Source organism: Lactuca serriola, chromosome 9 (genome assembly GCF_051521515.1).
Source record: "Lactuca serriola cultivar US96UC23 chromosome 9, Lser_US96UC23_V15, whole genome shotgun sequence".
In the NCBI taxonomy this organism is placed as follows: domain Eukaryota; kingdom Viridiplantae; phylum Streptophyta; class Magnoliopsida; order Asterales; family Asteraceae; genus Lactuca; species Lactuca serriola.
In genome coordinates this window covers 33137576-33209664 of record NC_136416.1, presented here as the reverse complement: position 1 = coordinate 33209664, position 72089 = coordinate 33137576, and the positions used below count along the sequence as shown (strand labels likewise).

General features: G+C 33.4%; 4 protein-coding genes and 3 long non-coding RNA genes across 13 annotated transcripts; 3 read left to right on the top strand and 4 right to left on the bottom strand.

Annotated features, from left to right (window-relative positions):
- Nucleotides 1-20630: 20630 nt before the first annotated feature.
- On the bottom strand, nt 20631-24543 carry LOC145072280 (putative elongation factor TypA-like SVR3, chloroplastic). Its single transcript, XM_079018680.1, has 14 exons — nt 24154-24543; nt 23799-23908; nt 23382-23585; nt 23127-23303; nt 22894-23046; nt 22708-22797; nt 22472-22606; nt 22270-22386; nt 22036-22187; nt 21866-21950; nt 21672-21766; nt 21423-21588; nt 21160-21355; nt 20631-21071 (listed from the first exon to the last, which is right to left on the bottom strand). Exons 1-14 carry the CDS (start codon nt 24386-24388, stop codon nt 20938-20940), a joined length of 2049 nt encoding a protein of 682 aa, XP_078874806.1. The 5' UTR covers nt 24389-24543; the 3' UTR covers nt 20631-20937.
- An 8897-nt stretch (nt 24544-33440) lies between these two features.
- LOC145075518 (uncharacterized) lies at nt 33441-34521 on the top strand. The gene is made up of 5 exons (XM_079021737.1): nt 33441-33569; nt 33683-33737; nt 33932-34005; nt 34130-34232; nt 34457-34521. Exons 1-5 carry the CDS (start codon nt 33441-33443, stop codon nt 34519-34521), a joined length of 426 nt encoding a protein of 141 aa, XP_078877863.1.
- Nucleotides 34522-43894: 9373 nt separating this feature from the next.
- On the bottom strand, nt 43895-46061 carry LOC145074836 (uncharacterized). Of its 3 annotated transcripts, none has more exons than XR_013692134.1 (3): nt 45232-46046; nt 44954-45091; nt 43895-44731 (listed from the first exon to the last, which is right to left on the bottom strand). It is a non-coding gene; the product is annotated as an uncharacterized LOC145074836 (long non-coding RNA). The 3 variants fall into 3 exon arrangements; XR_013692136.1 differs by having other exon boundaries at nt 44954-45700; nt 45858-46043; XR_013692133.1 differs by having other exon boundaries at nt 44954-46061.
- A 991-nt stretch (nt 46062-47052) lies between these two features.
- Nucleotides 47053-50059, bottom strand: LOC145073556 (uncharacterized). Of its 2 annotated transcripts, XR_013691424.1 has the most exons (4): nt 49535-49875; nt 49178-49453; nt 48516-48633; nt 47053-47221 (listed from the first exon to the last, which is right to left on the bottom strand). It is a non-coding gene; the product is annotated as an uncharacterized LOC145073556 (long non-coding RNA). The 2 variants fall into 2 exon arrangements; XR_013691423.1 differs by lacking the exons at nt 47053-47221; nt 48516-48633 and having other exon boundaries at nt 49157-49453; nt 49535-50059.
- Nucleotides 50060-51466: 1407 nt separating this feature from the next.
- LOC145073330 (remorin 4.1-like) lies at nt 51467-53343 on the top strand. The gene is made up of 2 exons (XM_079019880.1): nt 51467-52267; nt 52828-53343. Exons 1-2 carry the CDS (start codon nt 51614-51616, stop codon nt 53017-53019), a joined length of 846 nt encoding a protein of 281 aa, XP_078876006.1. The 5' UTR covers nt 51467-51613; the 3' UTR covers nt 53020-53343.
- Nucleotides 53344-55977: 2634 nt separating this feature from the next.
- On the top strand, nt 55978-57103 carry LOC145076839 (remorin 4.1-like). The gene is made up of 2 exons (XM_079022640.1): nt 55978-56617; nt 56700-57103. The coding sequence occupies exons 1-2, from the start codon at nt 56117-56119 to the stop codon at nt 56889-56891; spliced, it is 693 nt and encodes a 230-aa protein (XP_078878766.1). The 5' UTR covers nt 55978-56116; the 3' UTR covers nt 56892-57103.
- Nucleotides 57104-57495: 392 nt separating this feature from the next.
- LOC145074066 (uncharacterized) lies at nt 57496-60857 on the bottom strand. 4 transcript variants are annotated; one of them, XR_013691682.1, is made up of 7 exons: nt 59886-60857; nt 59660-59776; nt 59031-59114; nt 58877-58933; nt 58671-58723; nt 58383-58445; nt 57496-57843 (listed from the first exon to the last, which is right to left on the bottom strand). It is a non-coding gene; the product is annotated as an uncharacterized LOC145074066 (long non-coding RNA). The 4 variants fall into 4 exon arrangements; XR_013691681.1 differs by lacking the exon at nt 58877-58933 and having other exon boundaries at nt 59886-59944; nt 60041-60857; XR_013691680.1 differs by having other exon boundaries at nt 58877-59114.
- Nucleotides 60858-72089: the final 11232 nt, after the last annotated feature.

Genomic DNA, 72089 nt, shown 5'->3' with positions numbered 1-72089 from the left:
GTGGAGCAGGAGTTCAGAGGGTTGTCGGTCAGCGACCAGAGGATTATCAGCAGAGTTCATCAGTGCGAGGTGAGTCTCCTCACTGTTTGTATGGGTCTGAGGAACCAATGCCGGCCCATTTAGACAATATGCATGAAAGACCAGGGGCGGCTCCTGGCGCACAGTATGTTATTATGTATGGTAGGAAGACCCGGGGGTTAGCCCTAGGCAATATGCATGAAAGACCAGGGGCGGCTCCTGGCGCACAGTATGTTATTATGTATGACAGGAAGACCCGGGGGTTAGCCCTAGGCAATATGTATGAAAGACCAGGAGGTGGCTCCTGGCGCATTGTATGCTATTATATATGAAAGACCAGGAGGTGGCTTCTGGCACAATGTATGTTGTTTAGCTAAGGAGAGTAGTATGTACGGTTGTCTTTGTGATACTTGCATAGAAGACCAGGGGGTGGCCCTTGGCACACGTCTGTAAGACCAGGGGTGGCCCTTGGCACTTGTCTGTAAGACCAGGGGTGGCCCTTGGCACTTGTCTGTAAGACCCAGGGAGCGGCCCAGGCTTGACCAGGAAGACCATGTGCGGCCCGTGGCATAATGGCAAGACTATGTTTGGCACATAGCACCTTACTTGGTTATGGATAAGTCGGTTATGTATGGTTCTTGGCTATGAATGGTTTGTATTGTATGTGGTATCTGGGGAACTCACTAAGCTTCGTGCTTACGGCTTTCAGTTTTGGTTTCAGGTATTTCCGGTAGCGGATGATGGAGCTCGGGATGATCGCATGGCACACACCATAGATTAGTCAGCCTGGGAATGATTTACTCTGATAATGAACATGTGTTTTGAAAACTAATACTCTGTTTATGTTTTGAAATGATGATTTTACTTTAAGTAATATTCTATTAAAAGAAATTTTTAGTCTTGAATTTTGGGACGTTACATATTTGTTCGATCGTGAGTACGGATAGTAAAGATGATTCAAAGTTAACAAAGAATACGTCTCACAAAACGATCAGATCTTATCAAGTTGTTGTAGAAGTTGTTCATAAATAGCATAATTGAATATTTATTATAATATTATTGTTCGATGCATGGTTTAATTGACTTTATCGTGAATCACATCGAATACGAAATTAATATTTTTGCCATGGAGCCTTGTATTCATAATCAGAAGGAATGGGTTTATCGGTGACAGCTAAAAAAAACCCCTTTGGTCTCACTAACCATCTATATGTTCTACAACTTGCCGCCTTTGGCAAAATAACGTTGCTGCTACCACAATGAGACGGCCATCCAGTGTTGATAACCTGAAATTTGTTTGACAAATCATTCCACAGGAACTTACACCAAAACACCGAATGCTTATCCGGCCAAAACAGATCACGAAATCTCCATGAATACTCCTGATTCGGCAGGAGCACATGAATTCCAAGATCATTATTTCCTTACCAACACCCGACTATCAGATTATTTCCCAGAAGATCCATACCATTCCTAATATGCACTTTGAATACATGAGGAATCGATGTTATTTCACCAACACAAAACACTAAAAACACAAGGAATGGTATAGAGAAACTTGTAGACGAACCCATTGTATTTTGTTTTGGAGAAATACTTGTGGTTTTTTTTACTCCAAGAATATATATATATATATATATATATAGAGAGAGAGAGAGAGAGAGAAAGAGACAGAGAGAGAGAGTTAAGTTTAAATGTTTTCACTATCTATTGTGTGCATGTATGATTGATTTTTGACCAATCATTTTAGCTATTTTAAGAAAATAATTAATGCATATTAAATGCTGAAGATGTAATTAATACCAATTATATCTTCAACATGTAATATGCATTAATTACTTTCTTAAAATAACTAAAATGATTGGTCCAGAATCAATCATACATGCACATAATAGATAGTGAAAACAAAATAACCTAACCATATATATATATATATATATATATATATATATATATATATATGGAAAAGTTCAATAGAGAACCATAATTATTGGTTTTTCAAGGAACCAAATCTTTTTTTTTCAATTTCTAGAGCTTATTTTTTATCAAAAAAAAATCTAAAAATATCTAAATTCATATATTAACATTGTGAATGTGAAAAATATTTTTTGGATTCACCGTGTGAATCCGGATTCAGGTTGTGAATTTTCAAAGATTCACATTGTGAATTTGACGTAAAAAAAATCAAATTTTATATCATTGAAAAAAGGATAAAAAGTTATGAATTTATGTATTTTTAGTTTTTTTTTTTATAAAAAATAAGTTCTAAAAGTTGAAAAAAAGATTGGTTCCTTGGGGACCCAATCTTAGCCTTTCATCAAATTTGATCATGTGGCTTATAAAAAAAGAGATTAACACTAATTAATCTAACTGATTAGTTAATTTAGGGCAGATTAATCACTAAGTTAAATGTAACTTCACTACCAGATCTGATACACAATTAGCATCATATTCACGTCATCTTCAAGAACATCTTCATCTACTCCGATTCTTCTACCAAGATTATTGCTCATATGTGATCAACATTCCTTAATCTTCTCATGTAATCGATTTTCAATCTCCTTAAATCATCATTTATTTCAACCATATCATCCTTTAATTTTTTAGATTGATTGCTCAAAGAATGATTGTATCCTATCTAAATCATAACTTCTACATTCATGATTTTTGTATTTTTCGAGTTCATCTTCTTCATTCATCTACATCTGCAATTGATAATCGAATTGATTGGGGTTGATGTCCATCTATCGCCATCTGGGGGTGATCATCAGATAGAGGTTGTTTTCAACAATCATTCTTCTACATCGGCTATTGATAATCGAATTGAATGGGGTCGGTTTTTAGCACCATAATAATCCATTTTCAACAAAAGGGTTAGTTTTTCTTCATTGATCTTCAATTTCAACAATTTTTCATCAAATCAAATTTGTTTAGTTGTTTTGGATCTATTTTGAGCACTTTCAAGATTCGATTTCTATTTATCAAATTTATGTTTTGTACAATTTGTCAAGGTTTGACTTTGAGCACTTTTAAGGTTTGATTTTCAACACTTTTCAGGCAGTGTGTTTTGTAAAATTGACAAGGTATTTACAAAATAATTATTGTTATTCAACAAATTCACTTAAATTATACATTCATTCTACATGTTTGATGAAAGTCCGGAATGAAAAAGGAGTCCGATGTATCACCCCTTCTCATGACTAAATTCTTCTTTAAGAATATGAGTATATTTCCAAAATATGAGTCACAATTAGTGAAAAATAATGCAATGTTGACTACTTTTATTAAATTTTTATCATAGTTTTGTTAAAAGTAACTTTTTTACTTATTCAAACACATAATGTTGGAGGTCTATTCAACATAGTTTGGTTTGAATATCTTCTTGATAGCTTGCAGAAAAAGGGTTATACTAAAGAAAATTTTGGCTTCTCTTATATATGTTTTTAGAATACGATCCTTACTATAATTGTGTAAAAAAAGGTTTCTTCGAACACAAAAGGTTAGAGATGTCTCTTTGAACAATATTGACTGCTCTTATTGATGTGTAGTAACTAATTGTACTCAAGAAAGGATCATTAGATTCAAAGTATTTTTCTTATAAATGTTTGTATTATGTGTTTTATGATCAATTACATTACATACTACATTATTATGTTGTATCATTAATTACATTACTATAGCATGTTGACTTCAATTTGAAATATTTGTATAAACCGTACTTCATTCTAATAATTCTTTTATTTTTTGTTGCAGGTAATTTTAGCTAATGAATCCCTACTTGAATATTCCAAATTAGAAGTTTTTAACAAGTGTTGAGATGAATGAATATTTAATAGATCTTACAAGCATGTGATAGATTTTCTAAGGTTTTTGGTATTATGTTATCTGACTATAATTTTGTAGAATCTTATTCAAGTATTGAATTCATTTCAAATAATGGTTTTTTTTGTTTGGATTCTGAATATTCTAGTTTGATTTTTTTTGTTGAAATAATCAACTAGTTTGATTCAATATATATTATATATTGTGTTGTTACATTTCTAACTTTGTCATATTACATTTCTAACTTTGTCATATTACACGTCTAATATTATTATGTTAGTGTTTAATATTCCAAAATCATGTTTTGTACAATTAGTTGTTTATAACTGAAATGTTATGTATATACTTTATAAATCATAATCTATGTTAAGTTTTAATCACTTTGTAAAAATGTATTATTTTTATTCAAGTTTGTTTTTTTGTTGTTGAAATAATCAACTACTGTTATGACACTTAGTTTTTTTTTGTAATATTATAATTTTAATGTTAAGAGAAGTATTCTATAAATGTTGTTTTTACTTGTAAAATACCATGTAACACAAATGTTTATCAATGACAAGATTTGTAAGTTAGAATATCATTCTATTATTCTATATTCCGAATAAATAACATTGTTATATATCACTACTAATAAATATAATTCAAATATGCCAACGTATTTAACTAGAACATTACTCTATTAGAATATTTTACATATAACTTATTTGGTTTCCTATAGATTATTGTATATATTCTTGTAACACCATAAATTGTAAATTCAAAATATTACATAATGATATCATAATATTACATATAATATTAGAACCTTACATATTGTAAGTTAATTGTACATATTACAACATAATTTCATAATATTACATATTAATTAACAACACAATATTAATTATTGAATGGTTAGAATATCTAGAATAATATCATACCAATGAGTATTAAAAAAACCTAAATTTAATTACGCATCATTGCATTAGAATATTCTACTTATAACTTAGAAAATAATATACCATTATTCTATTGAAATATTCTACATGTAGGTTATGAAAACATATAACATATAATATTATTCTATTACAATAAAATATACTACATATAGATTATGAAACCATACAACATATGACATTATTCTATTAGAATATTCTATATGTGCATATTGTTTTCATGTAACAAATTAAATTTTCAATCGAAAACCTACAACATTATTCGAAGACATACAACACATAACATTATTATATAAGAATATTCTATGTATACACAATTTTTTCATGTAAATAAATTAATTTATTTAACAAAAAAAACATAGAATATTATTTTATTATATTATTAACATCATACATCATAAACTGCAACATTCTAATGATTTTGAACGTCATACACTCTACTTATAAAATTTAGCTTGACTTATGACGTAAATTGTAAACAAGACAGAAACATCAATTTATGATAACAAACAACAGATAACATTGTTCTATTAGAGTATTATATATATACTTACTATAACAGAAAATATAAATTATTATTTTAATAGAATATTATACATACAACCTTTAATTTTAAACTCATCTAATATGTGAAGAATATTACTATCATTACATTACATTTATTATTCTTTAACATATAACTATTTTCCAACCAATATATTGTTTTATTAAACTTTCACTTATCTTGAAACCTTCAAACCATAACTATTGTTTATCAAACATTCAACCATACATATTTTCAAAATATATAAAATATAGCCAACAATCAAAGAGAATAATACTCCTAATATCGATTAAACTCTTGAAAATATTTTATCAACTCGATCAACAATCCTCATTCCCTTGCATCCCTTCTTGCACCATGTTAAGATGCTTTCCTCAAATATATTTTGCAAACTCCATAGATTGTTCAATTAGTGCATATGCAGGTTAGCATTTAGTTTGTCTGTATCATGAAAAGTAAAATCAATGTAATCAAATATTTCTCAAAACAAAATATCCATAATATACAAACTACATTCAATTAACAACAAACATAAGAAATTTGTAATATTATAAAATAATTAACAATAGAATTTTATTCTAAAATTTTTAGCATAAAAGTAATAAATTAAAAAGTCTAATGAAATCATAAACAACTAGTGTGAATATTAGAACACTTTTGTTGATTTTGAGTTTTCATAATAACTCAAAATCTATAATCATGACAGTTTTGAGTTACCTATAGAGTTAAGATCTAGATGCAAATATGTTGATGATTTCACTTATTCTACATAAATAAAGGTTTAAATGACATGTTGTATAATACTATATTCCTTTACATTATGACTTTTAGAGATAACTCTATAGTAAAATATCTCAAGAATACATGGTGGAAGATACATAATGATTTTGACTAAAACCAACAGTATAATCAGAATATAGAGTTCTATAAAATATTTCATACATGAACACATTAACGCAAAATCATAAAGAAAGATAAATTCGATGATTACAACACATTAACTCAAAATCACACGCTAAGATAAAACCCTGAAGAGATTATAGTATTATACGTTACCTATAATAACTCTAGATGCAAAATTTAAATCCGATTGTGTAGAATACGCCGTTTGCTAGAATAACAAGCTTCAGTTTCTTTAATTTAGGAATGGTTGATGATCTGAAACTTGATCTGATTTCAGAATCAGAATCACAAGGTTGGAAACCCAAATGAGAAGGAATCATAAATTGTGTTAAATTAGAGTGCCTAGAATACCTATCTATTAAACCTTATTTTAATGTATGTGTACTACATTATCTAAGTAATCAACAAAATAACATTAGAACTCAAGTTTTACTAATCATAATACTTAGAATATTACATACTTTAAATCAGAATATGACATATAATTTCAGAATATATGACATTTTTTCATTATTTTGACTGAAAACTATACTATAATTAGAACATATAGTTTTATAGAATATTTCATAGGTGTATACATTAACTCAAAATCATGCAGAGAGATAAATTCGACGATTATAACACATTAACTCAAAATCACATGCTAAGATAAAACAGTGAAGAAATAACTTTATATGCAAAATTTGAATCCAATTATGTAGAATAAGCCATTTGCTAGAATAATAAGCTTCAATTTCTTTTATTTAGGAATGGTTGATGAGCTGAAATTTAATATGGTTTCAGAATCATAATCACAAAGTTGAAAATCCAAATGACAAGGAATAATAAATTATGTTAAATCAGAATGCCTAGATATTTATGTATTAAATCTTATTGCAATTTATGTGTACTGTATTATCTAATTAATCAACAAAATTTCATTTAAACTCAAAACTAATCAAAATATTTAGAATATTACATATTTTAAATCAGAATATGACACATAAATTTAGAATATATGGAATTGCTTCATCATTAACCATGTACCATCACAATACTTCACAAAAAGGTTCAAAACAAAGTTGTTTCCAATAAAACAAGAATGTATAAGATCAGATATTACACATCATTTAACAAAGATGATACAAGAAAGTTGTTTCCAACATAATCGTAATGTTTAAAGCTGTAATGTGACACATAATTTCATAATATTTCACATTATCTCATAGTGAAAGGTTTAAAGAAAGTAGTTTCTAACAAATGAACATCCAAAATCTAAAAGGGAAGTAAGATCTGACTTATCTCATCATAATATGTATAATATCAAGTTATCTAGTACAAAATTACTTAACTTTCACCAAACCATCAAAATTAATCAAACAAAATAACACCTAAAATCTAATTATATTTAAAATACATGCATTGTGACTATGATTCTGTTGAACCATCGATAATATATGATGAATGTGTGATTTCTAGTGTTTTTCACTGCTAAAACTCGAATAAGAGGCTATGGTTTTTCACCACATCCTCTAATTAATCAATCAAAATAACATATAAATCAAATTATATTTTAAAATACCTACAATCTAAATATGATTCAGTTGAACCATCGATAATTTATGATGAAGTTGCGATTTCTAATGTTTTTCGCAGCTAAAACTCGAATAAGAGGCTAGGGTTTTCGGGGTATTGATCCATTCGTTTTCTTGAAGATGAGTGCAATTATTAGGGGATTTTGTTGAAAAGTTATGGAATGAAGATTGATGAATGATTTTGATCGAGAAGAATTTTAAGGGGAGAAGGATATTAACGAACTCAAAGAAATTGGGGAGAAGAAGGAAGTGAACGGTAAAGTGATCACATCCAATCTATTGAGTGAAAAGTACAACTCTAACCCTTCGTGTATTTCAATTAAGCATGGATTCAAGATAATTTCAATTTTGCCACAGCCTCCATCAAATTTTCTGTTTTAATCTCAACCCACTTTTTTTTTTCTTAATCAATGGTCATCAATTGGTCCCCTCGTCTCACAAAATCATCTTGTCTCACATGAACCAACCCCATATATATATATATATATATATATATATATATATATATATGTTAATGTGTTTCTTACATTTATTGTGTGCTAGAATTCACCAATAGGAATTTAGAAAAATTAAATAATTATCTAATTAAATAAAGATAGATATTAAATGATTTTCATAACTGTATGTATATTAAATGATATCCATAATTATAATTCTCCTTTTATGAAAACTAATTAAATTCGTCATTAATGTCAGCAATAACATTCTTTTAGAATGAATTCGTATTTAAGTTTTTATGTGTGGATTTGTGTTTTGTTTCAGGACGCACTAACTTATAATATAATAAAGTTGCATGAAATATAAGGAACGAGAATGTATTCTACTAGAATACACCCCCATTCTGCTATAATACAATCTCATTCTACTATAATACAATCTCATTCTTCTTGATATAAATTCATTCTGAAAAAATACTATTGGTTACATTAACGACGGATTTAATTAGTTTCCATTAAAAAATAACTATATTTGTAGATATTATTGGAAATCATTTAATATCTATCTTTATTTGATTAAATAATAATTTAATTTTTACTAAATTCTTATTGGTGCATTCTAGCACACATAGATGTGAGAAACATTTGAACCTATCTCTCTCTCTCTCTCTCTCTCTCTATATATATATATATATATATATATATATATATATATATATATATATATATATATATATGGGACGGTTCACTTAAGATTAAAAAAAAGTAGAGTTCTTGATATTCAACCTCAACCACATATTTTTCATTTGCTGCTCTAATGCTCCAGCGTACCGATAGTAGCACGATATGCCTAATCATAAGTGATTATACATATATGTGTGTTCACAGACTGAGTAATCATAAATGGTTATGACAGTTGGTGGCAGAAGAGGTGGTGGTGACATAGGTGACGATGATATAAGTGACGGAGATGACAATGGTGGGGTCAGTTGGTGTCAGAGGTGGTGGTAGTGGTGGTGGCGATGGCGGTTGTGGTGGTAGGGATGGTGGCGGAGGAGAAAGGAATGAGCGGTGCTATATAACCATTTATGATTATAACATACATGTCACGCCGGTACGACGGAGGGTTAGAGCGGTAGATGTAAAATATATGGCTGAGGTTGAATCTCAAGATCTCTATTTTATTTTTAAAATCTCAACGGAACCTACCTCTCTCTCTCTCTCTGTATATATATATATATATATATATATATATATATATATATATATATATTATTTATTGTGTGGATGTAAGATTGATATAGGACCAATCAACATTTAAAAAATAAATAAATAAATAAGTAAGGGTATGACAATATTCTTTACTATATTTAATTATGGTTGGTAATTAAGATATTAATCCTTTAAACAAGGGAAATCAAAATCAAAACTTTATAATATCGAACAAAACCTTCACCAGATTATCACTATCGCCGCACACCTCAACCACACAAACCAAAAGAGGCCGTTGGAACCTCTTGGTGTCATCGCCACCAACAACGTTTCTGGAGCAATCTTCATCAGAATAGGGTGTTTACAACACCAATACATGTGTTTATAGCAACCAAGTGAACGATTAAGATGATAAGGGTGTGGAAACTGTTATTGGATCACCTTTTAGTGTGAATGAAGACAACGAGGTATTACTGCATCGGGTGCCGGAGGAGGAACTAGAGTTCCAAGTGCCATCTAATTAACAATCAAGTTAGATTTTTTTTTTTTTGGAATTTAGGGTTTGATCTTATTATGCGTAACTGAAAATTTTTTGTTGCAATTGTCGATGACTTAATGTGGTGTTGAAAAATCCTTTGAAAGCAACCATTTTTGTAGGCAAAAAGTCGAATCCATTTTCTACTCGACAACTGTGAACTCATTTGCATATTTGCCCTTTTCCTTATTAATATTTGTTTAGATAATTTCTTTTGTACTTTAGATGATGTTGTATTTCAATGTTATTTTAGTGGAAAACTTTGAGATCAAAGTTGGGCAAAGTCCCCCCGAATTTCCAAAGTTAAAAAAAGCAACGACTATTTTTTTTCTTACTAAATTTGCATATTCAGTATGCTCATACACCGTTCGATGTAATGCTTGAATGAACTCTTCTTTTTTATTTTATTAAAAAAAAGAATCATATTATATCTGAAGAGTATATAGCATGTCATTCTTAAGATAAATCATCTCTCCTCGTATGACCTTCTTCATATAAATCCTCACTCTCGATATGGTGTTCTTATTAATATGAACAATAATGTTTTTCAAAGGATTTCTTGATTTAATATTTCATTGAATGTTTTAATGTCATTAGTTCTTTTGAATTTGGTAATTTTGAATTTGTATTGTTGGAAGTATCAACAATATCATTGGAAACATATATTATTATATGTTTTGAATGTTTACTTACAAAATAGAATAATCCAACTTGTATCTATAATATGATCTCTATTTATTAAACAAAATCATGGAATTCGTTTTTTATACGTAGGAAACCATTATTTTGATTTCAAATATCTTAAAAGTTAAATAATGTTTTTTTTTTCGACTAGGTGTTTGTACAGTCAGTGAAACACATCATGTTATTGCATATATTTGGAATTCTTTTAGAATTTTGTCTAAGGGGTTGTTTTAGTAGAAAATAAAATGAGAATTACATTGTTTTCGTATATAATGAAAGATATTGTTTGAGAAATGCATTGGGGATTCTTTTACCTTTCTACGTTGTGTGATTCATATTCTTTTTGAATTCTAAAAGTTCTTGTTTACCATTCTTTAAGAATTTGGTTGTATTGTTCAAAAAAGAATGTGTCAATTGCATTGTTTAAGAATTATTATAACTGTAGTGGTACATGTTATTGGTGTTTTTTTTTTATCTTAGTAGGTAAACTTTTTAACAAAATGAATTAATAATTTCTATTTCATAGGGTAACTGGTTTAATATTAATGAGTAATGTATTTGTTATTATTTCAAAATGCTTTGACGAAGAAATCAAAGATTTGAATCAAGTCGATTATTTGGACCATTGAAGAAATGAAATATATTCATTCAATAATTGTATTTTTTAAGAATGCTATATCTAAGAATTTTATTCATTTTTGATGACATTCTGTTAGAATATTTATAATTATATTAAAATGTATAAGGATATTTGTAACACTCGGTTTTGGATCTGCTTCATTATTCGGGGTTGCGGCCCAATCATCAGTCGTTATGAGGCTTATGGCCTTGGGGAAGGACGGATTTGGCCCTTTTTGGATGTGGGTGTTATGATTTAAGTGATCCAAGTGTTCGAGGGTGTTTCCGGAGACCAAGCGTATAATCATAATTTGATAACTCGACCTTTTATGAATTTTGGTTTTGTTCGGGAAGTTTTAAGGCTATGGTGTATTGTTAGAAGCGTAGGGCTTCTCGCCACCTTTCTGTGGATATAAGGTTCGTTGGAAGCGGAGATAAAGTTATGGCAATTGAAAGTTATTGGCAGAAATGGCCCCTAATGGAAAAGAATGACAAAGCAGTCCCATGCATGCATGGTAGATGGCACGTGCCTGGGTGAGTACACCCAACGTAATGAGCAGAGTGCCAAACCCTAATTTTTAGGGTTTGGGCACTATTTAAACATCTTTATGAGCTCAAGGATCTTTCATTTCTCAACCTCCATTGACTTCTAGCCTCATTTCGGAAACCTTAACCTCTTATTTTGTGTTTAAGAGATCTAAGTGTGTATTTTGGTGTGCTTTGCTCATTTTTAAGGAAAGGGTGCTTGGTGTTAGCTTGTGGCTCAAAGGAAGACTTGTAGATCCAGACTCTTGGCTTCATTTCCAGCTCATTTAAGGAATCAAGTTCATACCTTGGCTTCTTGTTATGCTTTATGGATTTAGGGCTAGATTTGTGCTTATTTATGGGCTTTGAGTCCTCCTTCTGAGTTTGAGTCACTCCAGGAGCTGAGTTTGTTATATCTTGCCCTTTCTAAGTTTATAAGTTCATAAAAATGGTATCTTGATCATTGCTTTTGGTCCATGCATGTTTATGTTGGGTTAGAATGGGTCTTAATGGATTAAGATGGTTGTTGGGTCCCAGTAAGTAATGCAAATGCATAAAAGTGCCGACTTCATGCATTAAGAGCTTTATTTTGAGGTTCTCTAAAGTTTGGGTGCAAAGTGCTTAAGTGGTTAAGCCAAAAACCGATTTTGGATTAAGTCAGTTTATGCCATGTGTACCTTGATTTGGTCGCGAACAGGTTTCTTCGAGTACGTCCAACGTAGCTGAACGTACGCCCCGCATACGACGTTCAACTAGGTTTGGGCTTGTTGTGTTGTCGGGCTTCACATCTTTGGGCCACCTTGTTGCTTTAGGCCTTTTGGACCATCTGAAATTAACTTTTTGGGACTAAGGAAATTATTGGGATTTAGGATAAGGCCCATATGGGGGTTGGGCTCAATTTGGAAAATCGGGCCATTAGTGGGCCTTTGTGGATCTTTTGGTTTTGGGCCTCAGTCTTGGTTCAAGTTGGGCCAGGGGTAAAATGGTCATTTTACCCCAAGTATGGATTATGGACCATAGATTGGAACCCAATTGCTAATTGGGTGTGATTTTGTTCTGATAGCTCAGGGAGTCGCCATGGCAGCAACTAGGGATTTCTTTCTGTGAGCTTCGACATTCGAGGTGAGGTTTCCTCACTATACTTGCAGGTCGAAGGCACCAATGCCGACCTATTGGATTGATATCATGTTATGCATGCTACTGTACTATTATGATATGTTAGATCGGTATCTTGGTAGATAGGACGTTGCTATGATGTTATGATTCGTTAGATCGGTATCCTGGTAGATAGAATGTTGCTATGATGTTATGATCTATTAGATTAGTATCCTGGTAGCTAGGATAATGCAATGCTTAGTGGTTTGTAGATCTATTTGCTGGTTGTAGACTGCTATATGATTATCTGTTATATATGCACATGTTTGGTCAGTGGCCGAGGCTTCACTGCTTTGTACGTAAGTCAACATGTCGGTGCATACCAACCCGATGGTTGGATAGGCCCGAGGGTATTCCATCCCGAGGATGATTGTACCTATAGTATGTTGACATTCCAACCCGATGGCTAAGGGCCTGGGGTATCCCAACCCGATGGTTGATTGGACCCATCATATGTTGGCATTCCAACCCGATGGTTGAGGCCCTGGGGTATTCCAACCTGGTGGTTGACTGGACCCATAGTATGTTTGCATTCCAACCTGATGGTTGAGGGTCTGGGGTATTCCAACCCGATGGTTAATGCATATTGATCTTTGTGGTCCATCTTGAATACCAAGATCATCGAACCACTTGAGTCAATGCATATTGATCTTTGTGGTCCATCAGCAATAGAAAGCAATGGTGGTAACAAATATATTTTGGTTATTGTTGATGATTTTTCATAATTTTCTTGGGCATTCTTTCTTAAAAAGAAATCAGAAGCTACTTATAAGTTGGGCGATTTTATCAAGCAACCAGAGCTGCAGTTACGAAAGGCTTGTTTGGAATATAAGAACCGATAACGGTTCGGAATTCAAAAATCGCGCATTAAAAGAGTTTTTGAAGAACAAAGGAATTTCTCACAACTTCTCTTCACCTTACATTCCACAGCAGAATGGTGTAGTTGAAAGAAGAAATTGTTCTCTCTGTGAAGCTGCAAGGACAATGCTCTCGTTTGCGAATCCACCTTTGTATTTCTGGGTAGATGCCATAGCTACAACTTGTTTCACTCAGAACCGCCATTACATAAATAAACGTTTTCTAGTTACTCCATATGAGATCCTGAACAATCGGAAACCTAATGTTAAATTTTTCCATGTGTTTGGATCTAGGTGCTTGATATTCAATTCCAAGGAACATCAGAACAAATTTGCTGAAAAAGTAAATGAAGGTATCTTTGTGGGATATTCTTTGACATCAAAGGCATACCGTGTTCTGAACAAAAGATCCAAGAAATTTGAAGAAAGCTATTATGTCACTTTCAATGACAACTACATACATAAATATCAGAAGAGCAATTGCCAATCTGATGAGATCTTTCCATCAACAAATTCAGAAACTGTTCCACTCATGAATCTATATGAAGATTTTATGAATTTGTTTGATGAACCTAAAAAGGAAATCACTTTAGAATCCAAAGCCAAAGACAATCAGGAAGATGAATTGCTGAAAATAATTGATGATGTTGTTGAAGACATTGAAACTCAGAACGAACAACTGATTCCGGATTCAACCGATCCTCCATCTCCTTCTGAACCTCATAATGATGCTACATTTTATGGGGGAGAGTTCCACACTAACCGTTAAACCAAGTGAAAATGTATAGGAGGAGGATCATGAGCCTAACGACTCCGACGCTCAATCGGAATTTGAGGAAGTTGTTGCTGAATTTGATTCCATTTACGATCAAAACTTCCCTCCATTAACAAAGTGGACCAAAGATCATTCGAAATCCCAAGTGATTAGAGACACTTTCTCAGGGGTTCTCAAACGTGCACAACAAAAAGAAAAATAAAATGCTTTATTTTCCAAATTAGAATTTGGAATGTTTAATTCTTTTGTTTCTAAAATTGATCCTAAAAACCTTAAAGTTGCGCTTGATCATGCAGATTGGGTTCAGGCAATGCAAGAGAAGCTAAATGAGTTTGAAAGGAATAAAGTATGAAGATTGGTTCCCACTCCAGAAAATGATTCGGTTGTTGGTATGAAGTGGGTGTTCAGAAATAAGATGGATAAAGAAAGGAAAGTCATTCGAAACAAAGCTCGTTTGGTAGTTAAAGGCTACTGCCAAGAAGAAGGCATTGACTACAAAGAGACGTTCGCTCCTGTGGCAAGGCTTGAATCCGTTCGGATCTTTCTAGCATATGCCGCTCACAAAAACTTTGAAGTCTATCAAATAGATGTGAAGTGCGCATTTCTAAATGGCGAACTAAAGGAAACAGTCTATGTGGAACAACCACTAGGTTTTGTTAATAATAAATACCCCAATCATTGTTACATTTTGGGCAATGCAATGTATGGTCTGAAACAAGCACCTCGTGCATGGTATGAAACTCTGACACGTTTTCTTAAACAATCAAAATTTAAACAAGATTATGTTGACCCAACCTTCTTTCAGAAGAAAGATGGTGACCATTTAATGATCGTTCAAATTTATGTTGATGACATTATTTTTGGATCCATTAATCCAAGATTTACATCTGAATTTCGAAACTTAATGGAAACTAAATTTGAAATGAGTTTGATGGGTCCAATTAACTTTTTCCTTGGTTTAAACATTAGACAGAGTTCAGAAGGAATATTTATCAACCAAGAAGCCTACACGAAGACCTTGCTTGCAAAATTTGGAATGGTGGGTGATTCAAAGGTCAAGGTTCCTATGGTTTTTGGAACGAAACTCACTCCTTCCTTGGACAAGCCAACAATATATATCACATTATTTCTTCAGATGATCGGATCATTAATGTATCTAACGTCAAGCCGTCCTCATATAATTTTTTATGTCTGTTATTATGCCAGGTTTCAGGCGAATCCCCGTGAACCTCATATCTTAGCCGTGAAGAACATATTCTGATTCCACAAAAGAACAACATCACTCAGAATATGGTATCCCTCAAGTTAGGGATTCTTCATGCAAGCATATTCGAATGATGACCTTGGTGGTTGTGGCCTTGATCGGAAGAGCACATCAGGTGGATGTCAGTTTCTGGATGACAAGCTTGTCAGCTAGCAATGGTGTGGAATCAGAATTAATTGCGGGACTACAGAATCAACATAAAGAGAAATCCCTTATATTGTGATTCTGAAAGTGCCGTTAGAATATGGCACAATCCGGTGCACCATTCAAAAACGAAGCATCTAACACTGAGATACCACTTCATAAAGGATCATGTCAAAGGTGGCAACACTGAAGTTCACTTTGTTTGTTCCTCGGGTCAGATAGCTGATATCTTCACCAAAGCATTACATGAAGCATCTTTCAATTGGATCGTACAAGGGTTAGGGATGATTGAAGCTGACTCAGTTCCGGAATCGTATTTGCAATAAAGCAGGTGATTGTAGCATTTCGAATGGTTCCGATCTTCGGAATCTATCCGAATTAACTATTCACTTCTGATTTATTCCGAACTTCAGAGTACTTCGGAAGTAACTGTCTATTCGGACTTCAGAATCATTTATTTTTCAGAAATCCAAACATATTTTTCTTTATCTTTCCTTTTCGCAATTTAAAATTTCAAAAATATTTTCTTCATTTATGTATTTTCTGTTCAGAACTTCCACAAATCTCAAAAATATTTTCTCTATTGTTGCATTCAGAAAACAAAAAACATCAAAAATATTTTCTTTTCAAAGGTTTGCAAGGAAATTCATTTCTGAATTTCAACATGACATAAGGAATTGACGATCGACTTCACAACTTCTTTCTACCATATCTTATCACATCTTCCATGTAATCCCTTGATTATTGAAACGAAACCAATTTCGATATAGGATTACAAAACTCTAGTTCGTGATCGTAAAGTCATTATCACCATGGTTTTCGTGAAACTCCTAACCATTCAACTCCCAATCAATTATTCTCCATCAATTTCGTGTTCACAATTGTAACCCTTAAGACTCTCAGGTATTACCACTGAGATTTAGGTTACAAAACATTTGTGTTTATGATCTTGAAATTGTTATCACCATGATTTCGAGTGAAACCCAAAATCTGACTACCATTTCTGAATTGACGGTGAATAATTTATTGTACTAGATTTTTACTTGTTGGATTGACGGTGAACAATTTTTTGTTCTAGATATTTACCTACTGAATTGATGGATACACTCTTTTTGATTTGTACCATGACTGTTCGAAATCTCATTTTTCCTTTGTGTGATCTTAATGAAATGTTCTAATCCCAAGTCATTTCTTCCCAATAGATCGAGGTTTTTCAAATTTTTTAAAATGAGATTTCCCGTTGAACATTTTCAGAAATACTCGGTTACTTCAAAACATTTCCAAAGCTTACTTGTTATTATGACCACCGGTCAAACAAGTACTTCATTCAGATTTTCGGACTTATATTAAGTTTCAGAATATCTATGAAGCTAAAGCCACCCTTAAAGCCTTCTAAAAGAAGCCTTTCACAGTTTCTTAATAAAGACCGATAGATTCTATATTCAATATGAAATGCTAAAACAATTCAGTTAAAGCACAAAGCACAGTTCGCAATTCAGAACTATTCTATAAGTACTGGACGGTTACGGAAAGATCGATACAAAAGAAAGAATATAATACGTTATATATAAACAGACTAAGCTATGAAACTGAAGATGGATAGGCCCATTTTGGAATCGGAATATGTACACAAAAACTCCGAACACAACCATTTGACACAACAAATATAGACCTAACATCCAAATCACTATCGTTGTTAGGGAAGGAGCGGTAGCAAGAAGATGAAGGTGGTAGTCGCATGGGTTGTTTGGTCATTGGATGTGCCAAGGGAATTTCATAATCGCGAAGGTTGAAGATGGTTAGAATGCCGAAATCCTTATGGGAACGGGAAGTTGGAGTGAAGATTCGCCAGTTCCAGTAAAGGGTTATAGTCTTTGTCACCAGCATAAAGGACTTAAGGATTTGATGTTGTATCATGGGAAGTGATTGGGATTATCGGGCATGTTGAGATTTCGGGGAATATTCATCTGGATTTTAAAGAGTTGTGCGATCATCAAGATTGGTTAGTAATGGAACGTTGGCATTTGTAAGCTCAGGATGTCGACAGTTTGAATCGCAAGGTTGCGAGATGGATTAGAAATCCATCAAATCTTATGGATTGGAAGGATGCAATCGAGCCCAAGTGGGAGAGAATCGTTGGTCTAAAGGATTACACAAGGAAGGATATTCAGGTTTCGTTGCACATATATAGTGACGCATGGCGGGTATGTGGATGGATCCAGGTCGAGGGTGGTGTTAGGGCCTCTCTGCCTGTTCTTGTCTAATTAAGGCTTTGGGGTTCGAAGCATGACCCGAGCACCTGATTAGGATATAGTTGGATGTGGGTTCGACTAAGGTCGATTTTGGTCGGTATGGTAAAGTTGTAGCAAGACCATGGGCGATGACCATGGCACAATTGAAATGTCATAAGACTGCATAGTGGTCGTAGCATTCACTGGATTGGCAGATAATGTGGAAGTGTCGTAAGACTACGAGGTAGCCGTAGCATTCACAAGGATATTAGACAGATGTGGAAAATTTGGAAGTCTGCGATAGGATCGTAGTATTCACCAGATTGAGATAGACCATCGTTGAAGTGGTTGTTGGTATAAAGGAGGATCAGTTCGTGCCTTGGGCAAGGCGGACAATATTATCGAAGAGCATTTCTCTGTTATAGGAAGAGGACCATTGGGGTCTGAGGCGAGGTTAGGCATGTGTAGCTCTCGATGGGGTGAGACCCGTGGGCGTGGCCCATTCGTTGGTATAGACTGGGTGAGACTCGTAGGTAAGAATAGTATGATTATGGCAGTGCAGATGAGGCCTGGTAGAGACCGGTTGTTTGGCTTCTTTGTTTTAAATGGTTGGCCGATATGTTTGGCTTATTTGTTTCATTTTGACTTACGTTTTACAGAACTTGTTCTGGTGATTATCGTCTTTTAGATTGTCAACAATGTAAATCCTCGTATTGGATTCATAGAAGAATGTAATGTTACATAAATCTTTGTATTATTCAATATGTGTTGTTAACTGTGATCCAACATTATGTCGCAACCCAGACGTTTCCGCCATCGGTTAGGGTGTAACATTTTGGGTGTGAGCCTTTAGAGACATTCCTACTTTGGGTGTTAAATCCTTCAAAGAGCACCCAAGAGTCCAAGATCTGCAAAGGAATAACAACTATATACGATTATACTTGGAAGATTAGTAATTTTATCCCTTTGTTATTTTAAATTCATAATTTTGAAGGTAGGTTGCCATAATAGTAAAACATAGATCTAGGTTGTATGTACACTTAGGATTATTATCAATTGCTTCCGTTGCCTAAAATTACTGTATAGATGCATAGAAAACCCAACACGATTAAGAATAGAGACTTGGGTATTAGTGTAATTTCACATGAATTTGCATAAATTAGATTGAGTATATTAAATTGTTGTGTTTGAGAAAATTATTACAACTAAAACTTGTGATCTTATATGTTTCACAAACTAACGTTTCAAAGATTTTCAACTGTTTTTGGGAACTTGACCTTAGACTTGGATAAAGCTAAAATCCAGTCTTAAAAGGGATGAATCACTAAGCTAATGAATCATGTGAAATCTTAGTGAACCTATTTTTGGAAGACTGCATGACGATACTATTTCACATATCATAATGTGATAAGTAGCATCAAGAATTGGAAGAGTTTGTTTCATTACCCAAGAGAGTCGCATGGGTGATTAAGCTAATTAAGTGGGTGTTCCTTTCATCGTCAGACACTTAAGGTGAATCACATAACATATTTCCATAATAGGATGGGTATGTGGGATACGTATAGGTATAGCCCATCCATTTTTACAACACCTAAAGTTTCTACAACAAGTTTTCATATCCCTATCAAGGCGAGGATGGACATAGGGGTAACGGACATAGACGATGATTTGGGAAGCAAGAGCTTGACTGGAATTACTCAAAATGTTTGAAGTACTCAAATAACTAAAAGGAGTATGTGGACGTAAAATCAAACCTTGACCGATACGCCCATTAGTAGATTTCCTAGTTACAATGTACACATCATTTTAAACAATGCCTATATCATTAAAAAAGTGTAAAGTAGTATGGTCCTTTTGGTTAAAACGCTAGCGACTGATATAGATCAAAATTATGTTACATTGAGAATAAAAAAGGATTCCACGAGAACTTGGCATATTGCATATAGTAATACATTGAGAATGACAAATGTCAATTACACGTGGTGTACAGGTGAATAAAAAAGTCTCCGCAAGAAATTAAGGAACTACATTTAGTAATTAGTAATTCATGGTGAAACCATTGCACGAGGAATAACCAAATTTAAGTTCGAAGGTTCTATCCGTGGAAAAGTTGCATTTTAGTTCCAAAACTTGTAATAAAAGTATTTTGTGAAGTTAATTAAGAATCTCACGAGCAGTCTGCAAATATATTTTATGTCAAAAAATTGTATTGCAGATGCACGGCATATGTTTACGAATTGAATGGTCATTTAGTTAGAGTACTAGGAAACCTTTGGTGACACATACTCGATTATGGTCATTTTAACAAATAGTCATTCTCTGTTTTTTATTCTGTTTGATTTTGAAAGAATACATGATACCCTATTCAAATAGCAATGACAAAGGATCAAAACCGCATTAGGTAATGTGGTATTTACCCACAAATTGTATATGATTTTGTGGATAACCTATATGAAGTCAAAATCCAAACATATTTCGGCTCTTGCCATCGACTTTTTACCACTACACACTATATTTCTGAGGTTTTTTTTTTTACGATAGTCATATACAACTCCATCAGAACAACAAGCACAATGTTGGCTGAATAACTACTCGTTTTGATTTCTAACGAACTAAAAAATCTTCTATATACTATGAGGAAACTTAGCACAAAAATCCTCACGATGAAAGTTGATCACCCAAAAGTGCCAGTTTTGGATCTTGATCAACGCCCCTTTCTGTTGATCTTTGGATTTTTGGACATTCGGACACTTTTTGGAGTCACTTCAACCAGCTCATCTTCTTGAATATACTCGATGCAGTCATCAAGACTATAATCCATCGGCGTGTCAAGAACAACTGCATTATAAACAATTAGTGTTTGAGTTGTGGTTGATAGCTTTCATCATGGGTTAAAGTTGCTTCAGAGGTTATTAAAGGTTCTTACCTGACACTTCTTTATTGGAACGAACATTAGTAGCAGCTTTCTTTTTGCATACATTGAGGGACAAGTCACCAGGTCGTTGATGAATGCCAACAATTTGGCCTTTGTAAACTTCTGCTCCGGGTTTGACAAACAACTGCCCTCGTTCTTGAGAACTAGCAAGAGCATAAGAGGTTGTGGTTCCATCCTCAAATGCAACCTACAAAAATAAATAAAATTTCCAATAAAACACCTACTGGCTTCTGTATTTTCCCCATTTGACTTACCAGGGATCCAAGATCACGGGTCGACATATCACCGGCCCATGGGCCGTAACTGTCAAATATTGTGTTCAGAATCGCGGTCCCACGGGAAGCTGTTAAAATTGCATTTCTCAATCCAAGAAGCCCACGGGTCGGAATTTTGTATTTCAGTAGTGTCGTTCCTTCAGACCTGATTAAAAAAAAATGTAAATTCATTATAAAAAAATATATATATATTTGGAAACAATATAAGACAGAAAACTTTGAGCATACCCAAGGCCTTGCATATCAACCATTTGCCCTTTCCTTTTTCCAAGAAGTTCAACAACCGAACCCATATGTACTTCAGGCACCTCTACAGTCGCAATCTGCGTGTAATATTAAAAACTTATAATCAAACCATTATATTAATAAATAAATAAAAGAATAACAAAAGAGAGAGAGAGAGAGTGTGTATATATTATTACCTCGTAAGGTTCGAGCACCTTATCGTCCACTTTTTTGTTAATTACTTTTGGAGGGCCCACCATGAACTCGAAGTTTTCCCTTCGCCTAAAAGAATTATTTTATTATTTGTTAATAAAAAAAATAAAAGATTTTAGAAATGTAGAATTGAATAAATACGTGTCTTAATTACATGTTCTCTATGAGTATAGTGAGATGTAAAGTGCCACGTCCACTAACAAGAAAAGTATCTGCAGTTTCACCATCTTCAACTTTCATGGCCAAATTCCTCTCAAGCTCACGATAAAGTCTGTCTCTTAAGTTTCTACTTGTAACATACTTGCCCTAATTGAAAAGAAAATATATTGTTCAATTGTTCAAATGATGCGCATATAAATATATATATAATTTAATCATTTTGATATACCTCGCGACCAACAAAAGGTGAAGTATTGATAGAGAAAGCCATTTTTACAGTTGGTTCTTCAACCCTAATAGCAGGCAATGGCTTCCCATCGTTTTTATCAGCAATCGTCTCCCCAATCTGATTTAAAAAATATATTAATAATTAATCTCTACAATTTTGCATTTTTCTACATGAATAGAAAAGCTTTCATATGTATATTTACCTGAACATCACCAACACCACAAACAGCACAAATGTCACCAGCCTCAACACGTTCTGCAGGTGCCCTGTAAAACTTCTCAAATACAAAAAGTTCGCTAACTTTTCCAAATCTGCATGAATCCTCGGTTGTGCATATCTGAGATCATGTTGATACAAAAAACTTTGTTACTAACTTTTTTATAAAAATGAAAACTCATATAGAGAATGTGTTGAAGTTGAATATAAATGCAGACTTACCCGAACATCCATGCCTCTAGTCAGAACCCCAGCATGTAAGCGTCCAATAGCTATCCTCCCCTTGTGCTCATCATATTCTGTGCTTGTGACCTAAATATAAGTTAAACAACATTCATTAGCCATTATAATATAGTGTTATGTATGATAACATAATGAGAGAAGTAAAAAAAAAAAAAAAAAAGTTACAAGCATTTGAAGTGATCCATCTTTCTTAATTTTTGGGCCTGGTATGCATCTAATTATGGTCTCAAAAAGTGGTCCAAGATCATCTGCTAAATTATCAGGAGAAAGTCCAGCCATTCCCTTTATGCCACTCGCATATACAGCTTGAAAATCACACTACACGATAAATGAGATTGTTATATTATAGAATATAGAATTATAGATACAGATATAAATGTATTTATCATGTGACATACTTGTTCATCGGATGCATTTAGTTCAATGAAAAGTTCAAAAGTGGAGTTGATGACAAAATCCGGACGTGCAGATGGTCTATCGATTTTATTGACAACAACAACAACAGCATGACCAAATTCAAGAGCTTTCTTCAAAACAAATCTTGTTTGTGGCATTGGGCCTTCAACAGAATCTACCTGATAAAATCAATGAAAATACTTTGCTATTTCTTGAGAGAGAAATCCACAAATTGATGAGTTTTTAAGAATAGTTACCACTAAAATAATTCCTTCCACCATATTGAGGACACGTTCTACTTCACCTCCAAAGTCAGAATGACCAGGAGTGTCGATAATATTCATTTTTGTATCTTTATAAGTAATTGATGTGTTTTTGCTGAGAATTGTAATTCCCCTTTCACGTTCCAAATCATTTGAGTCCATTATTCTTTCTTCTACAACTTGATTATCACGAAATACCTGCAACAAATTAGTATTAGACTATTAGTTCGTTACAATGAGAATATCCCCAACAAGTAATAACAACTAAATAAAGCAGTCATTTTTAGGTTAACAAGACATACAGTAGAGGTTGGTTAGTTGTGCTATTTATATTTAGCATTTACACAATCATTAAATTATAAACATGTAAATTAAGTAATAGAAATGCAAGTGAATGAATATTATGCTTACCTTTGCTTGTTTCAACATAGCATCCACTAGAGTTGTCTTTCCATGATCTACATGAGCAACAATTGCTATATTCCTTATGTCGTTTCTCCTCACCAATGCAACCTTCTTCTCTGAATAAAAAAATTACCAAAAAGTTTAAAAACACACAAAACTTGTTCACTTCATGAAAATATGTTGCTATTTATTGCATTTAACCCTTGATCAAATAACAAGATAGCTATGTTTATGATCATAAACAGGAAAATTTATGTGGACTTCAACTAAATACGAGATTATGAACATTAAAAACTAAAAAACTAATGAAATTAAAGGCAACCAAGCACAGAGGAACAAGCGTATACATATGAAATTATACCAGAGGCAGTTTCAGGTGCCTCAGCTTCAGAAACAGAGCATTTGATGAAACTGTGAAGTGGGTTTCTTCTTGAATGCGAAAAAGATGGAGACTTGATGTTGGAGGAAGAATAAGAAGACAAGGTACGACCAACAGGGAGTTGGGTTCTGAGGATCGGTGAAGAAAAGGAGGAGTTCCTGTGATTAGGGTTAACTGTGGGAGTGACATAACTGTTTATTCCGACAGCCATCTCCATTGCTAATTTGCTCGGCCTCAGTTCACAGTCTATGAACAGAGAACGAGGGATAACAAAATGGGATGGAAGGGATGTAATGTAATTGGAAGTGAATGGTGGTCATTGTGTTTAAAAGGTTTGGGAATTTAACGATTGTAATAGAGAAATTAGAAGAGGTGGGAGATGATTTGGGAAAAATAATATAAATTGTATGGCTCTGAACCTCTGATTATATATTCTCTCGTCGTGTCACATTGCAGAGCCAGTGTTCATATTTTGTCCAATATCAACATGGGAATTGCCGTATTGGGCATAGTTGCTCAATTGGGCTTTCACAGGTAGAGCCATCGTTTATATTTGGAAAAATGAATTATGAAGGTAACAATGAATTTTTCATTTGGTTTATATCCAAACAATTTTTTTTTTACATAATTAGCTATCAAACTTCTTCAATATATTAACATATTATTATTTTTATTTAAGATAGTCGGTGACAAGAATAACATTTGGACATATTTAATATGTTTGATGGTCAATTGTCTATAAAAAAAATTGTCTTGAACAAAATAATTTCATTACCCTTCAAAGTTATTTTTTCAAAATAAAAGAGCAATTTTTAATGATTTACATAGTTTTTTTCTTTTATATTTAAAAACAACTTTTGATTTAACTTTATTGGTTCAACGAAATTAGTTGCAGTCAGTTTGTTCTCATGAACCATCACGATTCAATTTTGAATATGTACAAGTGTTTTCAATTTTGAGCATGTACAACTCTTGTTGGTTCAACGAAATTAATCGGAGTGTTAAACACAAGATCCAAGAATATATGTTTAAGATCATAAACATATCAGGAAGAGAAACTCCAACAGTCCATGACTTATTCTTCAAGTTCTATTTCTGAAGTTCATAGATTGCGATTGGCTAAAATGTTAAGTGTGACTATGGGGATCGGGCTCAAATGGGGGACTTTCGGACCAATCTTAACCTTAAAATAAGATTTATTAGATGCCTTACTTTTCTAGTATCATGTTTGAGTCTCGAAAAGTTAATATGTAATTGTTGCTTTGGACTTGATTTAATCCATTATAAACAACACCTTAAAAAAGTGAAGATGGCTTAAGAGGGCAATGGCGTTTTCATTTTTTTTTTCATATTTAGGCAACTTTTTTTATTTGTACACGATTGACCATTAAACTTGTTAATGTGTTTAAATGTTACCATTGTTGCCTAAGATAGTTGGTAACAATGGTAATATTTGAACACATTTAACAAGTTTGATAGTCAATCATGTGCAAAACAAAAGTTGCCTAAATGTAAATAAAATGAAAAGTTCATTACCATAATAAGTCATTGTAATATCCTAAAATTTAAGACTGTATTACTAAATAAATAAAGTAATAATTGAAAAATGATTTATATATATAAACCATCAAGGATAAATCATATCATTAATGGTATGAAGTTTGGAAAGCTAGAAAAGAAAATAATAACATTTTAAAAGTTAAAGTGCCAAAAGTATCAAGTTAAACAAGTGAATTAAGCAAAAGGTTCACTCAATTAAGGAAAGGGTATAATAAAGTTGTATAATGGACAATGGGAGGCTTATTATGCCAAAATCCAAGTTAAACTCACAAATATTGAGATTGGGTGTGTTTTGGCTAAAAGATATAAACTAGAGGGACCAAATATAAAAATGTTAGGAAATAAGATGAACTTTCCCCACATTCTCCCTTCGGATCGTGAAATGCAAGCAAGAGCTATCAAATAGAAATTTTTTATTCTTAAGAATTCCTAGGGTTTGATTCAAGTGGAGATTGGAACATTCAAGTAATAAGGGAACCAATCAAAAGTTTAAAAAGTATAAAACTTTCACCTCTAACTCTATTTTTCGAATTCATGGTTTGGAGAAAAGCCCAATCTCGAAATTAACTTCTTATTACGATTTGGGTTTGGTTTTCTAACCTCCCTTGAGTGGTTTCCATGGTTCTAATCTCAATATAATCATCTCATTGATATATTTGATGATTTGGGTAAAAATCTCCGTAAACCCTAGAAAACCCAAATTGGGGATATTGCAATTGATAATGAAATAGGATTGAATTCTATGACCTAGATGATATTTGATAGCAAAAAATCCAATTAGAATGCTCAAATTCATTCACGATGGTAGAATCATGTATATGCTAAAATTAGAGTGAAATTGAGTAAAATGTGATGAAAACTATGTAATCTTTTGTTTGTGAGAATTGGGTGAGTATATGATACTCATAAACATGAGTTGATACTAAAATATGATTTGGATGCAAGAACATGAAGACTGGAATGATTTTTAGTTGAATTTGTGGATAATTTGGCCACAAGGGTATTTTGGGAAAACTATGGATAACCAGATGATGATTGACATGTAAGAAGTGAATGACATTCATGAACATGAATTGACACTCTAGATATGATATTGGAACACAAACTTGAAGGGATGCTAGTAAGTTTCTAGCTCTGGTGATGGTTTTGGCCCAAAGGGCAATTTGGGAAACATGGAATGGAATTGAGGATTCTATAGTTGGATTAAGTACTTTCAATAAGATTGATGGTGGTTTTATATACTTGACAACTTTCATTTAAGTATTTAATGAGTTAGGAACGTGCGGTTGAATTATAGACTAGTTAACCCTTATTTTACAACTTGAAGATCATAATGTTCTTAAAGGTTTCAATGAGCACTTAATAAACTAAGTGAGATGTTTTTGGATGATAAAAAATATATTAATCGTGTGTGAGAACCTATATAAGTGGTACAAAGTGATATGGAAAAAGGTTCTTCAAGAACTATGCAAAGTAGAGTGTTAATATGAGAAAATTTGCACTTTTTTGGCATACAGACCATTCCACACAACCACGTGTGAAATTCCACATGCCTTGTATCGAACCTCCTATTTGGGAAATGTTCTTTTCCTCATAAATTTTGCATACAGACTTGGATTTACAGTCGATTTTTGCCTACATTCATATTTTTACATAAGGAATAGTTTAAAGCAATCACTTTAGTAATGGAACCCCTGAGGGGTATTTTAGTTATTTTAATGAATTATGTCCATATATTGTATATATATAGTGTTTGAAGAGTGTTGCTTTAAGGAACGGAACTAGAGGATGACTAGCTAAGCTTCTCGTGACTGAGGTGAGTACGTGTTGGCATTTTCCCACTTTGAGGTACATGGAAAAATGATTTTATGATAATGAAATGCAATGCTTTGATATATAAAATGTTTTGAAAAGAAAGTGTTAAATGTTTTGGAAAGAATGTTTTGAAATAATACCTTGAAGGCAAGAATGTTTTTGAAAGTAAAGAACGTTTAAGAAGAATGAATGTTTTGATAACGTATTTGAAATGTTTTGAAATGTAGATGTTTTAATCACGGAAATTAGTATTTTGATACTAACATATGAAATGTGTAAAACTTGAAAAGTAATGACAGAAAATGGAAAATGTAATAAAAAGAAATTGAAAGTAATGAAAGGAATTGGAAAGTAATGTAAAGAATATTGCTCGAACCATGATGTCCCCGTAATGGGATATAAATGAATCTATCGGGGTGACACTTCCCCTTCACGAGATAGATTGTCTAACAAAAATTATGCCTTAGATTGGCTAATTTTCTTCTTTCCACCTTGGTATAGACTTAAGAATATTGCAAGGCCCTAAGTATAAAAATGGCAATAGTTGAACATCATAATTAGCCCTTAATGATAAAAGAGAATGGAATGCGGAAATATGTCTTTTGAAATGAAATGATAAGATATGAAATGTTAAGATATGAAATGATATTTATGATGTGTATAAAAAGAGTTTTTTCTTGAAAATGATTGAAAATGCTTTATAGTATGAATGGAAGGAGTTTTCTTGAAAATGATTAAAATGTTCTATACTCTAAAACCTATGTAGCTCAAGAAACATTTTTGTCTTACGTATCTTTTCTTAATGTCATGTATCCCAGGTTACATATGAGGATAGAGGATGATCGATGGAAGTTAGAAGTTATATGATAGGGAATGGAGTGGAACTTGTTAAGTTGATGTAATTCTTATTTGCATGATATGGTTTGTATGATGCTTAATGGTAACACCCAAGGATTTAATTGTAAATGTTTTGTGGGACCATTTTTTATTAAATATGGGTTAATACCCGAACGTTTTTATAACCATATCATTGAAATAGTTTTTAAAGTGTGAAAAATTGAAGGTGTTATAGTCATTTTCCCTTTATATTTTGTCCAATTATTATTAGTTGTTTAATAAAACAAAATTGTTTAATTTCAAATTAATCGTTTTATATGCAAGAAATGTAAAGTTTGTTATCTCATTCGAGACTTTTGATTCGTTAAAACGATATATCAAGTAAGGGCTCTTGGTATTCTTTTAATTTTTCAATTAAGAGGCAAACTCTTAATTTTTCAGAGTTTGTTAGCCTCTTAATTTTTGTCTCTTAATTGTTAAACAACCGCTTAATTTTTTAAAGGAGTTTTACCTGAAAAAAGAGCAGCGTGTTCCGAAAATACCTTAATTTTTCAGAAAATATTTTTCCTTATTCTCTTTCTATATCACAAGACCGCCTCCACTTTCCCTCTAATTCCCTCTCTGACATCTTAAAATTTTCAGAGCCTCTTAAAAATCCAAACATCTTAAAAATTCAGATCTTAAAAATTAAGATCCTATCAAACAGTCCCTAAGAAGTTGAATATTGATCGATTCAGAGAGACGACATTTGAATGGTTCCATTAAGAGTTTATCAAACCTTATAAAAGTTTCAAATTACTTTAACTAATTTAGATTTTAAGACAATGAACTGAAATTTTCGTCAAAAATCCATAATGTCCACATAATTACAAACAATCATACAATCATATAATATGTAATTTAATGCATTTAAGGGGTGTATGAAATTGTTTAATTAAAAAAAAATTATGTCTATTAAGAAAATATTTATGAGTTTATGTAGTACCAAAACGAAGTTTAAGAAAAAAAAGGATTACATTATGTTGTACCAAAAAAACAACAAGTTGATAAAGTTATTTTTTAGTGTTTGACAAATTATTGTTAAGTATATAAATTGACCATAAATAACACATGTAAAAAGGGGGAAATTGGTATGCATTATGTTGGTCATGAAAAAAGAAAAACAAGGCAAAACAATCCATATCACTTTTAGGGGTTGTTTGATATTGTTGCTAACCCAGTTAGAAGGAGGGACTCGGTCCTCAGTCAGAAGTTGGTGTATTTGATTTGGGTTGTTCACCATCGGACTTGGTCCAAAAAAAATTGAGGATTCAGTCCCCATCTCAAAACCTCCTGACTGAGTTTTGGCCTTTAGTTGGCCCCAAATATGAAGGTTGGAGACTTGGACTTAATGGATTAAAGTGAAAAAGATGCACTTTTGGCCCCTTTGATACTTACAGGTTAGATCTTGGTGGTTTGAACCATTCTAATGGATAAAGTTGGAAACTTTATCCATTATGGAGCTTTTAGGATCCATAAAAATGTGATCTTTATCCTTTTATTCCTTCCATGAAAGTGTTATGATGTCTTAATGGATTAATAAGTTAAGGTTTTGGCTTTTGGACCTTTTCTAGACATGGAAAGTCATAAAGGTGGAATCTTTAAGACTTAGAATGATGTTATGCAACTAGATATAAGTGTTGGATGAAAGGGATTAAGAGATTAAGCACTCAATAAAAAAGTGCCTTTTGGCCGAGTACGTTGGGCGTACCATTAGGTACGCTGTGCGTACTCGTGAGGAGTCTCGTCCTTGGATGGTGAGTACGCCATGCGTACGAGCTAAGTACGATGGGCGTACTCATCCTAAAGTTGACTTGTTGCCTTTGAATTTCGATGACCATTGACTTTTTTGACCAAGTTTGACATTGGGTCAAACTTTAGGGGTTTGGGTTATTAATTAAGATTTCATCTGGTTCTGGTGTTAATGGATTCGTGGGTGCAAGTAGTGCATAAAATGGATTGTATTGTAATGTTTTAGAGTTCTCCGATTCAGGTGAGTCTTCTCCTGGTTCTCGTGAGTCAGAGGCACCAATGCCGTCTCACTAGATTGTGTATGTCGGATGCTAGCTGTCTTTATGACTCTTGTATGTTTGTATGAGCCTGTATGGTAGAATAGTTGTATATGTGATGAACAGTTGGGTCTAATTGTTATTATTATGATATGTAATACTATGTACTGTGACTGTTGATAGTCTCTAGGGTTGCTGATAACCCATCAGGCATGTTGTTTGCCCACTGAGACTACTGATAACCCATTGGGCGTGTTGTTTGCCCACTGGGACTGCTGGTAGTCCCCAGGGTTGCTGATAACCCATAGTTGTTTTATTTATGTTGTACTGTATGTGGTACTTTGGGGAACTCACTAAGCTTTGTGCTTACGATTTGTGGTTTACATGTTTCAGGTTTTCTTATATTAAAAGAGGGACACGACTCGATTGCATCGCATCAATGGGGGACTTGGGTACTTGATAACTCTTAATGATACTCTGATAAATGTTTTAAGATCTTGTATTTGTGATTTCAACAAATACTTAAAGTTTTAATCGAAAATTTTGGGTTGAGTTTTGGGGCGTTACAATATGGTGTAGCGTGTTCATGAATGCTCAGTTGACCTTTTAACTCAAAACTAATGAAGACTATTTGTTTAGTATGACATCGAACTCTCAATTTCTCCTTATTAAGACATTGTACATTGAAAATTTTATCCAACTATCACAATTTTATCTAATTGCAAAGATTTTCTTTTTAAAGTAGAATGTCTTAAAAAGTGTTATTTTGGGCAAAATGCATGAAATGACAAGGTCAAAATGCATAAGATGACAGTTAATGTTAATCTTATCTTTTGTCCATGAGTTCGATTGATTTTTTATTTGTTTGAAAATAAGGGTAAAATGGTCATCCATCATTACCCATTCAACCACTTAACCTATACATGACCTATGGAAAATATGAAGAAAAAAACCCTTTGAAACTTTGATCGGGTTAAAAAAAAGTGAAAAACTAACTAAAAAAATTTGGGAGTTTACTTAATTGGTTTCATATAATTTGTGTTTTCTAACATGTTGTTATATTTTATGTGTGGTTTTCACTTTTAGATATGGTTTCAAAAGCTTTGATTTTCAATTTAACATCTAGGTTCCTTGAAAAATGTACTGAAAATCCTTCGTTATCTTTGATATGTAATGTTTTCTGAACATTATTATTCTATTTTAACATATAGTTTTTTTAACATATTTCAGAGTTTATTGTTATGTTCAATAGTAGCCGACGGTTTCAGATACTTTGGGTTACACCACCAAACTTTCCTCTTGATGTCAACCACCCCCTGAACTTGATGGCACCATTCTCACATCTGAGAGTCTCAAGGAGAAAAGGCTTAGTGTTGCTGTCAAGTCTCCACATCTCTCAACCAACCACCCCACACCATCACATGATTGTAATCCACTTTTATATTTTTACATGACATGGATGTCAAGACTTGATGTTTTCATTGTTTACTTGGTAGAAAGCATGGAGCCTGCATTTCAGAGGGTAAATCCAACTAATAGACTATTTTTCTTAATAGTTTCATAAATTTTATTGAGCAAACACAATCTTATTCTCAAAAAATTAGTGGTTTTTTCGTTGCACTTTGGAAAAGTTCATGGATATTATGAAAGTTCAATGTTATTACTGGTTTGATGCATTGCTGGTTCACTTTTTCTTGAAAGTTCGATACCTTTTATGGATTTTCCTTGGAAGTATATTGCCTTTGTCAATAGCACCCTTAAACGTACAATGCATTACTCTTGGTATTTTTTCCCTTGATATTGTTAGGCTTCTACTGGGTTGCCCTTTAGCATTATTACTATTGGTTCATACTAGATATACATCTGGCTTGCCCTTGAAAGTTAAGTGTTATTACCAAAAAGTTCTTCTTGAAACTGTAGTTGGTGGTTGTTGTTGTTGTTGTTGTATGTATGTATGTATTTACTTTATAGTTTTCTGTATCTATACTTTTTTGTCCAATCATTGGTTGTCCTCTTTTCATAATAATATTATCCATTAAAAAAACTTTGTATACGAGTTAAGTGTGTGTGTGTGTTTTTGTGAGTTTTGATTTGTTTACTATAAAAAAATTAGTTATTACAATTAGAATTTTTTGTATGATATTTTTATTTTAGGGTGTTTTATGATCATTTTATGGTAATTCTATATGTCATATCAGTTTGTTATAGTTGGATATGTATGATCACTTTAATGTAAGTCATTTTCCTTAAGAGTTTACGGTTGGAGTTGACATGGTTGGTTGGTGTTTCTTAAAGAGATTTTAGGGAAACGATGATGCCAATTCATTTTGAACTCTACGCTTTGCTTGAATGTCCATTTTTGCCTTAATTATAAAATAATAGAATTCCTCTTCAAAATTCTTTGGCCTACCATATTTTTTAACAAATGTGTATTTTTTGGTGCTGATGAAATTGTATTGTTAAAATAAGAAAGATACAATTAGATATATATTTTTTCTTGATTCTGGATGGTTTAAATACGATAGTTTGTTAAGAAAATTAATATAAATGATAAAACATAAAAGAAAACAATCAATAGCGCACCTGCGATGAACCCCCACATAGTCTCCGCAAATTCATTGGATCTGGTAAGTTGTTGTTTGTCAGTTTGCTAAATGCTTATGTTATTGAATGGAATGAGTATGCTAACTTAATTAATCTCTCCAGGCACATATACTGCTCTGTTCTAATGAAAAATTTATGATTGTTCTTAATTCTCACCTTCTTCTTTTTCTACTAATTTTGTGTAATTTGGTTGATGTTGGCAGCGAGATAGACTCCACTGATGTTGGATGAAATGCGTCGGAAGATCTCTTGTAACCTAAGAGGGTAAGAGCAAGAAAATTATATTAGTATTAGATGACAGTCTGTCAATGTTTGAAAACTTTGATTCTTTGCATATGTTTATTAGGCATTTGGGGAGGGAAAGGGCAAGGAAAAACATTTCAAACTGAACTAATTTTCCAGGTCATGGGAATTTTACCTGTGATCATGTCTGGTGGAGAGTTGGAATCAGAGAGAGCTGATAAGATGGTTTTGATGAATGTTTTGCTTATACAAATTACAATTTTCATGCAGTCGTTGAAACTCAGGTTAGAAGTTTTACCTCTTTAACTATCATATGTGTGTTAAGTCTAAACTGTAAAGTGTTATTTTTTCAAAACTAATTGGTTGATTTTATCCTGTCATTACTTTTGGCTTGTTTAAAAAAGGGGAAAATGAGCTGCTTGATGATCAATGATATCGATGCGGGCCTTGGTAGATTTGGTGAGCTACAAATCTGATTGGATGAAAATAATGGTTGACTCTTGTAGTTTCCCTTTGGTCAATTCAATACTTTAAATATGTTCATGAAATAATCAAACTAAAATTTTATATCCTTTAATTAATTATAGTTATACTATGGTTGTTTATAAATGAATTGAAAATTATTTTATTTGTTAATTGTTATTGTTATTCAGGAAACACTCAAATGACAGTGAACAACCAAATAGTTGTTGGCACACTGGTGAATCTATTAGATGATCCAACAAGAGTTAGCATTGGACAAGATTGAAGGATCGTGAAAACCTTTTATAGTATTAGTATTTTTCACACGACTTTATATAATTTATTTAACTATTCATGAGTTTAATTTCTTAAAATTGTGGAACATGCAGCCTAACATCGACGATCTCATGAATATTGTTAACAGAATGTTTGAGAAAGATGGATTATCAAAGAACAATGTTATAAGCATCATGAAAACCTTTCCTAATCAAGGTATGTATTTTATTTCACAATCATTACCATATTTTATACAGACATTTTATATGATCAAATTTTGAAAAAAAAAACAATTTTAGTACTTCTTCAGATAGTACATTTTCTCTTCACTTGATTCGAAATTGGGGGTTGAGCCACACTGTTGCATTCATCATCCGTTATGTTTTGATAATTATTTTGTTTTGTTACTAACATTTTATCCTTTTTCTATTTCAATTTAGGTTATTTGGATCTGAATGAAATGACAAATATGAAAGTTGGGAAGTACTTGCCGTTTTGTTACTAATGTTTTGATCCTTTCACTTGTTTGTTTGTGCCTTCGAACACTAAGGCCATTGAAAAAATGAACATGGAGAAAAGTTGCTTTTTATCAGTAGTAAGGTGCCAACTATCCGTAAATTCTCTTTTGATGAATTCTTTCACTCCTATTTATACTCTTTAATTGGAAGTGATTTTTATGTTGTATTCATAACACTGGTAAGTTATGTTATGCTATGTTTGTCCATAAATCCATTCTTTAGTTAAGAAAATACGATGACTGATAGTTTGTGTTCCTTTTGAGCCATTCTTAACAGTAAATGTTGATGCTCAACCCTCAAGGGAGGGATGTAAAAGGGGCGAGGTCTATCATTTGGTCAAATTGGATATAATATCCTTCCATGTAATTCATTTATGATCATTTTTTTTATATATATTTCTCTATGGTTTTAATGGTTAGCTTTAGGAGTCCTTTAGTTGTTTATTATTTAGTTTTTGCTTATTCGTTTAGAGCAAGATGGGAATTTAGTGCTTGGATTTTAAAAAATATGTTTCAAATGTGTTGTGGATTGAGTAAATTGTACGAGGATTGAACAACCGTTGACGTAGTATGAAGCAAGTATATTTTTGTTCAATAAACTAAAAATGTTTTATATGTTGTAGGTCATTGTTATGGTTCATTAAGAAAAATCTTGAAGTATAATATCTTTAAATTTTGAGAGAATAAACAAATATTATCGCAATTTGCAGATCCTGTTGATGCTGTTGAAATAAAAACAAAATAAATAAATAAAAATAAAAAATAAAAAATCAGATGGATGGTCACATCCTAGAAGTTAGTATTTTCATATAATTCAGGAATTAAAATTCAAAAAAGCATGATGTCTTGAGAATTGGTTATATGATCTATTCTGCTTAGGTTTCACATAAATCATCCAATTGGTCTTTGGACTCTTGGCCTTTTCGTTGATGCTATCCTGGACCATTTTACCCCTGAAAATGGAGTGACCAATTACTGAAGTTGTCCACTGCTTACATGCAAAGTGTGCTAACGTGCAGTGGTGAGGTTGTATATTAGCATGGTGGGTCACTTGACCCACTTTTTTTTTTCTTTTGTCAAGAAGTTATATAGAACAAAAATATGTGACCTACCTTATAAAAATTAAATGAACCACCTTGGCAAAAAAAATATACTTATAAATCAGATTTCTAAAACCCATATCCCATATCTTACTGGCCCAATAAATTTTTAGGGTATAATCTATAGCTCAACACAAATTAAATTAAAACAAAACATGAATTAAGAATAGACGTTTTACAATTCACAACACACAAAGTTGGGAATCAACATAATCAATGATCGCTGCCGATAAATATTCAAGTTTGTAAGCTAAATAAAATAGGACTATATAAGGAAATTCTATTTCCAAATTCCATTGGCATGAAAGACCTTAATAATGGGTTGGTGATTCAAAATTCACACTTTTCACTATTAATTACATTTGCCTTAGGTTTTTTTTTTTTTTTTTTTTTTTTTTTTTTTTTTTTAATATTGTTTCATAATTTATTTGTTCTAAAAAATCTAACTTCTAAGATTGTTAATTGTCAATGGACAAAATTTTATCGATATTGAATGTTAACAGTGATTTTTTCACTTTTTAATTGTTTCACGCTTTTACAATAAGTTTTTTTTTTTTTTATTTTTTTTTTATGTTTCAAACTTCTAATTTGAATCGCTTATTTGAATGTTATTCAACAATAAAGTTGGTAAAGACCGATGTAAAAAAAAAAAGATGATCTTTTTAAATAATAGTTTGGTGTCATATATTGAAAAAAAATGTTTTAGAAAGTATTAGTATCAAGGTATAAAGATATCGTCGCGTATAATTTTAAAAACTTTAAATATTTTTTTTTACTTATACAACTCAACCCGATCCGAACTCGCAATAGTTTTCTTTTTTTATATTTTTCTTTTTTATTGACTTCATTTAAATAGTGACCTATGTAGTTTCACGTTCTAGACTCGCCACTGCTAACGTGTAATCTATAAAGTTTTGGTTAGATGGAATGCTCTATGCCCTTGCTTGAAGGACTTTCTCCACTTATTGACGGTTTTACCCTTGCTCCAATTCACTCCTGATATGGGCAATTTCACTATGCATATGATACTTTCAGAAAATTGGATTTTTAGTAGCTTTCCAAAAATGAAAATTACCAATACAGCCCATAAAATAACTTTTGACTTTAAGAAAATCGGATTTTCTGCATATTTTCCCCATAAAAGGAAAACTGGCAAGAAAATCGATTTTGGTGGTCATCAATCTCCTGGTGCTGCTTTGGGTGCCTATAAATAGGTTGCTATAAGTGGCGTTACAGCCTTACATGGTTTCCATTATTGGCTTTGGTGGTGTTTTTTTAGCTTAGTCTATACATTTTTATTTAAATTTGTAATCAATTATTTGATTACAAGATTAAGTGAAACTGATTAGAGAAACATTAAAATCAATATCATCCCCACTCAAATGTTTGTTAAAATAGCCTTTATAATTACTAAAAGTAAGATAAATTGTATCCCTGCACTTAAATGCTTCATCTCAAACCGTAAACCCTAAGTTTTAAACTCTAACGCGTAAACCTTAGCCTATAAACCCTTAACCATTATCTATAAACACTAAACTTAAACCTTAAACCCTGATCCTCAAACAAGAGTAAACTACTGAAATCGTCCCTATGGTTTGGTCAAAATTATACGTTTGATCCCTAACTTTTTTTTGCACTCGGATTTTCCTTGTGTTTTGATTTTGTTGTGTTTTTCGTCCCAATGGTTTGGTCAAAATTACACCTTTGGTCTCTAACTTTATGCATGTAACGGATGAAAAATGCAACAAAACCAAACCACAAGGACGACCCGTGTGCAAAAAAAAAAAAGTTAAGGACCAAACGTGAAATTTTGACCAAACCATAAGGACGATTTTAGTAATTTCCTCTCAAAACAAAACATTTAATTGAAATATAATTATTTGTTTTTGGTGCGTTAAATGTGTAAACTATTCATGCAATAATATAATGATGATTACACCTAAGGCCGTAACAAATCGACTGAACACGAACGATGGTTGTTTATGTTCGTTTTCATATTAAATAAACGAACATAAACGAACTTTCCACCGAATGGTTCACGAACAATTCGTTAAATGATCGATTCGTTTACAACCCTAATCGCCTCTTCAACTAATTTCCGAATGAAAGTATTCACACCCGTCGCTTGGCGCGGGTAAACGGCTAGTATATATATATATATATATATATATATATATATATATATATATATATATATATATATATATATATATATATATAATGTGGATGACATCTATTGTTTGGTGGTAAGGACAATTCTAGACCAATAGATGAATATAATGAATGATCTTGATTTGAGGGTTTATGGTATTACTATGAGATATCATGTACCATATAATCACTCAAATTTTAGTATAAGGGTATTTTAGTCAATTAAACTATATTTAAAAAAAGAAATTTTCTGATTTTAAGGGGTATTTAATTCTCTTAATTTTGAAAATCTATTTTTAATATATAATAATTCTTTTATTTCAAACATTCTCATAGAATATGTTTACGAGATTCTTGAAAAATAATAACGTTCTAACAGAATGCACATTCTTTCAGAATGAACTTCTTGAAAAATAACAAATTCTTGAATCATTAGTTGAAGAATACCAACATTCTTATATATTTGTAGACATCTTTACTTAAATACATATCCATAAATATTCTTACGGATTAAAAACCATATAACACTTATATATATATATATATATATATATATATATATATATATATATATATATATTCTAACAGAACGTTATAAAAATGAGTAAACTTAAATAAAGATTCATACAACATTTTTATATATTCATATACATTCAAACTATTTCTATGTATCGAATCATTCTTGGTTTCTTGAATGTCCAAATATTTGGTTTTATGGATTCAATCTTAGATTCTTTAACCGTATCGGCTCCAGGGGCTGTCAAATAAATATATAAAGAATGTCAATATAAACTGTAATCAACAATCTAATATAATGTTTTGATGTGTCGACATTAGATATTAAAAAAAACCCCTTTCATCAAAAAACCCCTTTCATCAAAAATTATAAAAAAAACATTTAGAACCAGGAAAACCATTTGTAAATTAAAAATCAAACATTCTTTGGGACATTACATCAAACACTTGGGGTGCTTATTTCATCATAGCAAAATCAATTTTTTTTGTATGCAAGTTGAGGAAAAACAATAAATATAAGATCGTGTGGAGAAAAGAAAACAAATCATACAAAACAATTTTTAGATTCCAAAAATATTGAAAAGCTAAATGCCATGTAGACATGAAAAGAAATTGGGTTGAAATTGCTTTAAAAAATGACACAGACTTTTGATTTAAGATGTGAATTGACTAGAGACTTCTACTCTTTTACCTGAGATGATTAAAATGGGTATATGAGGGTGGTTAGCTTGATGACGATGGTGGCCGATTGCGGACAGGATGATGCACGGTGATGATGTTGGTTGGTATGTCGACACCTCCTTTATTCATCTTTTCGTCAAAACCTACACATACATATAGAGAAGAAAGAAGAGGTGGATGCAACAAGGAGATCATATATTAAGGTAGGGAAGTAAGTCAACTCCGGAGGCGGGGAAAGAATGAAGATGATGAATTGTTAGAAAGGGGTCGATGGGTGGATTTTAGGGTTCATAAACCGATTTCCCAGATTTAAAGGTAATTAAAGATTTTCTTTATTTACCATAATTAATAATGGCTAGTATTACTAAAATACTCTTATAGATTATTTAATGATTTAATATTTCCTAAGTCCACACAATAGATGTGCATCCATATTTGAATCTACCTATATATATATATATATATATATATATATATATAGAGAGAGAGAGAGAGAGAGAAAGAGAGAGAGAGAGAGAGAGAGCTAGGTTCAAATGTTTTTAGCAACTATTGTGTGCATGAATGTACCAATAGGAATTTAAGAATAATTTAATCATTAAATAAATTAAAAAGGGTAAATTAGTAAATCATGACTCTAAAATTATGGTAATTGAGATAAATGGGGGATTTGATTTTAAAATTACCAAAATAAAAGGACGAAGAACGACCATCTTCTGATTCGCTTCTTCACAATCCAACCCTAAATCACGAAAGTCATCGGCACTACCGAATTCCTAGTTGGGGGCGATGTTGGTTGGCGAATCCTTGCAACCAACGAAATTGAACTCTACCATATTTGGGCTTCCAGACGAAACTTCCATATCGGCGATACCCTCAGTCTGTTCAAGACTGAATTGGAATTGGAGTTTGATTTTATGTTTGTTCACAAGTTTTCGTTACAATAATGATTCAGTGGCTGTGGTTAAAAAATGGGGGTTCTACCATTTTCAATCAAAACCGAAGCCACATAACCATTTACGCTTTTTTTTTTCTTCAATCGTATGGAAACCGAACACAGGAGGTATACCCTCCTGTGTAACTCATTTGATGTTAATGGATGTTAATGGTTCTGAATTGGTTTTTTTTCATTCATGATTCATAGAAAATGTGGTGATTTAGGGAGCGACCTTAAAGTGTTTGATGAAATGTCAAAGAGAAATATAACAGTCTCAGATTGTATTCATGGTTAGTGATGGAATCACCGGTTAATGAGGAGATCCTGGTAAGTTTACATGAACTTTATTGATCTTTGATTAAGTTTTTTGAGTTGGGTTTTTGTAATTTTTTTTTTCAGAAATTCAGAGACACCATTCTTTGATGGCAGAGAACTTGTAGCTGGAAGTATTGATGATTCAATCTATGTTTATGATGTTGAAGCAAACATTTATCCTGATCATAGATTTGAAGTTGAAGCAAACTGACTTTTCCTTATGTTTATGATGTTGAAGCAAACAGATATATGGGCTGATCATAGCTTTGACCTTGTTTACCTTTTTATAATATTTCCATTCTGAAAGAATAGTTTATTATATAAGAATATTATTGCTTTATTCTGATAGAATTTGTAGTTAATTAATTATATGTTTAATGTGCAGTTGTTACAAGTGTATCACTACAAAGTATTTGGAAATGAATTTGTGATAGAAATGGCTTGAAGACCTGATGGGAAAGGCTCCTTGTATAAAATCATTCTCATGCAATACAATTCTGACAGAATGTCAATGTCACAAAATGTCAATCTCATAGAATGCTAGCATATTTTGAATTGGCTTAGAGGTCAAACATACACAAGACATCTAGAATGTTGTTATTTTTTAATAATTATATTTGTTATTCTTTCAGAATGTTTGTTATAATTCAATGAATCACAATCGTTCAATGTAATTATTTGGTATATTATTAGTTCAAGAATCGATTTTGTGTATTCTTTCAGAATATATTTACTAGTTTATGGTTGACATTCTGTCATTCTGACAGAATAAAATCGAAAAATATGTTTACTACTTTATAGTTAAAATTCTATCATTCTGACAGAGTAAAATCAGATTTTTAATTTTTAATTAATTTAAAATATTTGGATTTTTAAAAATAAAGGAATTAATTATCCCTAAAAATCCGAAAATTTCCTTTTTTAATATATGTTAATTGACTAGAATGCCCTTATGCTCAAATTTATGTGATTATATGGTACATGTTATCATATTCTACTATCATAGACCCTCAGATCATGACATTTGATTATATTTCATCCAATGGTCCAGATCTGTGCATTCTGACACATAATAGTTACTAAAAACAAAATAACCTAACCCTATATATATATATATATATATATATATATATATATATATATATATATATACTATCTTATAAAACAAATACCACTATTTCTAATAGATTGAATAAAATAATAATATTTTTTTAAGACGTCCAAATCATTAAGCTAATTGTACAACTAATCACTAATAAAATAATATTAAAATTTAAACAAACTCCTATAAATTTTCTCTTCTAAGGTTTTGACCAGATCTTTTTTCATCCAAATAAATACTCAACACCCTATAATTTGGTCATTTCATGAATTTTCTTTATTTTTAATATGACATGTTTCCTAAAACAAACTAATGATTGAATTGAAAATAATCATTCTCCATCGAAAAGAAAATAATTGTCGAAACAAACTATTTGTCGTCCGCCGCTTTACGCGGGTAAACGGCTAGTGTGTGTGTGTGTATATATATATATATATATATATATATATATATACTAGTGGTGGGCCCGCGCAAAGCGGTGGTGACACATAATTTCTTTCGGCAATATGTTTCGTTTACAAAAAATATTATATTCTAAAAGGAAGCACATGTTGAAGACAATTGAATCCAAATTTGGTGTTATTTGTAACATGATACATCAAATAACCGATAAAAGTAAACATGTCAAGGCGGTACAGAATAAAAAATGTTTAAGCCATTCAATCAAAAATAATTGAATTATATAAGAACACAAAAAAAGGAAAATATGTAACAACACATGACTGATCATACATTATTAATCTCACGATACTTTTTTGTAAAGCATGTTTAATGTATAAACTACATCACCTTTTAAGTTTTTGTTAGGCTTAACTAACACTTTTGTATTGCCATGTGAGATCCCTCTACACAATGCAACATAAATTGGTCATACGAGAATATTGTGTCTGATTGATACTTATATTTGGAATTGTTTGTCTTTGAGCTTTATTGATTGTCATTGCAAAGCATAATCGAATAGGAAATTATTTCCTCTTCAGCTTGAATGGGAACAAGTCATCATCAGATCGGCATAAGGAATCTTAGGCAAAAATATAATTTTTCCAGCATGTTGACTAATAGTTATTTTTGCATCAATAACATTTTGCTAAAAACTTTTGCATATCAATCAGGTGTTATTACACAATCCATTTGTAGGGTCAATATTTCGTAACACTATTATTGGGCATCCAACTTTCAACCGAAGGTAATGAGGAGGTAACCCACTAACAGTGATCGAGTTCAAGAATTCCAACAGATAAAAGCATATTTATCATATATATAGGGCGTGTTTGGCAAAAATAGCTGTTAGCTGGAAGCGGGTAGCGGTTAGCGGTTAGCTGGTAGCGGGTAGCTGGTAGCGTGTAGCAGGAAGCTGTAGCTTTTATTTGTTATATGAATGTTTGGCAAAAGTAACTGGAAGCTTTTGAAATATATAAAATTACATAAAACGACAATTGATTAAAAATAAAAAAAATATTTAAATATATTTTTAAGGGTAATTATGGAAATTGATTTCAAAAGCTCCGGAGCGTTTTGCTAAAAGCTACATGAAGTAGCTTTTAGAATCGGAGCGTTTTGTTAAAACTAAAAGTTAAACGCTCGTACTGCCAAACGAAGCTTTTTGTTTAAACTAGAGCGTTTTGTCAAAAGCTACAAGCTAGAAGCTCTTAAACGCTTCCAAAAGCTCCGTGCCAAACACGCTCATAGTTTCATCGATACTTTAGTAAATTCTCTCTTCTCCGTGGAATCCATCGATCATTTAATCGTTAATTGCATCGACACTATCTTTTTTTGTGGATAATATTGTGCGAGATATGATATGATCTCATTTAGACTTATTGAATTTCAAGAAGGGAAAGACTGCATCAATCAAAGAATCCAATGAAGACTGCATCTATCAAAGAATCCAATGATTAAAGCTTAAGTCTACTGTTTATAGTAAATTCTCTTTTCTTTGTGGAATTGATCGATGATGTAATCGTTAATTGCATCGACATTATCTTTTTTGTGGATAATATTGTCCGCGATATGATGTAATCTGATTGAGACCTGTTGAATTTAAAGATGGGAAAGACCGAATCAATCAAAGAAACCAATAAAGACTTCTTCAATCAAAAAAATCCAATGATTAAGTATTACGTCCACTGTTTCATCACTGAATAATTGTAGAATATATTTTCAATTTTAGATATTTGCAATTATGATTCTAAAATATTTTCTTTTGCAAATTTGGTTTGTTTTGGAGGAATTTATAGTTTTTCTTTCTGAGTGAACATTTGGGATTTTGATTCCAAAATGTTCTTTTGCAACTTTGTTCTTTATTTTGAAATATTATAGTATATTTTGTGTCGTTGTCCTCAAGTTTAACAAATGATTGTTGGTAATTTACTTACAATTTAAATTTTAGAATAATTTTAGTATCTAAAGGAAATTGATTCATTCATTTTATGTAAATTGAATAGTGTTTTATTTATTTATTTACATACCTGACTATTTTAGAATATATTCTTTCATTTAGTGTATAAGTTGTTGAAATGGTTATGAAAAGATGATAAAAAAAACAATTTCAATCATGTGGAGTGACACAAATTCTATGTGATGTATTATTTGTATTTATCAAAAAACGAACAAGATCTTTAAATTAAATAAATATATAATCAATAATAATAGATAACCAATAAAATGCTCATCCATCCTCTTCTTTTTATAATTGGTCTTTTAAAATCAACCATGACTCATAATAAAGAGATTTTGCCCATGTAGCTTCCTTCGAAACCCTTGCAATCAACACCTGACTAACTGCCTTTATTATCTCCTCCACAGCTTCCATTTCCTGCCACTGTTACCCATTCTATCCTACATGAAAATAAAATTGTTATAAAAACTAACTATATACTGACTATAAACCAAAAAAAATTATTGATATTAATCACTTCATCCTATATGAAAAACAGATTTGTCAAAAATGGATTATACTACTATAAACCAAAAAAAAAAGGTAAAGTTATGTTTTTTCCACCTAATTAACGTTTCCGGATTACTTAAGTATAAAGGAGAATAATAAGGCAAAATAGATTTTTTTTTGTCTCTTTTGTTTCTAGGTATTAACATGTGAGGACATGATGGTTTATATGAAGACTTGGCATGAAACAATGGCCTCTGATCCCTTCAACAAGCCCTATGCATTAGATTCCCTATAATTTCTAATTTCCCACGTAGAGTCTTCCCACCAACTAAGAACCCAACACTCAAAAAATGTCAAATTTTGTACTTGGCTTCCTTTCAGATATCAACGGATGTCCTCAAAAAACATTAAAAATAGTGATGATAAAACTTGTACATATATCGCTATATGCAATACAACACGATGCACATCCATTCAGTCTCCTTTTGTCTATCCAATACATAATCAATAACCTGCACATCCATAGCAAAAACAACATCAAATTAGCACATACAGACATCAAATATGTTTATAAAGACGGAGTGTTTATATACAAGAACACGACTGGAAAAAATGTATGCCTTACGAATTCTGTCTTGGTTGAAAATTATATGAAAACCACATATTTAAACCACTAAAAATATACAAAGTTACCATCTTAATTAAAAAACCAAAAAAATTGAAATGTAACATACCAAGTGTCTCATAACAGGAACCTATATGAGAATGATATCCTTAGTGTTTCCTAGTAGGAGAACTTGTATCCAGTTTGTTGCAAGAATTACTTCCAATAAGCCAAATTGTTCAACATTGGGCTTAGATTCCAATGTTTTCTGAAATCAATTTAAAAACCTCATGTAGTTTGAAAATAGTTATGCAATAGATCAATATAACTTTCTTATATAAAAATAAATCAAATCAAAACTGATCAAAGCCCTAGAAATTCATAAAAAAGAAAAAAAAAAACACGTACATACAATACATCCATGGATCTGTAGAAGTTTCCTGCAATAAAAGAATCATTTCATGGTTAGGGAACATAGGAGCATTGGGAGTTTCTTGTTCAAGCTTCAGTCCAGCAATACATATATGGAATCAACAAGAAAACCAATAAAAATAGAATTTCGTGTGAGAACACATATAAAACATTAAACATATATTGAAAATGGGGATTAGGTTTTGAGAGTGAGAGAAGGGTGGACTATGGTGGTAAACGACAGAGAGGCGGATGTTAAGCTTTCCGGTGGGTGTGATAACGATAGTGCGAATGTGCGATGTCTTTAGCATTGCGAGATGTGTGGTCGTGTTTTGATGTGAAGTCGTGCTGCCAGTGGGCAGTTGTCCAAGGGAGGAGCCAATGTCGAGCGCATTGATTATGGTGGTGGTGCTCAGTAGTCGAAGAACGAAAGAGTTTGGAGACGAAGCAAGTTCATGTTAGGGAACTGAGATTGAAGAAGAGACACGACAATGTTAGTGGTGTGCAGATGGGGGGCTGTAACAGAGAGCACCATCATATGTGCTCCACACATCTGTAGATGCTTGTTGCTAGATCTAAAGAAAGATAAATTGTTGAAGGCGAAAACATGGGTAGAGGCTGACCTGGAATCCTTGGTTTATACAGAGAACTTGAGATTTTAGGGTTTCAATTGTATTTTTGAAATTTAAAATGTTGAAATTGGTCAGTTATGCATTTAAGTAGGATGACGGATTCAACAATTGTTAAATAAATAAGTATAAGTTCCCATATATGTGAAAAAGATAAAAGGCGGATAAAATATGTTCCAAAAGTTATGCATTAGATAGTTGCAATCTATGTTTTATATGTAGGACAAACTCAAAATGTAAATAATATTTTACAAATTAATATTATTTTATTGGTGGTTAGTTGTACTCTTAGTTTAATAGTTTTGACGTTTTAAAAAAATAATATTATTATATTCAATATATTTTTAGAAATAGTAAGATTTATTATATATATATATATATATATATATATATATATATATATATATATATATATACTAGCCGTCTACCCGCGCAAAGCGGCGGGCGGCGAATAATTTGATCTCTTTAGAGTTAAAACCATTTTGCGTTCACTTCGAGAAATGAATATTAAATGACATCTATTTTTCAAGAGCATTACCATACCATATTAAGGGGGTGTTTGGCTAAGTTTTTTTAAAACAACTTAATAGGTTCCACATCACTATAAGTTAAAAAAGTGTTTTGATTAAAATAACTTATTCCAGTGGGGAACCTCTAATACGTCATTTTTTCATAAGTTACCCTATACTTACTTGTTAACTTATAAGTTAATAAACTAATAAACAATAAGTTTTTTTTTGCCAAACACCCCCTAAATGGTTATTACTTCCATTTATACATACCCAAACCACTTGTACTGTTTATTGTCCTCTTTTTTTTTTTTTTTTTTTCGTTTTCCTTAATTTCTTTATTAATTTAATGTCCTACTAAGTAAAATGCTAAAATATATAAATAATAGTTTATAATAATAATCCTTTAGAATATCAGGTGTCGTGATTCAAAAGTTGATAAATAGGCCTTTGAGAAAGCCAAAATACTCAGGTGTCAACTTGTTCATTGTGATTTTAAACCAAGTTTGGTCACAAATTAAAACATTTTCAACGATGGTATGTAATTGAAGGATTCATATTGATTTAGGTTCTCGAAACCTTAAAATATTGAACAAAATCTATATAGAACCTTATAATAAGTACAATAATCACCGTAATCAGGACCATGTGATGAAACTTGATAGTATAAAGACCAATGATGAAAAATGTTTCATTTTTAGACTAAACAAGATGAAAAATATACAAACTACCTTAATCATGTCAAATCTTGTGTTTAACCGTTCTTTATTGCAAAAGTAAGATGCCAAAATATACAAACTAATGATAATACAATGCTCTAACTGACCCTCTTGGTTAAGTTCTTTGAACCTGTAAAGCCAACACATTAAAGAAACATAGTAAAAATCTTTTTAGGAACAAACCTGATATAATAAAGCCTTCACCTAATATATTTATAAGATAAAAATACAAAAAGTTAAAAATGATGAAATCAATTACAAGTAAGGATTAAAATAAAACCTGTTAAGAAAGAGCCATTTGCAGTAGGGATATTTGAATCAATATGTATTTTCTGATGGTTTCAAATTTTGAATTATCCGAAATTCAGGAAAAGAGATAAAATTTGTTGAGAAATATAAGGATTCAAAACACATGTTAAAATTTAATATTATTTTATTAATGACTACTTGTACTATTAGCTTAATGATTTGAACGTCTTAAAAAAATAATATTATTATATTCAATCTATTTTTAGAAATAGTGGGATTTCTTTTATAAGATAGTAAAGATATATATATATATATATATATATATATATATATATATATATATATATATATATATACTAGCCGTCTACCCGCGCAAAACGGCGGGCGGCGAATAATTTGATCTCTTTAAAGTTAAAACAATTTTGCGTTCACTTCGAGAAATGAATATTAAATGACATCTATTTTTAAAGAGCATTATCATACCATATTAAGGGGGTGTTAGGCTAAGCTTTTTTAAAACAACTTATTAGGTTCCACGTCACTATAAGTTAAAAAAGTGTTTGGATTAAAATTACTTATTCCGGTGGGGAACCTCTAATACGTCATTTTTTCATAAGTTACCATACACTTACTTATTAACTTATAAGCTAATAAACTAATAAACAATAAGCTTTTTTGCCAAACACCCCCCTAAATGGTTATTACTTCCATTTATATATACCCAAACCACTTGTACTGTTTATCGTCCTCTTTTTTTTTTTTCGTTTTCCTTAATTCCTTTATTAATTTAATGTCCTACTAAGTAAAATGCTAAAATATATAAATAATAGTTTATAAAAATAAACATTTAGAATATCAGGTGTTGTGATTCAAAAGTCGATAAATAGGCCTTTGAGAAGGCCAAAATACTTAGGTGTCAACTTGTTCATTGTGATTTTAAACCAAGTTTGGTCACAAATTAAAACATTTTCAACGATGGTATGTAATTGAAGGATTCATATTGATTTAGGTTTTCGAAACCTTAAAATATTGAACAAAATCTATATAGAACCTTATAATAAGGACAATAATCACCGTAATCAGGACGTCCATGTGATGAAACTTGATAGTATAAGGACCAATGATGAAAAAGGTTTCATTTTTAGACTAAACAAGATGAAAAATATACAAACTACCTTAATCATGTCAAATATTGTGTTTAATTGTTCTTTATTGCAAAAGTAAGATGCCAAAATATACAAGCTAATGATAATACAATGCTTTAACTGACCCTCTTGGTTGAGTTCTTTGAACCTGCAAAGCCAACACATTAAAGAAACATAGTAAAAATCTTTTTAGGAACAAACCTGATATAATAAAGTCTTCACCCAATATATTTATAAGATAAAAATACAAAAAGTTAAAAATGATGAAATCAATTACAAGTAAGGATTAAAAAAAACCTGTTAAGAAAGAGCCATATGCAGGAGGGATATTTGAATCAACATGTATTTTCTGATGGTTTCAAATTTTGAATTATCCGAAATTTAGGAAAGGAGATAGAATTTGTTGAGAAATATAAGGATTCAAAACACAGGTTAAAATTTAATATTATTTTATTGATGACTACTTGTACTGTTAGCTTAATGATTTGAACGTCTTAAAAAAATAATATTATTATAATCAATTTATTTTTAGAAATAATAGGATTTCTTTTATAAGATAGTATATATATATATATATATATATATATATATATATATATATATATATATATATATATATATATATATATATATATATATATATATATATATATATATATATATATATCATGTTTTAAAATAGCACGACTTACTTGAGAAAATCGAGGTTATAACACATTTGGAATAAAGCGATCACAGGTGGAGAGATATAGATGGAGATTTAGATGTTATATAGAAGTAGAATAGAATATATTTGCTTTTCCAAAAAAAAAAAATAATCAAATGGTAGCCGGCCCTTCTTTAAACACATTCCACCGTCAACTCTCGTGCCTTCGCATTGTCGAAATGGAAAAGTTAAGTTTCCATGTATTTGAGCTTGTCGCGGTAAATTATCAAGCGTTTTTCTTTTCTACATGCCGACATGCACCCTAATTTCATAAAAGACAATATTAATATATATATTTTTTATTGCAAAAAAATAACTAAAACAAAAAATTTAAAATACTTACATGCCAGTGTCATCGTCAAAATTCTTTGTGTTGTAAACAATCCCTAACACCATGACATCCTACCCCTTGCTTGCCAACTCCATCCTCAACGTGCTCAAAATTCTCCTAAACCTTAGACTTTTGGCTTGTTTTGTTAAGAATCTTCAAGTCCGATTGAACATTGCTTGATGATGTCTTTTTTCGTAAATGATTTGAGATGGCAAATAAAACTAGAGAGAATCCATAGAAAGAGTTAGCAGAGAAAAGTGTGAGATGAGGTGTGGAATAGAACCATAGAAACTTTCTGTGCCAAGTATTTTAAATACTAGTATACCCCGTGAACCATTTGTGTTAAAAAAACTTGTGTATTTTTTTTAAGTATAACGTTTCTCGCTAGAGTACGTCACATCGGCAGTGTTAATTCAATCCGGGTCACGGCCAATGATCTTGTGTCACGTGATATGGACTTCCTCTGAATATGTGACGCGTGTGAGCGCATTATTGGTGAGGAAACACCTAATTATGTGGGCCCTCCATATTGATAGATCTTGGCCGACAGTTTTAAAGTATTATAAAAGAAAACAAAAATAAAAATATATAGAGATTTTTTGTATATATAAAGATGTTTGGAGACATACGTCCTAATCTACCACAATCATCAAATATTTTTCTTTCATATGAAATTAAACTGAAAAATAAATCTCAACAATCTTGAGACAATCATCTGTTTTACGTTTGTTAATATAGAAACTAAAAAGAGCATTAGCTACTATCGCCTCATTTGCTTTCATATAATCATATTATGTAAGGGAAACAATAATACTAGAAATAGACTCTAAAATCTCATTGGAATGAAATAAAAAGGTAAATATCTACAATTTACAATTATCTCTCTATGACTATATAAACGAATGTTTCACATAAACGGCTATTTCACATGTCACATGTCTAATAGTATGTATGAAAATGGTAAACTTTAAATCTGAATAGGTGCGGATTTATTATTTCAATATACCCAGAGGATGCAAATAAAACACTGCTTTAACTTAAGGGGTAATTGCATTATCTCAATTAAAATAAGGATTAAAATAATAATGAAAGACAAAAATAATGCAAAATAAAATATTCTAAATCTTTGACACGTAGCTTTTTATGAATGGTATATCTGGCCACCTTTCCGACCTAAGTTTAGTGGACTTCGACTTATTTGTCCAGACGTTTAAAAAAAATAATTTCTATTTAAACTTTTCTAATTAATTTATCGATAACAATAATAAATAAATAAAAAGTAAATTACTAATTTTAGCCTATTATATATAAAATTTCAGGCTTGATCGATGTTCAATTAATGCATTGTTCATATTTTTATAAATTCTACCTACCTTATTATATCATCTCGATTCTCGAATACATCAGTTTCAAAGATAGAGGCTCCAGTATAAATCTTTAACCGATTCCATGTCATGCTCATCTTCAATAATCATATAATATAATATGCATTAAATATATGTGCACTGACAATATATATAACAAATAATTACATACTCTTTTTCCAGAAAAAATACACGTATCCTTTGACTATTGCAAATGATCATGATCGGATAACTTCAAATACATGTTCAATATATTGTCTATACCATTAAACTATTAATATTTATTGTTAATTAATCTTATCAACATTGAATATTACTATTTTGACTTATAATTTGTAATTTAATCAGTACTTTAAATAGGTTAAAATCGTATTCTTGCTTAATTATGATTTAATATTGTACGTAATATACTTGGTCCATCTTAAAGATTTTTACAAAAGAAATTAAATAACATAAGGGTAATTAGAATAAATTTGATTTTTGTACGATAATTAAGTATTTTAAAAAAATTATTAAAATATAATTGGGAAGTAAATAATAAGAAAGAAAACACTCCTTTTGTTTTGTATTGAGCCATGGGGTTAAGGAAATTGTAGCTTCCTTTAGTTAGCCTTCGCTCCATGCAACTTCCACCACATGTGTGGCTCATATTTGCTTTAACATAAATCATAATCCAAACCCCTTTACTCCATTTACATGAGCTTTTCTCTTCGTCTCTAAAACCGCCATGTTCATTGAAGCTTCCACTAGACAGCATCAACAACAACAAGATGAAGATGAAGACGATGAAAACATAAGAGAAATACATGCCCTATCGCCACCATCACTATCACCACCACCACCACCACAACAACAACAACAACCACCGCACCACCCTCGCCGGGGAGAAACTTGGGAAACAACCAGCCACAGATCATCAAATCTCTCCATAGGCAGCACGGAAACCGAAAACTTTACCACCATGAGTAGGGAGTTTAACGCCTTGGTACTTGCAGGAAACGACATAGATGTTAATGAACACAACGAGCCAATTAGTAACTTGCAGAGGATCAGGGAGGAAGAAATTCTGGTGGAAAACAATCCTTTGGCGATTGTTGCGGATAATAATCCAAGGGTGGCTTCTCCGGCAAGACTTGGTAACGGTGGCGGCGGCGCTGGTGGTGGTGGGATGAGTTTGATAAGTAGTAGCAGTGGGGGTACCCATGGCGATGTGTCTTCTGTGCAACGGGTGAAGAAAGAGGAGGTGGAATCTAAGATATCGGCATGGCAGAACGCCAAAATTGCGAAGATCAACAACCGTTTCAAGCGGGATGATGCGATCATCACTGGTTGGGAGAGCGAACAGGTTCAGAAGTCCACTTCGTGGATGAAGAAAATCGAGGTACTTAAAGTGTAATAAAACAAAATTATGGGATCTTGTTGCAAGTTTTAATCGACTTATCACAAAATAGGTAAAAAGGGTAAATACGTATTACGTACTCAATACTTTTTACATTTTATGATAGAATTTAAAATTTTCGATCCATTATCTTATACTTAGGATATTAGATGAAAAGAAAAACATTTAACTATCAGATAATTTAATTAAATAATAAAATTTAAATGTTATGATTGTTATGTTCTTATCCTATAAATCTTTTTTACATGATTTGATGTTTCCCTTTTTGGAAAGAGCTAATCGTATAATTTCCTATTGGGTACTATTTATAATGTATTTGATACAACATAAAGCTCCATGTTATAAGGATCCAATAACAAATTGGGAGATGAGTAGATTTGGTTGATAAATTAGAGACATATTATATTTCAACTGGTGGGGTATTGTGCTGTTATAAAGTAAAAACCATGTATTTATATTTAAATTTCATAAATAAAAACTTTGCAAGTTTTATATTATATTCTATATACGTGCAAACTTATCATAACGTCTATGTTATGTAGAGAAAATTGGAGGAAAAACGAGCAAAAGCAATGGAGAAGATGCAAAATGATGTAGCAAAAGCTAGAAGGAAAGCAGAGGAAAAACGAGCAACCGCAGAGGCCAAGAGAGGAACCAAAGTGGCCAGGGTTTTGGAAATAGCCAACTTGATGAGAGCTGTTGGACGAGGTCCTACAAAACGATCTTTCTTTTAGCTCCTTATATAAGAAAATGTGTAAAAAGATAGAAAGGGAAAAAAAAATAAGTCGGGTTTGAATAGTGTATGCCTTTGTCATATATTGTTTTAATGATTTTGAATTAAAAAACACCCACCCATATGAGCTTGGGGGACGGTAAAGGTTTTGTACCCTAAAAGTTCAAGTGTTAATTGGAGGTGAATTGATGTGTGTTTGGATTGATGCACAATGATGAATCTCTTATTCGAGTGTGTTAGCCTCATTAGAAAGCTTGTGATCTAGAGAACATTTTGTACATTTTTTTTGGTTATAAACTATTTTATGAAGTTAAAAGTTTTTTAAGTTTGCTACAGGTGAATTTTACATTTGCAATATTTGTGCTAGATTTTATGTAGCTAACTTGTGGCCGGATAATATAATTCATCATATTATATGAAATGCTATTAAAATATATCTCATATTTCATCATATTATACTAATTAATAACAAAGAGTTCTCCAATCATTTTTAGGTTTAAAAGATATTCCTTGAATGCCACATCATATTTTCATTACTATAACAAATTTTGAGTGTTAACATGATCTTGAATCTTTTTATAATGGCTTGCTTTCTATAATCCTTCTATTGCCAATCCTGACATTTAAAAAAATAGAGCCAGAGTATATATATATATATATATATATATATATATATATATATATATATATATATATATATATATATATATATATATATATATATTAATGATTTTGTAAACAGTGTTAAAAAACCATATTTGTTGCTTCGAATAGTATTATGAAGAGTATATGAATATATGATGTTATTATCACATCTATTTGTGTCATCTTGTTAAAGCTTGACATTTTGTTTAATATTTTCACCTCTTCTTTAGTATTCCAAATAAACGATTGGATACAACTTCAAAGAGATGAATATATACAACTAAAGCCTAGACACTATTTGGAAGGGCATGATTGATGATATCTAATACATGAATATCATGTCATATATCCTTGTAGTCACGATATCTTTTGTTTACTGTGTAATATTTTCCTATAAAAAAGAGATGTAAAATAAAGTTATAAATAGAGGTTAACACACAAGTTTTTAAGGATTGTCAAACTACTTGTACCTTCCAATGGCTTAAGAAAATTCATAGAAGATGTCTCAATCACATGAAGAAAAACTTAGATATCATGTGTTAATCCTTCCCATACCAGATATGAATGCAAATCACTTGTCAAAGTCACATGCTACCATGAAGGTGGACATTTTAATCATATACCACTATATAATAATAATAATAATAATAATAATAATATTAACAAAACAAAACAAAACTTTACGAATGTTCCCTATGATTTACAAAAAATATTACTTTGAGGATAATTATTAGAAGCGTTATGTTGTTGGTACTTGTGGTTTCAAAACCTTCCATGATTAGTCATTTTAGCTTAACTTTATTAGTAACAAGGTTAAATATGTGTGAAATAACTAATTTATCTTTCTATATTACTTTGGTTATTTTTCAATTAAATGCATTCTTCTTTTATCCCTACCCCCACCCTACCCTAACTTCCTTCTTACTATATCCCCTCCCTCTCCCTTATTCCCCGCATCCCTTTTCCTCTAACTACCTTTGTCTTCTCCATCCACCACCACCTGGAATTCCTTCGCCATCTGAATCAGCTACATAAATTTTAAGAAAAAGAACAAACGGATCTTGTTTGTTTGGGGATGAATAAGATAAAAACAAATAAAAAAAACCCAGAAACGCCTTTAGATATGGAGATGGGAGTAGGGTGGTGTATAGGAGGAATGAAACCTTGATAAACTAAAGAGTAGAGTCTCGTGTGAGTGAGGCCGATTAAGAGAAGCGGTGGCAGGGACGGGGAATCAAAGAGGTTGTCGGTGATGTGCAGCTACGTCTCTTTTCGTTGTGGTATCAATGAAATACATGTTATGTATTGTCTGTTATCTAAAAATAATGGTTCCTAAGGTTTATATATAGTATGTTACAAAAATAGTCATATAGGTTTATTGAAAACTTCAAATTTGGCATAAAAATTATATTAGTTATTTAAAAAAAGTAACACTTCAAAAGTAAGATTTAACGTCCGGAGAACTAACAAGACAACAAAATAAAACTACGAGGACCGACATAACGTTTCTGATAGTTATCCTTAAAGTGATACTTTTTGCAAACTACATGAACCAATCATGAATTTTGTGTAATAATAATCATTATAAAATGCATATTTTCATTAATTAGTTTAATAATTTAATCAAACAAATATATTAGATTTTTCATATTACCAACATTATTTTAAATGAATGGGGTTAACAAACTCTTTTGGGCTAACATTCTTATGGGCTAAAATACTCTCAGGCCCAAAACATTTATTTAACATTAGACTTTTAAATAAAAGCCCAAGTATAGTTCTTTAAAATTTTACATAATCCGTGTTCAAGAATCAAGAATCAAGATGACCGGTTTGTATAGATTTAGGATGTTACATTACTTGTCCCTTGATAATTTTTTCCAGGTCGATAATTATATGTCAGCCACTTTTCCCAAAGTATTTGCCGTTTGCGAAGGAAAAGGTTTACGTAGTGATATAGTTATCATGTCGGGTCATTTGGGGGTACAAGTAACACATGAAAACGTGGAGCTACCAGAATGGTGCTTCTTAAAAAACAACCACACTTATAAAACTGACCCGTGTAGTCGTTATTATATATTCGAAATTGAAACAAAAAACGCGTTTTGTCAATTTTATATCCGTCTTTAATATTGCTATAATCGAACCACTCCAATCACTTAAAGATAACTGTTGATGGAGGACCCATGACATGAACCTTCACATATTCAAATCCTTTTCGCCCACCAACTGCAGAAAAAGTTGGATTAATTTAATCAAGAAAACCTGCAAAGGAAACATCATGAAGACGAGTCAATTACGCGGAAGTAAATTAAACTTTATTATGTCACATTGCATATCAATATCTTGTGATCTCTTGTCTATCTTGGTTAATGCATATTTTTGTCCATCTGATTAGTGATTACACCCTTTTTGAATACTAAACTGAGAAAGTGCTCTAATTAACCCCACTAATGTCTGATTATGATAGAAGCGTCCAAGATCTTTATAGCGATGAAGATATTAGGGATGTACATGCTTTGACTCCACCATTTTCCCCTCTTCATTCATCTCCGTCCATGACTACAAGTGATCGAGCTTCACGTGGAGGTTTTTCAAATATGAGTGTTACTAATAGTACACTGGTGCTCGCAGGATCACCCATAGCGAGCAGAAGCAGCATAGCTGAAAACGATCATTCTGGCAACTGGGGTTTCGGATTGCATCCTCCGGCGGCCTTATCTTCTGTGTTAGGAGATCGTGGTTCTGTTGTAACTGCTGACCATGGTCGAGATGATCAGGTGTTGGTGTCTGTGACAAGCTTTAAGAAGGAAGAGGTTGAATCCAAGATAACAGCATGGAAGAATGCTAAGGTTGCTGAGATCAACAATAGGTTTAAGTGTGAGGACGCCATAATCAAAGGTTGGGAAAGCGAGCAGGCTCAACAGTCTGCTTTACGAATGAAGAAAGTCGAGGTATATATTGAGTCAAGTTCTATGTATTAAACAAATATGTTGAGTTGATTTGATGTTGTTAATTAGCTTTCTGTTGTTGCAGAGAAAGCTTGAAGAGAAGCGAGCAAGAGCGTTGGAAAAGATGGAGAATGAGATAGCAAAAGCACATCATAAGGCTGAAGAACGGAGAGCATCAGCAGAGGCAAAGAGGGGAACGAAAATTGCTAGGGTTCTTGAAGTAGCCAACTTGATGAAGGCTGTGGGAAGGTCTCCTGTTAAGAACTCGTTTTTTTAAAGGCTCTTGGCTATCTTCCACTTTATGCATACTTTTATGATGAATGGAGTTGAAGAGGTAGCCTATATGAGTTGGAATCTATGGTTCATCTTGTTTTGTAAATAGACAAAATTGTGCTTTTGATGTATTGAAGTTTGTGAGGATTGTGTCTTGTATGGTATTTGCAATGTACAAGATGCTACTACTATTTTAGTTGTTCGTATTGCTGGTTATTCCGTAGTCTTTGAAACGAATCAAAGAGATTACTTTTCCCCTTATATATGGCGATCGTTGTAAAGTACTTAAGTTTCAGCTCTTGTTTTTCTTCATTTTAACTAGATAAGTTGCCCATGCGAAGGGCATCTGATTTGAGTGTCGTTTTTGTTTATAGATTAATAGACGTTTGACTTTTTTAGTTGACTTTGGTGACGGCAGACAAAAACAAAAAAAAATAAATATGACAACCAATATAAAAAAAATATACCAAAAGAAGAAAATGACAGACGTAGAAAATGCAAGGATGAAAAGTCTGGGTTTTGTCCCGGGCCGTTTTTTGTGTTTTTTATGAATAAATGTAAAAGTTTTGACTGTAGGGACAAAATGGCCATAAAACAAATATGCACAATATAACAAACCTAATATAAAAGAAGGACCATTTTTGTCAACAACATCAGAGGGGATGTTTCTCACAAGAACCTAAACAAGCGAATAAAAACAAATAAATAATATTTTTTCTTCAAAAAAACAAAAATTAGTAAGGACAATAAACTTAGTCCAAAAAGTAAAGCAGGTGCACCGCTTGTTAAATCCTCGTAAGCAACCACAAATACCTCCTGTTATTGATGTATACTTCCCACATATGCCTGACCACTTTCTCTCGTTCCTCCATTTCTTTGTATTCTTGTGAATTATAGCTATCTTTATGAAAGAACCCTCTTCCATCTCCATCATCATTTCTCTGTTGAGGTATGCCCTGTTCACATAATAAAGAAAAAATTAACTGTAAGGCTATAAAAGAAAAGGAAAATGACATTTTATTTATAAAATGAACCCAAGTTAAAAGCATAAATCCTTTACTCCATACATTACAATACTGTCATCAGTATCAGTTTTCCATGTTTCTTTATGATTGTTATTTATAGTTCTTATTAAGTAGTTAGTGAATTGAGAACATAGTAACATAAGGAACTAAAGAGTAACAACAGAAAAACATAATTTTAAGCAGTATCATTGTTAATAAAGAATCAACTTGGAATCACCAAACAAAGAACAAAGATAGTTGTTTGTTAATAAAAGGAGACAAAAGAAAAAAATAACTAAACTTATATTCACTCCTTTATCAGTTTGGTTAATGCGCTGATTTTCAAAAAAACAATGAAGAAATAAACGTATGTGGGATTGAAAAACGGAAATCCAATGTTTCATTATCTGATAGCTTCTTCAAAACATAAAGATAATAAAAATTTTAGTTAAAAAACCTAATCGAGAGGGAAGGTAGGATTTAGATAGTACCTTGGACCCATTCGAGAAGTTGTGAAGGAAGACACAACAGTTTACAGAATCCTAGATTTTCTTCTTCAGAAATCACGTAAAACCACCACAAATAGAAAGAAATTAGAGGCAACCAAAAACCAGGGCATAAAAAGAACAACAAAAAAGACAAAGTCACATCATGCTATACACTGCAGTCTGAATGCAATAAAAGTAACACCCTTTGGGTTTAGGAACCAAGTCCAAAAATCAACCATAAAGACAAAAAGAGGACGAAAAGAGATTGGACAGTGGTATAACATTACATACCTGAGGCCAATTTGCACCTATGGAGAAACTTTATAGTCGAATTTGTTATCAAACTAAAAACAAAAAACAAAATATGTGTTAATAGATCTTCAAAACGAAACGGAATTGAATTAACCTTGCAAATAATTATTTTCATTTCGTCGTGTAAATTTGAAGTAATTTAAAAGATAAAATGAAATCATGATGTTTGAAGCACATGGTCTCACTCTCTGCTTTCATTTTTGGATCAATATAAGAACCCATCTACCTTAAGCAAAGCCTCCCTGCAAACATCTTAAAAGGTAATTTATATTTCTTGAGTATATGCTTCTGTAATTATAATGCACACTAAGATAAGATGAATGGTTAATTTCATACAACCTTTCAATTTCAAAATGTAGTAGTAGTAGATATGGCTCCTCCACCCAAACACAGTTGAAAGATTTTCAGGCCTGAATTCCATACCTATCAATTAAAAAAAAAAACGACAAAAAAACCCTTCTAATCGGTTAATATACATAGAAAATTTGAGGTAAAAAAATAATAATGTAACAGATCTAAAATCTATATTTGACATTTAACATACAGTTGGTGGATCAAGTTATGTTACAGACCTGTAGTTGCAAACACATACACATAAACAGTTAAACATACAAGCATACACACACAATGTTAGAGGGATTTTCTAAAAGACCTCCCATGATTTAAACGAATCCTTGCTTAATACCCATGATATAAAAAACTGAAGTTTATAAATCGTTAAACCATTTATCTTTTTAACTACAACCATTTTTGACCAAAACATAATTTAGAATAAATAAAATAAGTAAAGCATTTTACTCTATCTTTGTTGAACAAATATTTCATTGTGACATTTTGTCAAACAGTTGGAGGGTGTTTTTTTATCTAGATTCTAGCAGAAACTCTAAAAAAACATTTAAAGAAGTAGAAGTGAGGCTTCATTTAATTGTGTTTGTGTGTGTATGAGTGTAGACAGAACAAAATCATACCGTTATGTAGATGTTGAACCTGAAATCGAATGTTGCTGATGATGTGTGGTTTTTCATCAATTTTCCTTTCGATTTTATCTGGGGCCATGACTTCAGATCGGGCACAAAGGGTGTAGGCTATAAATGATTAAATCGAAAAGGAATTCATAATCTATAAGGACCAAATCAAAAAGGATGACACAACGTACATGATAAAATTGAAAAGGTAATAGGCAGTTGAGAAGACCTGGTCAGCTTCAGATGATGGAATTACTTATTCTTGTAGATTCGGTTGCCTCCCCTTTTCTGTCGTCCCATGTTCCTTAAAATATTAGAAATGGAAAAAAGAAGGAAATCAACATGGACATAAACATGAGAGAAAGAAGCAAGTGACTCTTTTACCTGGGTAAGATATGATGTCCAACATCAAAAAATCCTCTGTCATTTGCGTACTTGATTTCGTATCAACCAACGAATTTCATAAATAATTTTTAAGCACAGATCAACTTTAGTAAATATAAACAACATCAAGAAAAATCATCAAAAGAAAAACCCGATAATCACCTGATATCAGGTTATCGATGTAGATGGAATCCAAAGGAACTGAGGAGGAATGGATATACAGTTGTTTGAATCTGTATTACCTGATATTAGGCTATCAAAAATCAAGGCGGCGCTCTCCGGTGGTCATCATAGAGGAATCGAGAACCCCTACGGTTCGTACCTTCATTTTTCCATTTATCAACCTCATCTTTGATCATAAATTGGGTGGTGGGGTCATCAAAATCTAATGAATCAACAGAACCATGATAAACCCTAGAATTTGCAAACCCATCGACCGAATCTCCGTTGATTCTCGCGACGAACAGTGACGATGGCTTCTTCGTCCGAGACGGGGCAACCTGAATTCCTTCTTGATTTCCAATCAGAAGTCAGTAGTTTGAGAAGAACGTGCGGCTTCTGTTAGCAGAATCGACAAATTTAATGTGGAAATTAATGAGATAAAAAAAGCGAGGAAGCGATGGTATATCGGGGGGGGGGGGTCATTCTTTTTTCTGGTGGAGACGGTAGTGGATCAGAGAGTAAACGGCGAACTCCGGTGGTTTGTTGTCGGTACATCGCCTGAAGCGGTGGAGGTAGCAACAGGTAGAAGAAGGGAGGAGACTCGATTTGGGGAGGATAAAGTAAAATGTGAAACCATACTAATGTAATCGAGAGATAGGCGGCGAAGGGCGGTGGACATCAAACCCAAAAGAAAGAGAGAAGAAGAACATGTGGACAACAAACGACAGGAAAGAAAGATACGTAGAAAATTTAAAAAGCAAGTCAGCAGTCTACGTTGACAAAAGGCTTAACAGATAAAATAAAGGAATGAAAAATAAACATAAGTACAGGGTGATAAACAAAAATTTAAAAGGAACGAATGAAATAGATGACACAAAAAATAGAAGGGTCATATAAGCCAAAAGAGAAAGATAGAATACTGTAGATAAGACAAGAAAATAGTATAAATCCCAAACTGCAACAAAATGAATACTTAAAGGACCATTTTTGTCATCCCTTAGCCACTTTACTGTAGCTAAGGGTGGAGAATTTTAATATATAGTATAATTAGAATTTGTCAAGAACATTCATTTATTAGGTGTAAAGGGTAAGAGCAGCCGCGAAAGAAGCCTATGCGATTCAGTAAATTTAGTCCTTACAAATAGTAAATTCTAAAAAGCAAGGTTAGCTAAGACAAATTGCACAAGAAAAATACATATCACGCCAACACGTTTAAAGAAGGTAATAAGGTTTTAATTTCTAAGGTCCTTTTTATATATATTACACAAACATGGTTGTTATAACCGTTTAAAGAGGATAATAAAGTTTTAATTTTGTCCACATTAGGTCTTTATTTTTAATATTTTTATCATTTCATATAACTCTTACAATTTATATTAGTATGGCTTCATCATTTCATCTTTTCATGCTAGTCACCCATTCAGCACAACCAACGGTTTCAATTGAAAGGTTATGTAACATCCCAAAATTCATGACCAAAAATTTCATTTTTAATATAACTAAAACATATTTGTAACTTGGTTCACACATTAAAAAACATTTCAAATAAAACATTTATCAGAGTTCATTCCCAGAAATCACATATTGCGAAAAACATAGGTGTATGCGATGCGATCTTCCCGAACTCCATTATTTGAAAACTAGAGGTACCTGAAACCAAAACTGAAAACTGTAAGCACGAAGCTTAGTGAGTCCTCCAAATACCACATACCATACATATCAACATACCGTCTAGCATATCTGGATGTTAGCCTACCCCTTCGGTCTCTTTCAACCAGATGTTGTCTATTCATATAAGCACATAAGTCACATACTGTCATACATAACCATGAGCCATACATATCATTCATATATCATAATCAATAAAGATGTTATGTGCTAATACATAGTCTAGCTATTATGCCATGGGTCGCCACGTAGTCTTTCTTTCCAAGTTGTGGGCCACCCCATGGGTCTTACAGACAAGTGCCAAGAGTCACCTCCTGGTCTTCCATGCAAGCATCACAAAGACAACTAGCATACATACTACTCTACTTAGCTAATTAGCATATAGTGTGCCAGGAGCTACCTCCTGGTCTTTCGTACATAATGCCTAAGGCTAACCCACGGGTCTTCATACCATACATAATAACATATAGTATGCGAGGAGCCGCCTCCTGGTCTTTCATACATAATATCTAAGGCTAACCCCCGGGTCTTCCTACAATATATAAACCAAATGGGCCAGCACTGGTGCCTTCGACCCATACAAACAACTTGGAAACTTACCTCGAATGCAGAAGCTCCCCGGAAGAAATCCTTAGTTGCTGCCCTGCCGACTTTCTGAGCTATCAATACCAGAACCAAATAAAATCTTAGTTAATAGGCAAAAACCCTCAAGTTTGGCCCAAGGTCAAACTTGGTCAAAAGTCAACGGTCAACGGAAGTCAAAGTCAACAAATCAAACTTCAGGCTGAGTACGCCCATTGTACTCAGCTCGTACGCATGGTGTACTTACCAACCAGAATCGGGACCCCATACAAGTACACGCATCGTACTCGAAGGTACGCCCGGCGTACCCGGCCAAATAGCCATTTTTCCATTAAGTTCTTAATCTCTTAAGTCCTTTCATCCAACACTTAGATCTAGTCCCACAACATCACTCTAAGTCATAAAGTTTCCACCTTTATGACTTTCCATGTCTAGAAAAGGTCCAAAAGCTAAAACTTTAACTTATTAATCCATTAAGACATCATGATACTCTCATAGAAGGTATAGAAGGATCAATATTACATCTTTATGGATCCTAAAAGCTCCATAATGGATAAAGTAGAATGGTCCAAACCACCAAGATCTAGCCTTTAAGCATCAAATGGGACCAAAAGTGCATCTTTTTCAACTTAAATCATTAAATCTAAGTCTCTAACCTTCAGATCTGAATCACAATGATGTTTAGATGGATAAAGTTTCCAACTTTATCCATAACAAGGTCACAAACTTTCACGATCTAAACTTTATGCACTAAAATGACCAAAAGCTCATAACATCCAAAACTAGCTAGATCTAACAAATACATCATCAAGATTCAAAATTTATACCCCTAGAAGATAGATAAAGGTGAACAAAGTCTAGATCTACAAGCTCCAATGCAACCAACACTTCTACAAGAATTTCCTTCTTCTCCAAGGTTCACCATGCATACTCCAAAGCACTCAAAATCACCTTCTTTTAGCTCACATAAGGTTAGGGCTTCATGAAAGGGGTGGAGGCTGAGAATGGAATGGGTTTGGGGGGGGGGGGGGGGGTTAAGGAGCTTAAATAAGGCTTAAACCACGAAAATAGGGTTTAGGCACTGATTGGGTACGCCCAGCGTACTTAGGATTCCATTATTACGCCTATTGTACACCTTTTTGTACGCCCAACTTACTCAGCTTGGCCCAAAACCACCCAAACTTCAAATGGTCATAACTTCTTCGTTTTAACTCTGTTTTCGGCGTTCTTTATATCCACGGAAAGGAATTAAGGAGCTCTACAACCATATATAATTACTTTTGACTTAAAAACACAACGAAATAAAATCTATAATTCATAAAAGAAGTCTGAAACACTACATTTCCATTTCACCCTTTGACTCCAAAGTGCAAACCGAACTATTGGGTAACATATCTACATTACCCAAATCCAAATGAGCCTAAATCTTACCTTTTCAAAGGCCCTAATCCTTATGATGACCGCTCTTCGGGCCACAGCCTCGAATTAGGAATTGATTCGAAACAGGGCGTTACAGGTTACATAACAATTTTTTGTTATTTTACAAAATAATAATAATAATAATAATAATAATAATAATAATAATAATAATAATAATAATCAAAGTCTTATTGATTAATGTTAAATAAGCTAGTTTATTTTTCGATCTTTTTTAAGTTGTTATGTTTAGTAAGCCAAAAAATAGCTTATAAGCTAGCGTTTTAGAAAGCTATTTAGACTAGTTTTTTAAAAAGTTTCTTTTTAAATCCAAATATACCTCTTAATTAATTATAGAAACATATTTCCAAATGTCTTTTTATGCCATTATATGAATTTTAAATAGTTTATAAGCTAGTGGCGGAGCCAGGGTCAAAAGTGAAAAAGTATCCCCGACAAGTAAAGCGGTATCCTGACAAATCTTGTATCTCCAATCTCTTTTAGAAAGGTTAATGACCTAGGAGGGTAATAAGATTTCAAATTTGTCCACATTAGGTCCTTAAAGTTTTTTTTTGTACGTATTACACCAAAACGATTGTTATAACCATTTAAATTTCGTCCCTTTAACGTTTGAAGGGATGACATTTAAACGATTGTAACAACCATGTTGTTGTAATGTGTGCAAAAAAAAATACCTTAAGGACCTAATGTGGACAAATTTAAAACGTTATTACCCTGATAGTTCATTAACCCTTTCAAAAAAGTTCAATGTTTACACAGTCTTTGTAACGCCCTGTTTATTTGAATAAATAAATAAATGTATAGAAGCCCTAAAATGAATAATAATTGAGCGAGGTGATAGTTTTGAGGAGTTAAAAGTCATAATTACAGAAGTCAGGGTCCGTTTGGTAATTAATGGACTTAAATTGAAAAGATTTGAAGGCTTAAGGGTTTATTGGTGATTTATGGATCTGTTATGAAAGAAATTTATGGGTTCAGGGTTTAAAAGGTAAGTTTTGGACTTTGATTGAAAACAAATTAGGATGGAGGGGCTGAAGTTGAATAATCTGATCATATGTTTGAAATAAGATACGGGATATACCCGTATCCCTTCCCCACGCCATTTCCTTCAACCCTAAAACTAAGAGACCCTTTCTTTGCTCCAGCCGCCATCACCATGCGTTTTCCTCCAGCCGCCACCGCCGATCTCGGGTCCGATTGCCATCCCTCCACCTGCAACCTTACCATCGGACGCCACCCAACAACCCTTGGTGCCGATGTCGTTGTGTGCAACTGTAAGAGTCGACGAAAAACCAAAGATGGAGGCCGAGAACATCGTCGAATGAGCGATCTGGAACTTCTCGGTATGCCAGCAACACTTGATTTCTTCATTCTCCTCTTCGATTTCGATGTCAAGATCATTGTGTCGCCGGCAACGAATTTTGGTCGCTACCCCCCAACTTGTTTCAGCGTCGCTAGCCGCCTAGTCGGTGGTGGGAGCGGTGGTCTCGTGTCACGCAAAGATACATGTTGATGTCGAACCATGAAGTGTTGTGAGATTGTTGCTGGCCGGAAATCGAGGAAAAGAACCACCATGGCCGCTTGCCATGGTGGTCGTCGTTACTGCCGCCTCCCGGTGATGCTGCCACCGCCGTGAGCCACCAGGTGGGTGGTTAGGTCCATAGTGCAAATGAGAATCACGTGTGTGGGGCTGTATTTCCATATTTAGTGTGTGATGTGTGTGTTGTCTAGCCGGAATTCCCAAGAACAGCCGCCGGCCACCGCTAGGGTGGTTATGTGCGTGTGTTATAATTAGTTAGTGTGTGTGTGATCATTTTGAGTTAAGCACTGTAATTGTAATTAGCAAGATGAATAATAAAAAGAAACTCAAAACCACCGCCGTAAGGTGGTGGCCGCCGCCGTGAGCCGCCATGGACCACCACTACCCGAGGTGGTAGTGGGCGGTGTCCCACAAGCAAAACCCTAATGGGCTTAGAGATTTATTTTCGGCCTATTGGGCCACATTTGGATGAGGAACCCTAATTAGGGTTTAGAAAACCCTAATTGTGAGTGTTTGGGCCTTGGACTTATTGGACCCACTTTTGGGCCATTGAGATGGGGCTATGTATTAAGCCCAATCACTCCATCTCATTTATATAGTAGAGTAAAGGACTTAATGGACTAAGTCCTTAATGGGCTAATTGAGAAATACTAATATTTGAGAGATTATCAGCACGCACACGAGAATTATTTAATAAGTGAATATTAAATAATAATCATTGGCAGAAATTAATCTAAGCAATAATAGACTTAATGGATTAAGTCCCTAGTGTGTTAAGTCCTTAGTGGGTTAAGTAAGCAACACTTAACCCTAGTTATCATTTGATGTGAAACCCTAATTTCACTTGGGCTTTGTGTTGGGCCATCCGAGAATAATCAAATGGACTAGAGTAATTAGTTAGGCTTTAAGGTAAGGCCCATATGAAGGATTGGGCCCAATTTGGAAAATTGGGCCATAGATGGGCCATAGTTAGGGCCTTAAGGGAAGTCCATGTAGAGGTTTGGGCCCAATTTGGAAAATTGGGCCATATGTTGCGCTTTGATCCCTAGTTGACTTTGGGCCTATGGTTTGGGCCTTCGGCTTGGGTAAGCCAAGCTAGGGGTAATGTAGTAATTATCCAAAGCATGTATTTTTAGTTATGTGTTAGAACCCAATTATTAATTGGGTGTTATTTGGTGTTGACAGTTCGGGAATCTGTCAACCAGCAGCTGGGGTGGAGTCTGCGAGACTTCAGCAGTGTGGGATTGTGTCTACGGGACTTCAGCAGTGTGAGGTGAGTTTCCTTCCAGTAGGAATGGGTCTAAGGCCATAATGCCGGCCCGTTTAGCTAGCAGTAGTTTTCAGATTTTGATCTGATGCAGTAGTTAGTATGTTTGATGCCTTCGTGGCTCAGACAGGATTTATGTGTTATGTGTTCCGGGCTACGGCCCGAGGTAGTATGCAGTATATGTGAGTTTATGCCAGTTGATATGTTATGATATGCTGTGTTCAGTCAGCTTCGGGCTTCGGTCCGATGGAGGGGCAAGGCCCCAGTCAGTTAGCTTCGGACTTCGGTCCGATGGAGGGGACAAGGTCCCAGACAGTCAGCTTCGGGCTTCGGTCCGATGGAGGGGGCAAGGCCCCAGTCAGTTAGCTTCGGACTTAGGTCCGATGGAGGGGACAAAGTCCCAGACAGTTAGCTTCGGACTTCGGTCTGATGGAGGGGGCAAGGCCCCAGTCAGTTAGCTTCGGACTTCGGTCCGATGGAGGGGACAAGGTCCCAGACAGTCAGCTTCGGACTTCGGTCTGATGTAGGGGACAAGGTCCCAGTCAGTCAACTTCGGACTTCGGTTCGATGGAGGGGGCAAGGCCCCAGTATGTGCTTGATATGTTATTGTTTGGTATGTGGTAGTTTGGGGGAGCTCACTAAGCTTCGTGCTTACGGTTTTCAGTTTTGGTTTCAGGTACTCAGTTTTCAAAAGAGGAGCTCGGGAAGATTGCGGTGCACACACCATTTGTTCAGCCTGGGATGTTTATACTCTGATATATATATCTGACAGTTGTTAACATATTTTGAGATAAATTCTTTATGACTCTTATATGACGTTTGATGAATATGGTTTTATTACTAATTTTAAAAGAAATTTTCGGGTCGTATTTTTGGATCGTTACAGTCTTTTTTCCATTATTAAGTCACTACATTTTTTTTGTCAATTTTGACATTTAGAAAGTAATGTCACAAAACTTGTTAAGTCATCATGTCATGTCAGGGTTAAGTTATCAAAGACCGATATATCATCATATCATGTCAGTTAGCAGCTAGATTGACTGATCAAATGATTAACGTTGAAATAAATTGAAAAATATAACATTAATTTCAAACTTTTGAGAAACTTAGTGTCTTAATTGTATGAAAATATAACCCGATGTAAAAATCATTTTTTTTTATGAAAACTTTGTCTTTTTATGTAACTTGCCCTAATAAAAATAATAAAATGACAAAAAAGGTATACAAAAAAAATCTTCTTACATGCACTTAACGTTTGCCTTTTTAACGGTATTAGTCAAAAGAACCTGTGGTGTGCAATTTGCCTTTTTAACAGTATTAGTCAAAAGAACCCGTGGTGTGCAATTTTGAGCTTTAAAGAACCATCCATATTTGAAAAACCATCAAAAGAACTTGCAATGTGTTTTTTGCCAACCTCATGCACGAGTCTTGTTTTTTGTTTGGATTGAAAAACCTTTTAATTTTATATAGATTTGAGATATTTGATTTGATTTGTGGAGGGTGTGTGTTTGATTAATTTTATTTAAGGTGCTTATTAGCGGTTTCACACTGCTATAACTATAAGTTATAAAGGTGTTTGAATAAAAATAGCTTATTACGGTGGGAACCGTTAATAAGTCATTGAGTAAATTACACAATCCGTCTCTGGTCGGAGTGTTAAATTACGTGTTTAGTCTATATTTTTAAAAATTAACTCGGACCGTCACTTATAAGTTTAAATGTTGCACGCTTAGTCCCTGACCTGAAATGACTGTATTGCCCTTTTTCATTTGATTTGTTTATTATTTATAATAATATAAAAATTTTAAGAGGGCCCACTATCACCAATCCCTTTCCCTACCATTGCTACAAATTGTCCATCTTGTTTCTCTTCAACCCCTCTTTCTCTTTCCCCACTCTGTAACATCCGGATTCCCAGGTATAATATTTTATTCTTTTATTTTTCGAAGTCGTGAGGAGACTCGGCGAGTTGGTGTTTAAACTCGTCGAGTATGGTCGCGGATTCGTATCCGGGTTCACAACCGGACTCGGCGAGTTCATGAGTGGACGCGGTGAGTCCACGATGTTTAATGAAACCCTAATTTCCTGGGTTTGGGACCTATTTAAAGGCCCTTATGGCCGTCATTTGTGGCTACCAAACCCTAGAGAGAAACCCTAAGGGATCTAGAGCGTTTGTGAGGAGGGAGATGCCATTCTTGACCCTTTTGTTGGTGTATTTGCAAGAAGGAGGTGACCAAAGCAAGAGGAGGCTGAAGGAGGTGCGATTTTGGTGACTTCTAAGTTCATAGAGATCATATTGAGGTATTTGTTCGGACCTTCTTCAGTTTTGGTGTTGATTCTTAGTGTTAGGGTTTTCTAACCCCTTTAGAGGATGGATAAGTGGAACAATTGGTCCCTTCTCGAGTTTATGCTTTGGATCTGGACCCAAAGAGGTCCAGAGACCTTAACTCGTGGAGCTTTATGAGTCATTTTGGGAGCCATGAGCTTGGGATGTCATTTTTGGGGCTAAATCACCAAGTTAGACCATTTAGATGTTATATGAGTGTCAAGGTCTGAACTTTACGTGATTATCATGCTTGGGAAGGCCAGATCTATGAATTTAAGGAACAGATCTGACCTCAGGAGGTCTATGGAGTTTGTGCATGGCATGAACTCGCCGAGTCCGAAGATCAGACTCGGCGAGTAGGATGAGGGTTTCCTGTAAATCACTCAGTGAGTAGACTTGCCGAGTTAAGGAAATAACTTGGTGAGTCAGGGAGAGTTAGGGGGATTGGAGTTCAAGGCGGAACTCGCCGAGTTGTTCTTGAGACTCGGCGAGTTGAGTCGGGGTGGCCCTGCGATTCATGCCAGGTGTGACTCGTCGAGTAAGGGGAAGGACTCGACGTGCCAAGAGAGGGACTAAGAGAGTCAGTGGAAACGTGTAGACTAGCCGAGTCGCCCAACTGCACTCGACGAGTCGGGTCAAAGTTTCACTGTTGACTTTTAGGGTTTGGTCAACAGTGAGGCCTTTAAGCCAAGAGAGGGGTAAAATGGTCTTTTACCCTTCTGAGGGTGTTAAGAAAGGCTTGAGTATAGTTATATTTATGAGAGTATTTACTTTATGTGATTAAGCGGAGGCTAGATCACATTTCTACCGAGTCAGAGACTTACCGAGACACCTGAGGTGAGTCTTCTCAGTATACGTTACCATGAGTGGTATTATGTGTTGACCAGAGGGTCTTATATGTTATGTATGAGATTATGTGCTATGTGATATATGTATGTTGTATGATGTTATAGACCGGACCGGAGGGTCCAACGAGCTATGACCGGACCAGATGGTCCAACGAGCTACGAGACTGGAGGGTCCCGCTGAGACACATCGACCAGAGGGTCGTATTATAGCCTCGAGTGGCGTATGTGTTGTATGCGGTATTTTGGGGAACTCACTAAGCATTTATGCTTACAGTTGTTGTGTTATGTGTTTCAGGTACTAGCGAGGGCCGTGGGAAGGCGCCGGCGTGACTCGTACACACTAGAGAGAGAGTTTGATTTTCTGATCTTAAGATATGTTATGTTTCAAAAACTAATATTGGAAATATTTGACAATGTTTTTATATGAACTTGGTTGATGAAAAATGAAAATTTTGTTTTGAAATTTACGTTGTTACAAGTTGGTATCAGTGTAACATCCCAAAATTCAAGACTAAAAATTTCTTTTAATAAAACATTTCTTTAGGCAAATTCATCATTCCAAAACATAAACAGAGTATTAGTTTTCAAAACACATGTCCGTTATCAGAGTAAACATTCCCAAGCTATCTAATCTATGGTGTGTGTACCATGCGATCACCCCGAGCTCTTCCCTCCGCTACCGGAAGTACTTGAAACCAAAACTGAAAACCGTAAGCACGAAGCTTAGTGAGTTCCCCACCCTACCACATACCATACAATCACATATCATACACACTGTCGGGCAATTCTGGGGTGCCCGACCTACCCGGTACGGCCATTCTGGGGTGCCGACCTACCCGTGTCAAGCCGTTCCGGGGTGCTGACTACCCATGTCAAGCCATTCTGGGGTGCTAACTACCCATCGGTCCTAACAACCGATCCTCGGGGACTATTTCACCCCCTACTGCTACTATCACATATATCATAACATAACATATTATCAGACATATCTGGGGTGCCCGATCTACCCTTCGGTCCTAACGACCGAACTTGGGGACAATTCCTCTCCTACTACCACTATCACATATAACATAACTTGCTAGCATATAAACATATCATCACATACTGTCAGACGTTTCTGGGGCGTCCAACTACCCTCCGGTCCTAACAACCGAACTCTACTGATGAGTCATGGAACCCCATCCTTGCTCCTACTGATAGTGAGATACGGGTCCAGCCCACACTCACTCTTTCCCTAACTTGGGCCTCGCCCCTGATCTGCTGCTAATGAGATGTGGAACACCATCCACACTCTGCAATTGGTGAGACACAGGACCTCGCCCACACTCACCTCCCTACCAGGCACATACAAGTATCACGCAGACAACAAGTATAAACTATCACTCCTTGGACACCCGCCCTCTATCATTGGACCTCGTCCCGAATATCATACTAGCATACTGTGCCTAGGGCTAACCCCGGGTCTTCTACTCATAACTACATGGGTTGGCATTGTGGCTGTAGACCCATTCATACGAAGGGAAACTCACCGGCACTGGCTGAACTCGCTGATGATCCCACTAGCTGCTGCCCGGCAACTCTCTGAACTCCTGCTCCACTCGCTGCCCGAGCTACCAATATCAATGCAACATTGAGTCTAACTGACCCCCGAAAGACAACCAAGTCAACTCTGGTCAAAGTCAACCTCCCAGGTCAACCCTACTCGCCGAGTCACCCTATTGACTCGCCGAGTTCGTAAGTTCAGAGTCCTTCTATTCGCGAGTCAACTCGCCGAGTCAGTCCATGACTCGTCGAGTCTACCGATTTCTGAGTCCTGACCTGTCCAACTCACCGAGTCTCCATTCGACTCACTGATTCGAGTCTCAACACGAAGGGTTTGGGGTTTCGCGACCTGACTCGCCGAATCCAATACATCCTTCAACAGACTCGCCGAGTTGTTCTTCCAACTCGCCGAGTTCCTGCCCAACTTCATCTGACTCGATGAGCTGTTCATCCCACTCGTCGAGTTCCTCCAAATCTTCATGCTACTCGCCGAGTCCACTCAAAGGACTCGCCGAGTCCATTCAGACCTCCATACATGCAGAGGACTTTTGAGTCATGCATGGACTCTAAACTATAGATCTACCCTTCCCAAGCCTATTCCTCATGTAAAGTTGCAAACTTTACGTATAGAGAAGGAGATCTAGGCAAAATACACCACAAACTAGGGTTTAAGGCAA

Coding starts and splice junctions, on each gene's coding strand:
- LOC145076839 (XM_079022640.1), top strand. CDS start 56,117: ATGTCTGATTATGATAGAAGCGTCCAAGATCTTTATAGCGATGAAGAT. Junction 56,618..56,699: donor TACGAATGAAGAAAGTCGAG/GTATATATTGAG, acceptor CTGTTGTTGCAG/AGAAAGCTTGAAGAGAAGCG.
- LOC145072280 (XM_079018680.1), bottom strand. CDS start 24,388: ATGGAGATGGCTGTCGGAATAAACAGTTATGTCACTCCCACAGTTAAC. Junction 22,798..22,893: donor ATGGATCACTTCAAATGCTT/GTAACTTTTTTT, acceptor ACTTATATTTAG/GTCACAAGCACAGAATATGA. Junction 22,607..22,707: donor CTAGAGGCATGGATGTTCGG/GTAAGTCTGCAT, acceptor ACATGATCTCAG/ATATGCACAACCGAGGATTC.
- LOC145073330 (XM_079019880.1), top strand. CDS start 51,614: ATGTTCATTGAAGCTTCCACTAGACAGCATCAACAACAACAAGATGAA. Junction 52,268..52,827: donor CGTGGATGAAGAAAATCGAG/GTACTTAAAGTG, acceptor TATGTTATGTAG/AGAAAATTGGAGGAAAAACG.
- LOC145075518 (XM_079021737.1), top strand. CDS start 33,441: ATGGGAATTTTACCTGTGATCATGTCTGGTGGAGAGTTGGAATCAGAG. Junction 33,738..33,931: donor TGCGGGCCTTGGTAGATTTG/GTGAGCTACAAA, acceptor ATTGTTATTCAG/GAAACACTCAAATGACAGTG. Junction 34,233..34,456: donor GAAAACCTTTCCTAATCAAG/GTATGTATTTTA, acceptor ATTTCAATTTAG/GTTATTTGGATCTGAATGAA.